A 72,089-nucleotide genomic window follows, 5' to 3' on the forward strand; every position below is an offset into this window, starting at 1 on the left:
GAGTTTGTATAAGACCTAGACCACAAGATGACTAGGCTCTGTATATAATGCCGTTGATACTAGAGACTTGCATCTCACCTAAATGACCATAGGTGACACAACCTCAATCGTGAGTGTTTTGTGAACTCCAACCTTTGAGGGTGGTCCTTTGATTAGTATGGGTGAGAGTGGCCAAATTTCCAACTCAATATGCCTACCTTTTCGGGGACTTGTCTAATCTGGGAGCTGGGAACTCAATTCACAATATGAAATTCACACCTTTCCCGAAGCAGGGATAAGTATAGAGATTGCTCCCTTAAAGGCTGATTCTGAGGCTTGAACATAGTGGCCACAACTTCTCTTTGGAAGAGAAGACTTAGTCCTAGTAGGACTATGACTTGTGTTCATTAGGGATCAGTGGTACTTAAGGAGACAGATGTACTACAGGAGCATACTGGTTATTGGCCCAACTGTACTTACGAGCGATTTGTGAAGAGTTGTCGCACTGTTGATTGGTTAAGATGGACACATAATATATCCATAGTGAGGAGAGTTCAGGTGTCGGTCTTTAGTGGAATGCCTGGCAGTTAACGAATAGTGGATCCCATGACTAAATAGTTTAGTCAATTATTCACGTACAGTTGGAGCTTCGGATCTACAGGTCCATGAGGTCCTCTTGGTAGTTTGGATTCTGTTGAGGATCAGTTCCAAGTGTTGATTTGAAATGTTAAAATTGACAAGAGGTAAGAGGTATTTTGATTATATATGATATAATCGGTATGATGTATGAAATACATCTAGTGGAGGATAGATGTAAATGAGATTTATATTAAGTACCATGGAATAGAAAAAGAACTATGGTTTATATATTTCATGAGATGAAATATTAAAACTATAGGTTATAAATATAGTATGATAAGTTGGTTATCATTTATATTTATAATAATATTAATTATTAGATAATTAATACTTTTTCTTTTAATAGCCAAAGTAGTGGGTGGTTATTGGATCATGGTAACCGTGAGTTTAAAAGAAAAGTGGTTTCCTATTTTGAAAAGGAAGTCTTACAAAAGTTTGAAAACGAGTTTGAGTTTTTCTCCGACGAAAAATAAACTCACGTAAGTCGTCAAGTAAATACAAATTTACTAAACGACGACTAGGCGAGCTAAACGATAGTGCATGTGCGAGCTAAATGATCGTCTAGTGTTTACTAAATGATCGCATAGCTTTGCTAGACGATCGTTGGCCCAAGGTAAACGATCGTGTAGAGTCTGTAGGTGACAGACCGAGCTAAACGATCGCATAGCTTTTGCTAGACGATCGCATAGCTTTATCTAAACGATTGGGCATCGACCCATACGATAGTTCTCAGCCTTCTCCTACTTGCCCAGTCATGTACGCGATCGTTGTTTTCTCCATTCGTCTGTATCATACCAAGTCCGAATAGAGCCCACCCTTTGGATTCTCACACCAAGAATACGAAGGTCACCTTGTTGGTTGTGTCAGACTCAACTCGACACCGTCGAGGTTTTCTGGAGGCCGTTCGTGGTGCTTTGGAGGCGTTCATTCGTGTTGCAAAGGAGATCGTGATCGAGGAGATCGTTAAAGACGAGCGCGAAGTGTTCGTGCAATGTTTGTGCTATGTTGCGGTCGTGTAGATCGAGTGTTCGTGGTCGCTGTTGTTCGAGCGGTCGCGCAACGGAGCGTGGAGACGCTTTTGCATATGTGTGTAGAGTTTTACTCTTTGTTCCTTTGTATTTTACATGCTGTAATTTCTATATGAATTGCATAACTGTTTTGTTTGAAGTCGACTATAAATGATTTATTGATTCATGATTGTAATTTGGAATAGTCTTATTTCGCTGCTCTTGGAAATCTCGTTTCTGATTTCCTTCATAAGTTACATACAAACAACCAAGGATTTTAGTTTATTGGTTTATGGTAAAGCAAATAAAACATTCAACTGAGAAAAATCAAGAAGTAAAGTAAAATATCATATATTACACATCACAAGCGTTCGTACGAACTGTTTACAAACTACAGGACACGAGACTTTAGGGCATCAACCCCAACAGAAGCAACATTCACCTCACCCTTCTATTCCTTACTTTTCATCAAGGACTGGAAGGTTTGTAGCTCATTGAGCAAGGTGATCAGGTTGTAATCAATCATGTTCATAATAGCATTGATACAGAAGTGTAGGAAACTTTTAGGTAAAGATTCTAAAATGAAGCTAACCTGACTGGCTTCATCGATGACGGACTCATTCATCTCTGCCACATTGAAGTGGACCATCATGTTGAGAACATGTTCTCGAACAGATACCTTTTCTTGCATACAGGTATTGAAGATGTGTTTGAGAACTGTGTGGACGGTTGTCCGAATATTCCCCTTAGGAACCCCATGATCTCACGGGATGTGTGCATGGGCTTATGCTTCTTGGCCAAGACTCTGGTAAGACTCAGCAAGATGTATGCTCGGGCCTTCTCGTTTGCTCGTGTCCAACGCTCGTATGCTTCTCGAACATTTCGAGCAGCATTTGGAGCTGAAATAGGAGGACACTCCTCCATGGAGGTCATCGATGATAAGGATTGTGTTGATCGTATTTTTTCATGAGGTGTAATTTTTTCCCGTTAATTTTTCAACACAAGTAGACTTAGAGTTGCAGAAGTCATATTGAAAAAAAGTTTGTTGAAACCATACAAATTATTTATAATTAGTCTATTTAAACCATTAAGACAACCAATCAATTTTGGCAAAGTAATCTAATGTACCCTAAGTGACATCTATTTTGTAATGATGTTTCATTGAGGCAGGACTAAATCCACTATACGGTGAACAGGTGCCCCTTCACTACAATGAGATAATTTCAACCAATAGACAGAACAACTCATTGTTACTGTAACTATCAGTCATAATTATTTGGTCCAGAATTTGTTAAACACATTTAACATTCTTGTAAGTGTAATCTCTCATTCTAGGTTCTAGAGTTTCGCCTCAATGAGTCAACCGTCATGCAAAAAATGATTGGGACATGAAACTAAAGTAACCTTGTAACAAATCTATCTAATTCACCTTTCCAGGTAAGTTCCCAGGTAGGGTGTTACGTTTCCGTCAACTTAAATATTCTAACCTAGATAGAACTAGCCTTAGACAAAAGGTCCCTTACAAATACATTTGTTAGAATGTTAATCTTTTTATTAAGAACCAATTTAATCCTATTAAACCGATTAAAAGATTAAACATAAATTTCTAATCTCATTAGAAATGTGATCTTAGGTCTATATTAATCATATTTTAAAACAATTTTAAAAAATTATTTTAACTTAAGGTTTGCATATCGATTTTAGATTCTATTTTCATTTAGTTCTAACAATTATAAACAAATGAAACAAATTAAAACCATACATTGCATGCTTTGACATACTTTAGTAAATTATAACATTTATAAACTATCTAAGGTAATTTCATGCTTCATGCAATTTCATTTCATTGCTAATATATAACATTTATATAATAAGGTAATGAAACATAGTGTAGCATACATCCATACATACATTGAACCATTTATTATAACAATTATAATATAAATGATGCATGGATATGCTATTAATGCATGCATATATTATAACATTTATATTATATGATGCATGAGCATGCTATAAAATTAAATCATGCATCTAAAATTATAATATTTATTTATGATGCATGAAATTAAATGCATAACTTATGGTGGGATTTAATACTATATGACATATAAAAATAAAAATTATACATTAAATGCATAATTTAAATGAATTATTGGACCGGGATTGGACACTAAACAATTAATTAAATTAATATTACACCTATATTAATTTAATTACCAAAGTAGCTATCTATTACATAATATAATGATCAACCAGTTCAAAATAAGTGAACCAGGCCTTGAACCACTTGAATCGATCCATCCAACCTTCGAATTGGACCCAAACCGTAAGCAAACCAAGTGAGCCACGAATTGAATCAGACCAGAACCGGTTTGTTCTTTCCATCTTGAAGCATCAACATTGTACCCAACATTGCAATGCTACAGAAAGAACACAACGTTGTTCTTCATTGTAGCATTGCAATGCTAGGGCACAACGTTGCAACGCTGCGGTATAGTCCCTACTATACAGTCGCATTCTCCATCGTTTCTCCAATAAATTTGTTCTCGTTTTTCTCCAGATCAACATCGAAAAACCGAAGAATGACTCAGGGACTTTAATTTACATACTCTATTGCAATATTATGCCCCATGAAATGGGCCTTTACATACCAAACCGTAAACCAAAACAATAAATAAACAGTGTCAATCCTGAAATTATCCAACAATTTTAAACATCCATCAAGAACAAACATCACATGGAAAAATTGACAGCATGCTTAAATCCCACCAGTGCACTGTAAAAAGATTATGAAATTTTGGGAAAAATTGGGCCAAAACACCGCTCTGATACCGATTGATGGATCCAATGAAGGTCCTTGAACGGAAGACGGGATCGGACCCAAAACCAAGATTTTTAGAATATAAATTTTACAGCAAATATACACAATATTATGCATTTAAATTAATATACAACATGCTTGAAATTAAGAAGAGAAAAGGGAAGAGGAGACTTACCCTTGATGGACGAAATCCTCACAGTATCCTCTTCTCTGTAAAATCATGAACAAATCAAAACCTAAATGGGCACCACCACAAAAGAAACCTCTGTATTATCTAAGATGAGAATCACAGGAGTTGTGGGCTATGTCATTTTTTTGGTTGAGGAAAGACTTGAGAGAGAGGAAGAGATCAGAGAGTGATAAAAAAAAATTCAGAACACACTCCTCTCTGGGATCAAGGAAAAAGACGATGAAAATTTACCCTTCTGTCAACCACCCACGCAAAACGTAGTTGAGAGAAAATTGGGGAGGGAAGTTATTTCCCTCCAAATTAATTTAAAATACTTGAAAAATAGTTAATTACTTTAAATTAATTAATATATATAATAACTAGTTTATTATACATTTATATATACACATAACTATATGTTATATCACATATAATATAAAACCTATAGTTTCTATATTGTATCAAATATAATATATCCTACAATTTCAGTCTCTATTATGAACGACGTTATATAATGAGATTAAACATTTCGTGGTCTGGTCTTATACAAACTTCTTTGTATAGAATATCTCCGCTCACATGTCTTCATATGAGTGATCAGGATCAAATCATTTGTAATATCTTACAACAATTGTAACATCTACGAAGTGGGTCATACTCGTAGTGTCACTAGGATAAGGTATCCAGTCTTATCCATTTACTATAGATCATTTCGCTTATCACTTAAACATGATTCATATATCTCTACATACATGTTTAAACTACAAGATAACCTTGGATGATAGTTTATTGGTTTTGATTAATGCAACTAAATAAATGAAATAAAACATCACATATTTTATTACATAAATAAAATGTTTGTACATTACAATTACAAACTATAGAACCCTACGAGGTATAGGGCATCAACTCCAACAATGTACACATTCGTCGGACTATATTGGATACTGGGATTGTTTCCTCACACACACACACAGATTCAACAAATATATATTTTACATATTGTTCAATTAAGAAATAAATTAAATAATATGGTATACACATTGCAAAATTAAAAATTACAAAAATATATGCATATATAAATATGACAGTGTTTTGTATAGGAATAAATGATTGATAAATAAATTGTCTCATCTAAGATTCGAACCAAAGTTCTTGGTCTTTAGAGAGAGACAAAACACCATTTTTGCACAAAAACAGCTTTTTGGAAAAAGATTTTTTTGAAAAAATAATACTTAGGTAATCTCTGAGTGGGGCAGCATCCATCTTTGTGCATCAAACTAAATTGTCTAATCATAATTTTTCGGGTGAAAAATTCTTCTTATTTCTTTTTTTTTAAAATATTTTAATTCCTTTTTTATGTGAGTGATGAGTGAAAAATGCATAGAGATAACTAGAAACTAAATTGGATGAACTACTTTTTTTAATACTAGAATACATAAACATGCATTGCGCATACAAGTGTTTTTCTTTTGAAGAACACATTATCTCTTGAACACATTATCTCTTTATACATATTTTTTTTTTTGTTAAATTTCCAACATTTCAATTCAACAAAAATTTGTAATTTTCATTGAGATCCCTCTTGAAATTGCAACATTTAGTTGTCCAAGTGAGAAATATATTGTGAAACATAAAAAATTCCAACATGTAGTATATTTTATCCTTGAACCTTGTTAATTTTCATTACAAAATTGAGCCATACTAGAAACTATATAAAGAAAAGTAAAATTAATAAATTGCACGAGCCCAAATCTAAGTCTAACTTACAAAGCTGAAATGGTGCTCTCTCTTTGTAAAAAGAAAAATGACACTTTGGACCATATTTTCATTCACTGTGATGTTGTCGTGGATTTGTGGCCATACAAAATGAAATTCAAGCTTAGGACTCTAGACTTTCCTCCAATAAATACTCTCTATGGTAGCTATGTTTTTTGAGAGGATATGTCTTTATAAACACAACACTCAAATGAAGGTGATCACTTTTAACACAGTTGAGGTTTTCTCAATGTTCAGAAATTAAGAATGCTTGGGAATTATATGTCTGGAAATAAAATTACTGGGAATCAATGATGACTATGTTTGGTTAAGCATGGAAAAAAAATGCCTGGGAATAGTATGTGTTGGAGTTAAAGATAACTATGTTGCGGGAAGGAAGGAAAATGGCGGTAGGAAGGGGAAGAAGAAGTAAAAACCGACACTTCTCAGGGGCCGTTTGGATTGAGGTTTTCTCAATGCCCAGGAATTAAGGATGCATGGGAATTATATGTCTGGGAATAAAATTACTGGGAATTAAGGATGACTATGTTTTGTTGTGCATGAGAAAACAATATCTGCGAATAGTTTGTGTGGGAATTAAAGATAACTATGTTTAGTTGTGTAGGAAATGTGTTTGGTGTTGCATGGGAATTAGGGGTGTTCAAAAAAACCCAAGACACGAAAAAACCGAGCCTCCCAACCCAACCCAACTGGTTTGAGTTGTTTAAAAAAAAAATTTGAGATTGTGAAAACAAGTCCAAAGGATCGTTTACAAAATACTATACGATCGCTGAGCTCCGCTACACGATCACTGAGTAACAAAATGCTAGACGATCGCCTACCAAATGCTACACGGTAGCTGAGCTCAGCTAAACGATCGCTTAGCTTTGCTACACGAACGTTGAGTAACAAAATGCTATATGATCGCCTACCCAATGCTATACGATCATCTACTAAATGCTATACGATCACTAGGCTTGGCTACACAATCGCTTAGCTCTGCTACACGAACGCTGAGTAACAAAATGCTATACGATCGCTGAGCTTGACTACAGACCGCTTAACTTTGCTACACAATCGCTGAGTAACAAAATGCTATACGATCACCTAACCAATGATATACGATCGCCTACCAAATGCTACACGATCGCTTAGCTCTGGTACATGATCGTTGAGTAACAAAATGCTATACCATCGCCTACTCAATGCTATATGATCGCCTACCATATGGTACACGATCGCTAAGCTCGGGTACACGATTGTTTAGCTTTACTACACCATCGCTGAGTAACAAAACGTTATACGATCGCCTACCCAATGTTATACGATCACCTACCAAATGCTACACGATCACTGAGTAACAAAATGCTATACGATTGTCCACCCAATGCTATACGATCGCCTACCAAATACTACACGATCCTGAGCTCGGCTACACGATCGCTTAGCTCTGCTACACGATCGCTGAGTAACAAAATGCTATACGATCGCCTACACAATGCTATATGATCGCCTACTAAATGTTACACGATCGTTGAGCTCGACTACATGATCACTAAGTAATAAAATGCTATACGATCGCCTACTCAGTGCTATACGACTGCTTACCAAATGCTACACGATCGCTGAGTTCGGCTACACGATCGTTTAGCTTTGCTACACGATCGCTGAGTAAAACTAAACGATCGCCCACGTAGACCCCGCAATTGCTTACCCAGCTACACGATCACTTAGCTCTTCTACCAAATGCTATATAACCAATATCAAAGTATAAATACTAAACGTATGCAAAATAAGCATTTATATTATGTCAATATTCATAGTTACAAACAAGAGTACAGTGAAACATTAATTCAAAATGAAGATACTTAGCAAGCACTAACATGCTAGTTCAAAATAAGGAGTACACATCATTTGATAAGGGCACCAAAATATATATATACACATAATTGCCCATGTATAACATGTTATAAAGTCTTCTATTACATAGAAGATATTCCCACAGTTTAAGAATGAACGTCTTCTTGCAAAACCTCCATTATGAATTCATATATTTCATCATGTGGAAGATTAAAGAAATAATCAATCTGAGATTGGTCTCTAGTGATAATCTTACCCGCTCTCACCCTTTGTCGAACAATTAATCCATCTACCTTTCTAATTTCACTAACTAATGAGTTTCAGTGTGCTTCTCTTGTAGACTCTCATTTAGCTACCTGTCGATAAAACATAGCAATTTCTTGAATGTTATCATTAGCACTTGAAAGATGACTGCTCATAACATTCTTAAGACCATTCACTGTCGCCACCAATGGGTCCATACTTCTTGCTCTTTTCTTACTAGACCTATTTGATTTATGTGCAGTAGATTGTATATTTGTTGCCGCTTCATTCATTGAGGTAGGTCCATCCACTTCTCCCCCTCTAACTATTGGTGGATCAGACACATAAAAACCATCCATTTCTCTCCAAAAATCATTGTTGTCCATTTCTTGCTCTACTGCTTCAAACATGTCAGCTGGACCTTCTGCACTAAGTCTATTGGCTCTATCTTTTCCAAAAATAATGGTTAATTGTTCGTAGAACGGAAAAGACTTGTTTCTCAGTCCTTTTGCATTTTGCTGACTCTGTGAAAACAAATATAAATAAACTTTTAATACATTTCAATAATAACATGATAACAATACACTAGCAATAAAAAAATCTACATTTACCTTTACCCATTCATCAAATATATCTTTTTCTACTTCTGTACACTTTTCTTTATCATTCCATTCGAAACCACTATAATTTGGGCCTAACATTTCAGCTATTGCGTTATACTATTTCTTCAACAGTTTAACTCTAGACTCTTTGTGTGGTTGAGCCTTAACTTCACAATTATGAATTTTTTCAACCATCCATTTCTCTATTTGATTGAGAAATCCTGATTTGAAAGTACCATTATCAGCCTTCCATGTGCCAATGTTAGATAACTCCAATAAGCATTCTACTAATTTCTCATCTTCTATCTTACTCCACATATGTTTCAACCTACTTGAATCAGCTGTAGATTGTTTGTTGACATTCATATCTATGATCACATCATATATTAGACTATTAAAACTCAAAACTTCACATATAACATAGTATGAAAATCAAAACGTACATCGCATATCATAATTATGAAATGAGTAGCAATATAGTAGTTCATAATGTTTCATAAAAGCTTATAACAAGGTGCATGTTTACATCATAATAATACATCCTAGTATTAATATCTAACGCCCCTCCACTCCTCAAACATCTCAATTGCTAAGTCATCTCTCCAATTTGTCCATTCATTTGAACTCTCATCATGTGTTATTCGATCACTATCCTTGTCAAAAGTACTTGAATGAGTGTCTCCAACTTCATCTTCTTCTAACGAATCTACAGGCATTTCTTTTCTTATAAGATTATGAATGAGACAACAAGTTGTAATAATGCGACATTGACTTTTACTGGATAGTGAGATTTCCCTCAAAGAATAGCCCATAGACCTTTTAATAGCCCAAATGCTCGTTCTATTACATTTCTTGCAGATGAATGCTTCATATTAAAAAATTCAGCTGGAGTTCTTGGTTGGTATCCTTGCATCCAATCATTTAAATGATATCGTTGTCCTCTATAAGGAGCCAAAAATCCTTCACCATTGTATAGCCAGCATCACACAGATAGTAACAACCTAAATACACCAACTGAATACTTGAGAATGTATGTACAAAGTTTTTCTAATCCAAACTATATACCAATCCTAATATCATACATGTTTCCTTTTGGAATCTTTAATCCATTCCTCCTAGATGTAGCATCTCGTAAAACTCTTGAGTCAGAAGTTAAACCTTCCCATCCAGGTAAGACATAGATAAATTGCATATCTTGGGAGCAAACTCCTAAGACATTAGTAGCAATTTTATTCTTCCTAGTTCGATACCTAGGTCTATCGAGAATACTCACATTGACTTTAATATAGATTCCATCTAGTGCACCTAGACAATTCTATATACAAAGAAGACTTTAAATTAATTAAACCACCTACTAATATTTAAACATGAGTAAAACTGTAAAACAAAAATTACCTTAAACCACTTCCATTTTTCATCTAAGCAGTTAGCAGGAACAGGCTCATGATGTTTAAGTAATAACTCATGTAGTCGTATCGTAGAGTTCAGAACTATATTAAAATGTCTACTAATTGTTTCTCCTGAACGTGCAAAATGTTGACGTATAATTCTATTTTTAACGTCATGTGCAAGGATATGTAAAAATATTGCAACCATTTCCTCAACTTCTACATGTGTCGTGCCTCTTAATTTGCCAGTTGTTTTAAGCATATGACATAATATAGTAAAACATCTCCTATTCATTCATGTCGTCTCGAAACATGCTAAATCACTCTCATGTATTTGACGAAAAAAGTTTAATTATCTAATTCGATGCCTATAGAAAAAAATTCCACTCATAATTCTGTCACGTGTTTGTTCTTTATACAATAGTATTACTATCAATAGAAAAGATGTTTTCATTGCTTGTTTTATTATCTAGAAATATGACAAAAAGACAATAAGAATTTGTTGTTCAGTAGCTGAATATATGTCATTCATATCTGCATGATAAACGAAATGTTATATCCCATCATTAGTAAATTATAATAAACAATTATTAGAAATAAATCACAATGTAGCAAATCAACTCATTCAATACATCAAAAGAGAACAAAAAAACGTGTAGAATGAATAGGATCTAGTTACTTCAATTTAAACAATTAAGAAAAGTCAAAGAAAAAAAGGTAAAATCAAATAACCCATCAAACATATCTTAAATTTCACAAAACTAAAACTCAACCGAATTAGATAAGAAATCGAACAAACTCCACCAAATAAACCAAAATTGTAGTTATCATAGTCGTCTTCCCCACATCTTAAATATGGAACAATGGTTATCATATTCTTTGTTCCAAATGGAGTAGTTGAGATAAATAGAACAGAAAAGAAAAAACATTTTGCATTTTGCATTCCTAAAAAATGTGGTTATCATATTGATAACTATATTAGAATTATTATTAATAACATCGGAATGATTTATCATAAATGGAACAATGGTTATCACATTCGGAAAAAAGAATCATTCTCTAGAAAAAGAAGAGATAAATGGAACAGAAAATCAATAAATAGAGGAAAAAAGATAAATCAGTACCAATAGACAGTAGAAAATTGAAAGACATAAATAAACAACACTAAAAAAAGAAGGCAGTGACTGGAGATTAAAGTACCAATAGGAGGGAGATTGAATAAAGACATTAATTGAATTGAAAAAAAAGACATAAATGGAGATGGAAAGAATGTATGTTTTAATAGGGGAGCAGAAAATCGCGCCGGCGAGAAGAGAGGAAGAGAGACAGCAGCACCGAAGCAGAGAGATGGGCGGCACTCAAAGCAGAGACCTGGATTTTCACGGCTGGAAGGAAGGAAATTCGTGGTAGGAAGGGGAAGAAGAAAAGAAAACCTACACTTTTCAATGGGTATTCAATTCCTTCATTTGTGTGGGTAAAAGAAACCTAGGAATTATCTTTTCCAAGACAAATAAACAAAGTCCACCAACCAAACATGGACTTTGTAAGCCCATTCTCATTCCCACCCTCTTTTCCCTCCAACCAAACAGCCCATCAATGAGTATGTAATTCCTTCGCTTGTGTGGCTAAAAGATGCCTAGAAAATACCTTTTCCAAGATAAATAAACAAAGTCCACTAACCAAACATGGGCTTTGTAAGCCAATTCTCATTCCTACCCTCTTTTCCTTCCAACCAAACAGCCTCGTAGTGGCTATTAGCTAGGTTGTTTGGAAGAAGTGGAATCGACTGTATTTTCAATGATAAAGCTGTGTAAAATGTTGCTCTCTCCTTAGTTGGTAGCTGGTGTCATAGATTTAGAATAGCTCTATCATGATTTCAATTAACATTTGTGTCTTCTCTCTAATCTTGTTTTTGCTGCTCATGATTTTTGTAATATCTTTTGTATTTGATAGTCTCCTTTGTACTTTATTGCGTACCTACTAATCAAACTGGGGTATGATGAGGGTGCTCGACACTGTCAATCTAGTTAGGATTATCTGATACGCTTATTGACCCACTTATCACTTATCATATCTTTATATATATATATATATATATATATTAAAAAAAAGTTAACATTTGAATTTTTTTGCACCAAATTACAGTTTCCATTTTGTAATTCTAGTTTGTATATATTCATCAAAAGAGTAAAAAATGAGGAAAAGACTATTGCATTGTGAAAACATTTTAAGTAACTTTATAAAATTATAAACCATAAAAAAAAATGTAGGTTACCACTCCGTCCATTACAATGACTTTGAACATCTCTAGACAAGGTTTTCTTTTCCTCTTTTCCCTTAAAAAACTATGGTTCCTATCTTCTTCTTATTTTTCATTTTCTATATAATTTCAATTTGAATATAGTTAATTAATTAATAAAATTAATATAAATACCTGTTTTAGTAAATAAAAAATGATCTATTGTAATATTAATTTAATTTTATAATAAAAAAAATCATTAAATGAATGTGATAACTAAATTACAAAAATTATTAATTTATTTAGCTACCAATTTCTTAAATACCTTTAATTAGTTTAGCTTACTAGGATTATTTAAATTTAGATTGAACAAAAATTCATTTTTAAATAATAATAATTGATTACTTATATTTTTTATAACAAAAAAATAATTGATTGAGATTAAAGGTAATTTGATACTTTATTATTAACATGTGATATTTATAATTGTTAATTATTCATTGTGATTAATTTCTATTACTTCATTCATTATTAACATATCATATTTATATAAAAAATAATATTGTTTAATATTATTTATTTACTAATCATATTTTTACCTTATTTTGTCACATTTTTATAAAATATATTGTTTGTTAAAATATATTCTCTTATATTATTTAATTAAAATTATAATAATTAATGTTGAACTTAATTAATTAAAAATTATTAAGTATTAGATTATATTACTATGACATTGAGTCAATATATTAATTGGTTAATTGTGATAATTAAAATCATTATTGATTATTAACTAATTCATTTTTATCAATCTATTGAATGGTATTTATTGTCTAATTAAGGGACAATTGCAACTTTAATAAAAAAAAAAGTTGAAAATTGGGTGCAAGTCCCTAGGTTTTGCTTTTTTTCAAACATGTCAAAAAACTTCTGCCTAAAAATTTGATTGCTATCTAATTACTATGTGATTGTTATGTGATTGCTATTTGATTTCAATGCGATTGCTATGTGATTGCCACACTTGCAATTAAAAAAAAAGTTGAAGTTGTGGCTTTGGTTTCTTAAAAAGTATTGTCATACAATGCAATTTCTCTTTAATTAATTCATTTATTAAATTTATATAAGATTCTCATGCTTGATTTCACAAATTAAATATAAATATAACTTTTATTCATAAAATTTTGATAGCATTTTTCATATGCACAACCAAACACGATCATCTTTGATTCTCAAACATCGTATTCTTAGATATTTACTTTATTCTCAAACATCTACAAAACGTAAGGCTAAACAGAAAATGCAAGATACTACAATGGATATGATACTTTTTGGGTATGATGATGGAATTCAAAAATAGTAATGAGCATTGTTTATTATAATTTAAATATTTGTAACCATTACCGCTCCTTCATATTCTAAAAAATTGAAAAATGACCACAAACCACATCATCATAAATGTTTTGAACTTTCACTAGGTGTGTTAGTAGTACTAGTTTCGACTGATCCATCAGATAGTAAGTAGTAGTAGTTTCTTTTTTCAAAAGGTAATGTTACCCACATCTTACTATCTTAATCACCTATATGCAATAACTTTTGTTCCCTTGTCTTTTCTTTCTAATAATTGAATAAACAATAAGAATTAATTAGCGAAGGGTTACAATGAATATTGGTTTTAAATGCCAACATACCCATATGATCATAAATGCCCACATACCCAAATCGTTACTCTCTAACTCACCTATGCACCTAATTAGTGAAGCGTTACAATGGAGGTTGAATAAATAATACTAATTGAAGAAGGGACATCATGGAAATGGACAAAATATTCAAGAAAATAATTCTCTCCATTTGCCACTTTTTAAGATAGTAAGATATTCTAAAATAGATAGAGAACTAACATTTACTTTATTTCTGGAGTCTATTACAGAACTCTTGTTATTATAATCGACGACTTTCATAAAAGTTAACGTGAACATGACACGCAAGTATGTATCAATTTAGTTGAGATGTCCTCATGTGCACCTACTAATCCCTCCTGCCTTGTATATTTATTAAAAAAAAACATGACACACAACTAGTTAGAAGACATTATTTCACAATGGGTACAAAATACATCCTCATTGCAATTATATAAAGTATTTAAAAGTAATATGTGCTTCTTTTTTTTTCTTCACAATAGGTACAAAATACATCCTCATTACAATAATACACAACGTTATCATGATGGATAACCATTATCCAAGCATGGACGCACACAAAGATTTTGGTTTGTCAATAAGTTTGGAAATAATGTACCCAACTGGTTTTGTTCGAGTGGTTTCAGTCTTGCATTTACCCGAAGGAAAAAAAAAGAGCAAGTATAAGAAAAAAAACACACAACCATGTAAAAAAAAAAACTTAGTGTTCTATCTTCGTTAACAATAACATACTAAATCTAGAATTTTTTTTAAGAAATGAGCTCAAATCGGGGTATATAATTAGCGAACACAGACCTGTAATTTATTGTAGAAAATAATTTACACGAGAGCTTTTTATATAGTGTCAGGAGTGGAGATGGTTACATGCAATCTATGAAGCACAGAAATAGATATGACTATACGATACGGATATAATCGGATATGGCGATTCGTCACTTTTTAAAAAACTAAGATACGGATACGTCTAAAGATGCGTCGTTTTTTATATATATTTCTAAAAAATGAGGATACTGATACGTTGAAGATGCATTTTTTCTTTAAAAAAATCTAGGATATAGATAAATTTAGTATACAAGTTAATAACAATAGCACAAAATAGAGTTCAAATACTGAAATACAATACAAAAAAAACAACATCTAAGATGTTGAAGTACAATAGTTAATAAAATGCAATAGAAAAGTGATTCATATTGCAAAGAAGAAGAAGAAGAAGTTTAAAGAGAGAAGTATGAAGATAAACGAAGAACTTATTGTTGAAGATATCCAAATCATTTATATTTTGGTGGACTTTGTAGGGACTCAAATATAAGATGGAGATTAGATGTCCTCGTCTAGGATTTGGTCCATTATTTTTTTTTTCTTTTAGTTTTGGACTTGAGTAGTGAGCTTTTTAAATAGGTTGCCTAATTTTAGATTGGGAAAGATTAGATGAGTTAAATCGCGTGTCAGATACGCACCTGAAAAGTATTTGAAAGTATAGATATGTCAAATTGCGTGTCAGATATGTATCTGGAAGTATCTATATCCGATACATGTCTGATACTGATTCTTTACCTCACATGAAGTATCTATGTTTCATAGCATGCAACTCTTAGAATTCTAAAACTTTAGGCATTCCAAAATAAGTTGTACATTCATATAAAGATATAAATTTTATAATTAGATTATTAAAATAACTTAAGAAAATTTTTATATTCAAAGTTGTATAATATTAAGGGGTTGTTTTTTTTTGGGCATCTTAAATTTCAATGTAGTGGGCATCTAGATTACGACATTTGTTTTGCAGTATTTATAAGATGTTCGAGCATCTAGAGATTCCCAGACATCCTAAGTATGCACTTACAGAGAGCATGTAGAGTTTTGGAGCCCTCTTGAAATATGGATTTTTCAGATTCTCGAGTTAAAGGCATCCCCAATTTACTCTTTTTTCCTTCTTTTTTCTTATATATTTTTGTGTATGTAGATATCACTCTCCATTTGTCGTTATATAATTAAGGTAAATATTGTCAACCATATATATCACTTTTTTGTTATATCGCGGTTCTTATAATTTTTTAAGCAAGATATTAAAATTTAATTTTAAAATAATATTTTTTTTATAAAAAAAAACTTAAATTATGATATGTTGAGAAAAAGAATATTTAAAAATAATGTAAATTGTATTAATTTAAAAATAAATTCAAATAGATAGAAACAAATATCGTATATAAGTTCAAATTATACTAAATTTATTATAAATTAATAAATAGCCATAAGGAAACTCTCGAAGCATTATATAAATTTAAGACATTTCCGAACATTAATTTTATGAAACAAATATAATAATCAAAATGTTTCTAGATATCTATAAAATATTTTCATAAAACAAACATAGTAATCTAGAGATATATAATGACTATGAGTTTTAATAATAATATATAATGACTATGAGTTTTAATAATAATATTTTGGTGAATAAAATAATGGAAAGAATAAATGGAGAGAGTGATGTGTGGATTTTAATGGGGGGAGAGAGAGAACCATGTATAATATAACTCTAAAACGTCAATTAATTGATAAAATTTTAAAATTAGTAAAAATAGTAGAGATAGATTAAGGTGACTAAAACATTAATTAATTGATAAAATTTTAAAATTAGTCTCAAATCCCTTATTTTAGAGAATCCTTTTAAAGTAATTGTTCAAACCAATTTAATACTCGTAGCTTAAAAGGAATATGATAATAAAAGTGGAGTGTAGCCATATAGGTTAATAATAATTTTTGAAATAAATGGACAAAACATTCCCGAATTAAATTTTGAAGTGGATAATTTTGAATTTTTTTTTTTCAAAACTGTTAACCTTTAACAATTCTGTGTAAGTGGGACCCCTTGCTTTCGGTGCCAGAGTTGTACCCTAATGAGCCCACTATAGGGAAGAAGCAAATTAGGACATAAGACTAAGAAACCTTATCCTCTTACAGGAAGTCAAATAAAGAAACGCGCAAAACTGGCATCCTATAGGGGGACACTCCCAGGGTGCCTTGAGGTGATGTGCAGAAACTTTATTCAATACAACGAGGGAGACTGTGGGATATGATGTCGCACTTCCCGCTCCCACTTACTATGAATATTCTCTCCATCCATCTTGATATTGACCTACCCAAACACCATCCTTTATGAGTATTTTATACTTTCTACAGTAGTTCGTTAGTGGCTTGTCAATTTAATTCGGACTCGACCGTCATCAGCTTTCTGTCCCATTGTGATTTATTATGCGTTTTATCCAGATGCGCCCATCAAGTTGCGTCAGCTCTATGCGGTAATACTTCTTGAGCAGATGTTTACGAGCACAAATCACCGCAAAGCCTTGCGGTAACGCTGCGTTCGACCATTAATTTCTTATGATCGTATTTTCTGCTTCGCATCAACGCATATTCTGCACAAAAATACATAAGTTAACTGTTTTCACGCGATGGACGTATGCGACTGCAATATTATGAACTGAATGCTTTTTGGACGCAATCTTATATATTTTATCAATGCAAACCTGCATTGTTTAATAACTTAGCATTGTAATAACGTGCATTTCTGCCCGTTATCACACTCCCAAATTTAAACAATTATTGTCCTTAAGCATAAGTTAAAGATTTTCTTTATAAAGTCGACCGCAATCTCTTTTCCTAGATTTCTCAAGGATGCCTCATTCAAATCCTATACACCAAAATTTCCTTAATCTTATTCAGGTCTCTTCTTAAAATATTTCTAAAATTTAGGGACCGCAAGTTTAACCTTCAAAAAGACTTTACTAGATTCCAGGACATCGCATGATTTTTTTAAAAAAAAACTTTTTCACTCGTGTGTTAAATGATTTTTTATCCTTGCTTATTTTAGACATTATTATTTTTTTCTCTAACCTTGCGCTGATCCAAGTGCCTTGCCTTCGTTTTGGCTTGCCCCCACGTGTGTCATGCGGACATCCAGATACGAGCAAGGCACTCTTTCTCAGACAAAACTCATACCCATTTGGCAGTGGAGTTGTGGTCATTTTTTATGCGTTGATCACAATTCCTACCTTCGTTTTGGCTTGCCCCCATGTGTGTCATGCAGACATCCAACTACGAGTAAGATCCGATCGCAACGTTATGATTTTTTTTATAAGGCTAAAAATAGCAAGGTCGAAAAATGAATGTCGTACCCCCAAATTTAAAATGTGGCAATATCCTCATTGCCAATAGAATGAAAGAAGTCATGCGATGTTTTTAGGAAGTTTCATAAAGAATCAGTTTGAAAGCAAGATATCAAACCACTAACTTCTAGAAATATTTCATGAGGTGACTGTCCTAAAATTAAGTTTAGAAGCAAGCGTTTCATCATTGAAATCATAATTAGCAAAGAGAAATCATGTGGTGACTTACTAAATTGATCAATATTAAATGATTTCAGTAACAAAAGAGGATGCATGTAACGACCCGACCCCCTAGGACTTAAGTTAGGCCATTACTAAATACATGCATGCACGGAACTTAAAACGATACTCTGTTATTGCGAAATAAATGCTAATCAAATAAGTTAAGTTCAAAAGACTTTCATTAAATTCAAATATTAAAATGACAGTAGGGTACCCATAAATCATAAATGATAATATAATAAGTCTGGAAAATGATTCTTAATAGTAAGTTTTAAACATCAAAACTAAAAGTTAAGAGAAAAATGAAAAGAACTCTAAATCTCATGAGCGGAAGTGTAAAAACTAGTCCTAGTGGCTCGATCACAAATTTCGCTTATCCATCGCTGATGCATCTCTACCCTTACCTGAAACAGCAACATAAGAAAGAATAAGTATAAATTACTCAGTAAGTAACTCCATTATTGGGGTCCGGCTAGGCATCTATGTTCTCTAGATACCCACCTCTGCTGAAACATATAAACTGCTCTAGTCCTCATGGGACACATGTACCCATGTAACAAAAAGGAGACTGAGTTCTATCCTACTGTAGTTAAGTATGCCCACTATCTCTGGTGAATCCTGAAGAAGACACAAACTGGTGAATCCCGAAAGAGACACAAACTGGTGAGTCCCGAAGGAGACACAAACTGGTGAGTCCCGAAGGAGACATAAACTGGTGAATCCCGAAGGAAACACAAATCGGTGAGTCCCGAAGGAAACAAAAACCGGTGAGTCCCGAAGGAAACACAAACCGGTGAATCCCAAAAGAAACACAAACTGGTGAATCCCAAAGGAAACACAAAATCTAATGGGCATCTAACTAATCAGTACAGACACTTGCACCGTCTCAACATCTTAATTATCACTATATGAATCTATGACATATATATATACCTCAACATCATGGCTCTATAACATACACATATACCTCAACATCATCAGATCAAATACAACCATATGGAATCAAATACCATCTCATGCTAGCATTCAAGTGTCTATGTGCACAAATAAATCTTTCAGATCTCATACCAGAATATATATTGGTCATACTATACTATCAGTCTACCATGCTGTCATTCTGCCATAACATTCATTTATCATGCTAGCATACTTCTAGTGCCTGCCTCATGGGCAGTTCCAATAGTAAGATTACGTACCTCGAGTCGATACTCCACAGATAAAAAATTTAGACCACCAAACTATGACGGCAATCCAAAGTAGCGGTCCTAACAACAAAACAACTCTCAAATTTCAGTTGTAGCCATAATTGTAAGACTTCAGGTCCAAATCCAAACTATCAAGAACTTATTCAAAGAAAGAAAAACACTTCCACCTTCCACGACGGTGCCTCCTTTGACTTCCAAAATCCCTAACGACTTAAGCTTGAAACAAAATTCAGTAAAGACGAGTCATAACACTCAAAACACAATATTAATGGCCAAGAAAATGAAACGAACCGACACAACCTTACCCCAATAGATCTGACGAAGACCAAGATGAACCCGACGAAGTAGGGCGATGACAGCCGGTAACGAAGCGGCTAGGGTGGCAGATGCAGGGGGCTGGATCCGAGACGTCGATCGGAGGCGACGCGACTTGACCGATTGGCGAGAACTGTCGCCAGCGAAGGGCGAGGGAAGCGGTACGGTCGAATCCCTAGATCCGACACATACGACTTTGGGGAGACACGACGGTGCACGAGAACGAGCGACACACACGGGGCTAGTCTAAGACGTCGATCGGAGGTGGCGCGGCTTGACCGGTTGGCGAGATGGGAGCAAAGGGCGAGGGTTGCTGAGAGAGAGAGATGCGAGCGGTGGATGTGATCGGCGAGCGGCTAAGATTCGTGGCTGGCGGCAAGAGTGAGCGGCTGCTAGGGTCTACGTGAGGAAGAAGAGGGAAGGGGGGGAAGAAAAAGAAAAAAAGAAAAAAGAAAAGGAATAAAATAAAATAAAATAAAATATATTTTATTTTATTTTATTTTATTCATTTCTTAATCCACATAAATTCTTTAAACTCCCTTCCTTTAAAAAGGATTTAACTCCTCCCATTCAATTCCAACATAAATAGTTTCCAACGTCCATAATTAAATTCTCGCAATTACGCTTATGGTTCAAAATTCCAAATGTCCTCAATTAGTAAAAATTACTGAAATTACATTCATACTACTAAAAAAATATGAAGTGTTACATCCTTCCCTCCTTAAAGAACTTTCGTCCCCGAAAGTTCATTCCTAAAAAAGCTCCGGGTACTGGGCCTTCATCTCATCCTCTCGCTCCCAGGTAGCCTCCTTGAACTGGTGATTCTGCCATAAGACTTTCACAAATGTGATTTCCTAGCGGCATAATGTCTTTACTTCTCTGGTGAGGATCTCTATAGATTTTTCCTCGTAGCTCAAGTTGTCATTCAACTGCAAGGGCTCGAAGTCAACTACATGGGATGGGTTTGAGACATACTTCCTTAGCATCGAAACATAGAAGACATTATGAACTGAAGACAGTGCTGAGGGCAATGCCAATCGGTAAGCTACGGGGCCAACTCGCTCCAAGACCTCGAAAGGTTCAATGAATCTCGGACTCAACTTCCCCTTTCTGCCAAACCTCAGAATACCTTTCATGGGTGCCACTTTTAAGAACGCTTTCACACCAATCTCAAATTTCAGGTCCTTACGTCTTACATCAGCATAGCCCTTCTATCTGCTCTGAGCTATTTGCATACGAGCCTTGATCTTCTGTATTGCCTCATTCGTGGTCTACACTAATTCAGGTCCTAACAATTTCCTCTCTCCTACCTCATCCCAATATACAGGGACCTACAACACTTCCCATGTACGGCCTCAAAGGGTGACATCCCAATAGTGGACTGGTAGCTGTTATTATAAGCAAACTCCATTAACTGCAAGTGAGCATCCCAGCTTCCTGAAAACTCTATGGCATAGACACACAACATGTCTTCCAATATCTGATTCAATTGCTCTGTTTGCCCATCCGTCTATGGGTGGAAAGTTGTACTAAAATCTAACCGGGTTCCCAAATCTACCTGAAGACTCTTCCAGAAATTAGACGTGAAACGAGGGTCCCTGTCCGACACGATGGACACAGGCACTCCGTGCAACCTCACCACCTCCTTCAAGTATAACTGTGCCCACTTATTCACTGAAAAGGTAGACTTCCCAGATATGAAATGCGCTAACTTTGTAAGTCTGTCTACCACAACACATATCACAGTGAAACCTTTCACTATCCGTGGTAATCCCACGATGAAGTCCATAGACACATGCTCCCACTTCCATTCTGGTACATTCATGTAACAAGCCTGTTGGTTTCTGCCTCGGGGCTTTCAGCTGCTGGCACACCAAGCACTTACTGGCAAACTCTGCAATCTCTCTTTTCATATCATTCCACCACCAGTAACGTTTCAAGTCTTGATACATCTTGGTGCTACCGGGGTGAATAAAAAATAAGGAACTATGAGCCTCTAACAATAACTCATCTTTAATATCACTAACTGCTGACAAGCACAAACGTCCCTGATAAAGGAGACCACCTTCCGCTGAAACTGAGAATTCGCCATTCTGGCCTGACTCCACCCTACGAACTTTCTCTTTCAGATAAGGGTCACCTCGCTGCGCATCAATAATCTTCTGCCTTAGACTCGGTCGCACAGACAATTGTGCTAACTGTGCCATGACCTTTCCCACTACCACTGCAATCTCTGCCCTTTCCAGTTCCCTGAACAAGTGAGTCTGTCTAGTAATGAGGGTTGTTGAATGAGCCACCTTTCTACTTAGAGCATCTGCCACTACATTTTCTTTTCCCGGGTGGTACAAAATTTCACAGTCATAATTCTTCACCAGCTCCAACCACCTTCTTTGCCTCACGTTTAATTCTTTCTGAGTGAAAAAGTACTTTAAACTCTTGTGGTCGATGAAGATCTGTACCTTCTCTCCATGTAAGTAATGCCTTCAGATCTTGAGAGCAAAAACCACTACTTCTAAGTCCAAGTCGTGCGTGGGATAGTTCTGTTTATGCTTCTTTAGCTGATGTGAAGTGTAAGTAACTACTCTGCCCTGCTGCATCAGTACGCATCCTAACCCTTTCTTGGATGCATCACCATAAATGACAAAACCACCTGATCCATCAAGTACTATAAGAACTGGGGCTGAAACCAACCTCTGCTTGAAGACTTAAAAACTGTTTTCAGAAGCCTCATTCCAATTAAATGTTGCTCCCTTCCGGGTCAATTAAGTCAATGAGGCGTCTATGCGAGAGAAGTCCTTTACAAATCGTCTATAGTAGCCTGCTAACCCCAGCAAACTGCGCACCTCACCGACTGTGGTTGGACGAGCCCAACTCATAATTGCCTCAATCTTTGCAGGATCCAGAGAGATACCTTCCTTCGATACCACATGCCCCAGAAAGGACACCTGCCTTAACCAAAATTCACATTTAAAAAACTTAGTATTTAGCTTATTGGCCCTCAACGTCTCCAAAATTTTCCGCAAATGCTCCTCATGCTCGGCCTCTTCTTGGAATAACCCAAGATGTCATCAATAAAAACAATCACAAAAGTGACGAGGAATTCCTTGAACAGCCTATTCATCAAATCCATGAACACTGCTGGTGCATTTGTTAAATCGAACGACATCACTATGAACTCATAATGTCCATACCTCGAACGAAAAGCTATCTTGGGTATGTCACTGTCCTTTATTCTCAGCTGGTGGTATCCTGACAAGAGATCAATCTTAGAGAATACCGTAGCTCCTTGCAAATAGTCAAACAAATCATCAATCCTGAGAAGGGGATACTTGTTCTTGACGGTCACCTTGTTCAGCTCTCTGCAATCAATACACAGACGTAACGATCCATCCTTCTTTTTCACAAACAAAACAGATGCACACCATGGTGAAACACTAGGGCGTATGAAACCCTTGTCCAACAACTCCTTCAATTCCTTTAACTCTGCCGGGGCCATCTTGTATGAAGCCTTCGAAATAGGGGTTGTGCTTGGCTCCAACTCAATAGAAACATATATCTCCCGCTGCGGGGGTAGTTGGGAAGATCCTCTAGAAAAACATCTGGAAAATCCCTCACTACTGGCTCCGAAGTCAAGGTAACTCCAGTCTCTCTAGCGTCCACCACACTGGCCATAAAGCCCCAGGCTCCTTGGTCAAACAGTCTATCGGCCTTCATTGCTGAAATCACTTTGGGTAGGACTATAGTCCCAACCCCTTTAAACCTAAAACTGGCATGATTAGCAACTATGCTGGCATGATTAGCAACTAACCAATCCATGCCCAATATCACATCAAAATCGTGCATATCTAAAATTATCAAGGTTACATCTAATGCGCGATTTGCTACCTCTACCTAACATGCTTTTATCTTTTCTGTAGCTAACATGACCTCTCCTGATGGAGTGGAAATGGACAATGCAAATGGTAAAGGTTCTGAGTCTAACATATCATGCCTTACAAATATAGCAGATATAAACGAATGCCAAGAGCCAGAGTCAAACAAAATGAAAGCATGGTGCCCCAAAATGGGAAGCATACTTGTCACCGCTGTGCTTGACTTCTCGGCTTCACGTCGAATGGTAGAGAACACCCTACCTTGCTGTTGCTGACGATTTGGGCCCCCCCTGAAACGAGCTTATGGGCTGGCCCCTGTGCTCAGGCCCGTTTCTCCTTGGGCATCCCTCTGACATATGCCCCTTCTAACCACATCGAAAATAGATCCCAGAGTCGGCTAGGCAATGTCCCAGTGTCGCCTACCACAAGTAGTACATATCGACCTATCATCCCTGTCAGTCACAACTTGGGAACCCTATTGTCCCCACTGACGTGGAGCACTCACTGTGTTCTGGTTCCTTTGTTGATGCTTATGAGCCCTGTGTTCAGCCTTCCTTTTCTGACCTGCACAGGTCCCGACCCCGAGCGACCTTCTATATTCCTCTCCCACCTGGGAGTCAGCATCAATCCTCACGGCGGCCCGCAGTGCCGCAGCATACGTCTTGAGGTCCAAGGCATGTACCATACCTCACAGTTCGCTCCTTAGACCCTGGATGAATCTCTCAGTCCTTGCTGCCTCAATGGCTACTAGTTCAGGAGCAAAGTGGGACAGCTTATCAAATTCCTGTTTGCACTCTTCCACTGACATAACTCCCTACTTCAAGTTCAAGAATTCTGTCTTCTTTTTGTACTGGTGTTGGCCGAAAAATACTTCTCATAAAAGTGTTCCTTGAACTGCTCCCAGGTTGCAAGCTCCCCACCAGTTTCAATCATCTTCTCTGTTGAACGCCACCAAATTTTTGCGTTACTAGTCAACATGAAAACTGCTCATTGAAGCTTATGCTCTTCCGGGCACCTCATAAAATAAAATATTGATTCAATAGATGAAAACCACACCTCTGCCTTGGTGGGGTCCCCCAACGATCCATCAAAGGAGCGAGGGTTATACTTCCGAAAATCCCTTAGATGTTTAGCCTCAAGAGACAGGCCATGTATGTCTCTATCTTGCGGTCGGGTCTGTTGTAACTGCTCGGATGGCACCGGTTCCTCCTGAGCCTGGGTCTGGGCAGTCTGTCCTGCCATCGTGTCATAAATCAGCTCCTGCAGCTTTCCCATTAGAGAGGATGCGACAGCTTCACTAATTCTAACTTCCATTGCCTTTTCATCAATTTGGGTCACAGGCGGATTTGGAGCTGCCGAATAATCTGGCTACTCTCAGCTCTCTCTCTGCTTGCACTTCTTCTCTAACTGTCTTTCTTGTTCTAGGTTTAGGTGTCATGTCCTATCATGAATTTATACGTTAACTAGCTATTTTTGGGTCTTTCTCAGAAATCATGCATTTAAAACACTACATCACTGTTCTCCTATATGCATGGAAACTTTCATTAGTAGGACGTACTTGGTGATGACGAAGGATCCGTTACTAGGCCACAATGACTATCTAGACTTACGTAGTAAGTTAGTCTACAGAATCCAAAACATGGGCTCTGATACCAACTGTAACGACCCGAACCCCTAGGACTCAAGTTAGGTCGTTACTAAATACATGCATGCATGGAACTGAAAATGACACTCTGATATGGCGAAATAAATGCTAATCAAATAAGGTAAGTTCAAAAGACTTTCATTAAATTCAAATATTAAAACGACAGTAGGGTACCCATAAATCACAAACGATAATAAATAAGTCTGGAAAATGATTCTTAATAGTAAGTTTTAAACATCAAAACTAAAAGTAAAGAGAAACATGAAAAGAAATCTAAATCCCATGAGCAGAAGCGTAAAAACTAGTCCTAGTGGCTCGATCACGAATTCCGCTTGTCCATCGCTGGTGCATCTCTACCCTTAACTTAAACAACAACATGAGAAAGAATGAGTATAAAATACTTAGTAAATAACCCCACTACTGGGGTCAGGCTAGGCATCTATGTCCTCTAGATACCTACCTCTGGTGAAACATATAAACTGCTCTAGTCCTCATAGGACACATATACACATGAAACAAAAAGGAGACTGAGTTCTATCCTACTGTAGTTAAGTATGCCCACTACCTCTGGTGAATCCCAGAGGAAACACAATCTAGTGAATCCCGAAAGAAACACAAACTGGTGAATCCCGAAGGAAACATAAACTGGTGAATCCCGAAGGAAACACAAACTGGTGAATCCCGAAGGGAACAAAAATCATTGAGTCTCGAAGGAAACACAAACTTGTGAATCCCGAAGGAATCACAAACTAGTGAATCTCGAAGGAAACACAAACTGGTGAATCCCAAAGGAAACACAAACTGGTGAATCTCGAAGGAAACATAAACTGGTGAATCTCGAAGGAAACACAAAATCTAATGGGCATCTAACTAATCAGTACGACACTTGAACCGTCTCAACATCATAATTATCACTATATGAATCTTTGACATACATATATACCTCAACATCATGGCTGTATAATATACATATATACCTCAACATCATCAGATCAAATACAACCATATGGAATCAAATACCATCTCATGCTAGCATTCAAGTGTCTATGTGCACAAATAAATCTTTCAGATCTCATACCAGAACATACATTGGTCATACTATACTATCAGTCTATCATGCTATCATTCTGCCATAACATCCATTTATCATGCTAGCATACATCTAGTGTCTGGTCCATGGGTAGTTCCAGTAGTAAGATTACTTACCTAGAGTCAATACTCCACAGATAAAAAATTTAGACCACCAAACTGTGACAGAAATCCAAACTAGTGTCCCAACAACAAAACAACTCTCAAATTTCAGTTGAAGCCACAATTGTAAGACTTCAGGTCCAAATCCAAACTATCAAGAACTTACTCAAAGAAAGAAAAACACTTCCACCTTCCACGACGGTGCCTCCTTTGACTTCCAAACTCCCTGATGACTTAAGCTTGAAACAAAATTCAGTAAAGGCGAGTAATAACACTGAAACAAAATATTAAGGGCCAAGAGAACGAAATGAACCGACAAAACCTTACCCCAATAGATTTGACGAAGACCAAGACGGACCCGACGCGGTAAGGCGATGATAGCGGCCAGCGAAGCGGCTGGGGTGGAAGACTCGGGGGGGCTGGATCTTAGACGTCGATCGGAGGTGGCGCGGCTTGACTGGTTGGCAAGATCCGACGTGAGCAAAATTTCAAAAATGTCCTCAATTCCAACATAAATAGTTTACAACGTCCATAATTAAAAAGATTGAACTCCTGCCATTCAATTCCAACATAAATAGTTTACAACGTCCATAATTAAATTCCCGCAATTACGTTTAAGGACCAAAATTTCAAAAATGTCCTCAATTAGTAAAAGTTACTGAAATTAAATTAATACTACTAAAAAAAATACATGGTGTTACAATGCGGTGATAAAACTTTCAAAATTAAAATGCGATGTGATAACGAAATTTGGAACAGAGTCAAAGAAAGATACAACCCCCAAATTTGCGTTGTTGGTTGTATTATTTGTTGACGCATTTTTCTTTGTGGTGATCTACTTTCTTTGGATTGCGGTGAAAAAATTAAGTAGTTGCGTCTTCGTGTAGCACCTCCGCAATCGCTTACCTTGATCGTTTGCAAAAAAATCATTGAGAAGGTCAAATAATATTAAAAAAATAAGGATACGATAACAATTAAAAGACATGTGATAAAAGTTCATGAAGCAGTGGTATAAAAAGGATATTTCAAAAGGAATGCGTCCCTAATGAGTTTGAGTTGCATAGTAACGCAGAGACTGCTTATTTTTCAGTACAAGCTGGACTTTTTACGTCCACGACGGCGTTTTCTTATTTTCTCTATCCTCTGGAATCTATACTATCTTAATCCAGAGCTTTTCCCCGTTAATGTTCATCACAATCTCCCCCTTGCACACATCAATTTGAGCACGACCGGTCGAGAGGAATGGTCGTTCCAATATGATGGGCGCATCTTCGTCCGCTTTATAATAAAAAATGATGAAGTCTGCTGGCAAGATGAATTTATCTTTCAACTCTTCTTCAGGATGGATTTGGGATCTGTCCGCAAGGTTCCAACTTCGAGGTTCATCTTCTCGGGCTTTTCTGAATTATAAGTCAATGAGTCCTTAGTTGTTACCACATTCAAGTTGGTCGTGATGGGTTCCTCCCCTACTTCCGTAGTCATTTTGTCGCTTAGCAAGGAGACTGCTAAGCATTGTTCCTTCCCTTTACCCCCAACATTGCGAAGAAGCTCAGTTGAGCTCGGCAAAGCACCTTGTGGTCTATTTTTGAGCTCGCCGCAATCTGTCCCAGCTGAATTTCTAGATTTCGAATGGACGTTGCTTGATTCTGAAGCACTGATTCGTTCTTCTCAATGCACTACTTCAACAAGCTCTCTAAGGACAAAGATTGCGGTGCCTGCAAGCTACTAGTTTGGTTTTGCATTGGATCGTTGGTTCACGAGAAAAATCCGAGTGACCTTTCTTTTTGCGCCATTGGTTGAAAGCTTTGTTGTTGATCTTTCCACGCAAAATTTGGGTGGTTTCTCCACCCGGGGTTGTATATATCGGAATAGGGATTATTCTTTATGAAGCATACTGATTGCGGATTTCCTGGGCATTCTTCCATCAGATGAGCGTCTCCACAGACGACATAACTTGCAGTTGTTTGAGCAATTTCATTCACATGCCCTTTTTCGCTCCCGTGCTATTAATTGCGATGCCTTGTATCAAATTCATCATCGCAGTCATTTGGTTCTGAAGGGATGTGATGGCCCCGTTGTTCACGTCACTATCTTTAATTCTTAATATTTGATCGCTTTCTCGCCAATCTTCGTGATTTCTGGAAATGCGATCAAGTATATGTTTGGCCTTCTCATATATTTTGTCAAGTAGACCACCAGCTACTGCCGTATTGGAAGTTCTCTGCGAAGCAGGGTTCAGTCCTTGATAAAAAATCTCCATCTGCAAGCAGTCTGATAAGCCGTTATATGGACAATCTCTTATCAGCCTCTTAAACCTCGCCCAAGCATCGCTGAGCATTTCGTCAGTTTCTTGTTCAAAATTTGTTATTAATTTCCTTCTTGTGGAATTTTTAGTAGGTGGGAAGTATTTCTTCATAAACTTCTCTACCACTTGTTCTCAAGAAGTGATCTCGATCGGTTCGAGAGAATACACCCATTTTTGTGCCTGATCACATAAAGAAAATGGAAACAGAGTTAGTCAAACTTCTTCGATAGAGATATTCGGGAACACAAAAGTGTTGCAGATTTCTATGAAGCTCTGGAGGTGGGCGTGCGGTTCTTCACCACGCCTCCTTCCAAACTGTCCAACAACCTTAATCATTTGAAACATTACAGGTTTCATTTCAAACCTCGATCCGTCTAGTGCTGGCCACATGATTCCTGGGGAGAAATCTTAGAGGTTGGGTGACGCATAGTCCTGAATTGGTCTATTGCGATCATTCGCTAGAAGGATGGGGTTGGCCATTATATTATTTGCTTTTGCAGCCCTTTCTTCCAGTTGTTCCTCCATTCTTGGAGTTCTGTCTTCTTGTTGTTATTGGCAGTTGTCTTTCAGTCTTCGTTGAAACGTTCTTTCAATCTCCGGATCGTAGTTCGCCAAAGATTGAAAGCTGCAAAGAAATTAGAAAAATTATCGTTAGCACACTGAATTTCCGAAGTCCCCGGCAACGGCGCCAAAAACTTGATGCGTTATTTTATGCTGTGATTTTATGAAAGGAAATGCGGTGATGGAAAATGCGTTGTGCAACAAGTTTTCTCAGCAGAATCCAAGTATAAATCCTACTGAGTTTCTTGGTAAGTCCAGGGTCGAACTCAGGGACTAAGGAAAACAGTATGCAGTAATAATTTTTAAGAAGATTTTGCGATAACCAATAAATCAAGAGTTGTTTTTGGGTTGTTGTTTGCGGTATAAAAAGTATGTGGCAGAGTTAAGACAAGAGTTGATAATATGGAAGATGAGATGAATATACAGGGAACAGGTTGAGAAGGGGTTCAACTAACAATTCCTAGGATTGCGTTCATGTTATGAAATCATGTAACACACATACAACAGCAAATCATCTCTCAACGCAAATTCTACAGCTTCTAGTTCTAGAACGCGTGCGCCAAGTATAACACAAACGCAAGTTTTTCAGGTAATTCGAGGTCGAACACGGGGACTTGTCACTCAATAATATTTGTGAGGCGATGAATAAGAATAAAAATAAAGCGAAGAAGGTTTAAAATGATTTACACACTACTCTACTCCTAGCTAAACAGATTGAGCAATAGAAGACTTGCAATGAGAATGGGTAAAGACACAACAACCAATAATGCTTAGTAACGTATACTATCTTAAATCGCTCGAGTAATCCCAGCTCGTTGCATTAATGCATCACACCTCTAGATGGCCAGCCGCATGACTATATCTCTATAGTGCATGGTTGGGTCGAGCATAAGATTGTGCCTATCTCTAGGAACATTACGAACCTTGCTTAATTTGTTCCATCCCTTACCTTCTCAGGCAGTTAGACGCGGCTACTTAACTTATAGACAAGCAATGCAACATCCCATAGACAGGCGTTGCCATAGTCTTTCATCAAGCAAAGAGGATTAACTCACTACATTTTTCACAACGCACACCTCTCGATGGGTTGTTACATGCGTCCTATCTCTAGGCTACACGATCAAGCATGCGATTGACTTTGATAAATAAATGTTGAAGATAAACTATGATAGAGATGATGATGATGAAGAAAACAGAAATGAAGGAAGTAAGATTTGCATTGATCACAAAATATCTTAATATCTCAAGCTAAAATGTAAACAATATAGAGATTAGAAGGGTGATGAAGGACTCTGTGTCAAGGCTAATGGTGGTGCCATGGTTGAATGGTGGAGATGTATCTCTCGAGCTCTATCTCCGGCAAATGCTCCGATCATCACTCGGTCTGGGCTATGGAGATGAAGAATTCTCATTGGAAATCTCTTTCAAGCTCTCATTTGTGATCACAAACTTTTGCCTTGAGATAGAAGCTTGGATGTCTTGAAATGAAGGTCTAAAAGGCTTTTTATAGAGTTTAAACGTTGACAGCTATAATGATTGTGTTATGGCTCACTGATGCTTTTATCACGGTATGGGCAATGTCACATCGCCTTATCTTGTTGATACTCCCAAAGTATGCGTCCGAGCTTGATTCAGTTGAAGCATCAACGTGTTCTACCCGTCTTGCGATCGTCCTTCTATTATGGTCGTCACTCCGTGGCTGCAATTTCCAATTGATCACCGCATTTTCTTGATCATCGTAACTTCCATGCATTGGACGCATACGATCACCGTAACTTCCATGCGATTGACGCATACGATCCAACCTTTAGCGCATGCGTTTGTCTTTGCGATCGCCTGGCTTCAGCGCATGCGTTTGTCTGTGATTGCTTATTTCAAATGCATGCGTTTGATTCCTGCGATAACTACGAAAATAGACACTTCGGCATGGAGTACTGCATAATATTGGGATCAGTGAGGATCTAGGTGCTAATTGACGCAAAACTCAATTTTTCGCAAATTCTAAGTATATCACTGCATTTTCTACATATTAACCCTCATGATTCTAAATAAAAGGCTTATAATAACTGGCATTTCTGCCAGTTATCAGTGTGCGATCGTTTAGGAAGATGGGCACTATCATATAGGCTCTCAACGCTAAGCGATCGTATACTTTCATTTCGTGATTGATTTTTCGGATCTCTTTCATAAATTTGCAAAATGAAAACGATTTTCATTTTATTCTTTAGTTAAAAGAACTGAATCGAACTTCCCACTTTCACACAAATCTGAAGAAAAACTCAACAGATTATCACATAACCACCCAATTAATTAAATAATGAATATAATCATATTATATTCTTAACCTATAGTTTAATATCATATATCAACTATAGTGTTTTCTCATATATTTGATATACATCACATTTATATCCCATTTCCTCCAAAATAATGTATCTCATACATTTAGTCAATCATATCATATATAATTAACTAGTTCAATTATATCATATATAATCGAACTCCCTCTTGTCAATTTGAACATTTCAAACTAACCCAAAAATTGATTCTCAACTTTTATTCAAGCTACCAAGGGGACCTTATGGACTTATGGCTCAATACTCCAACGGTACGTGAATAGCTGACTAGACTCTTTAGCCATAAGATCCATCATCCGTTAAATATCAAGCATTCCACTAAAGACCAACAGCTGAATTCTTCTTATCACAAATATATTTTTATGTCCATTGGATATAACCAATCATGAGTACGATGACCATTCACAGATGCTCGTAAGTACAACTGGGCAAATTTACCGTTTTTCCCCATGTAGTTACATCTAACTTCTTAACTACCACTAATCCCTCTAATAAACAATACAATATAGTCCAACTATGTTTGAACACCTCTCGGGCCAAGAGAAGATGTGTGGCGCCACATCGTTCAAGGATGGAGTGAATTCCATCTTGTGTAACCGAGTTCCCAACTCCCAAATCAAATGAATCCCCAAAGTGGTAGGTTTGAGTCGGCGGTCTGGCCACTCGCACCCATGCAAATCAATGGACCACCCTCAATGGCAGGAGTTCCCAATTCACTCAGGATTGAGGTTATGTTACCTATGGTCATCCTAGTGAAGTGAAGTCTCTCTCATGAACGGTGTTATATAACGAGACATTAACACTTCGTGGTCAGGTCTTATACAAACTCTTTGTATAGGATGCCTCCGCTCGCATGTCCCTAACACAAATGATCAAGATCAGACCATCTGTGACAAATCACAACACTTGTAACTATTCCACAAAGCAGGCCGCATCTGTAGCGTTACCAGGATAAGGTTTCCCTCCTATATCCATATACTACAGACCATTTTGGTTATCATTTAAGACATGATCCACTTGTATGTCACCACATACATGCTTAAGTTTTTCGGATTGGTGTCTTAATTCTCCCGAAGTCTCGTTGTTTTGTAAAGATACACATTGTAAATTGAATAAAATAAGTGTTATTTAATTATGGCATTTACTCATAGCCAATAAACAAAGCTCCTTGGTTATCTTATGTGAACTTAAGCATGTATATGTGATATACAAGTGGATCATGCCTTAAATGATAACCTAAATTGGTCTGTAGTATAAAGATTAAGGTGGGATATCTTATCCTGGTGACACTACGGATACGGCCCGCTTTGTAGAGGTTTGCAAGTATGGTAAACTACTACAGATGGTTGATCCTGACCATTTGTATGGAGACGTGGAGCGAGGGTGTCCTATACAAAGAGTTTGTATAAGACCTGGACCACAAGATGACTAGACTCTGTATATAATGCCGTTGATACTAGAGACTTGCATCTCACCTAAACGATCATAGGTGACACGACCTCAATCTTGAGTGTTTTGTGAACTTCTACCTTTGAGGGTGGTCCTTTGATTAGTATGGGTGAGGGTGGCCAGATTGCTAACTCAACATGCCTATCTTTCTGGGGACTTGTCTGATCTAGGAGCTGGGAACTTAATTCACAATATGGAATTCACTTCTTTCTCAAAGTAGGGATAAGTAAAGAGATTACTCCCTTAAGGGCTGATTCTTGGACTTGAACATAGTGGCCATAACTTCTCTTTGGAAGAGAAGACTCAGTCATAGTAGGACTATGACTTATGTTCATTAGAGGGATCAGTGATACTTAAGGAGACAGATATAACTACAGGGGCATAACGATTATTGGCCCAACTGTACTTATGAGCGATCTGTGAAGGGTTGCCACACTGCTGATTTGTTAAGATGGACACATTATATATCTGTTGTGAGGAGAGTTCAGCTGTCTATCTTTAGTGGAGTGCCTGGCAATTAACGGATGGTGGATCCCATGACTAAAGAGTTTAGTCAATTATTCACGTACCGTTGGAGCTTCGGATCTACAAGTCCATGAGGTCCCTTGGTAGCTTGGATTCTGTTGAGGATCAATTCTTGGTGTTGATTTGAAATGTTCAAATTGACAAGAGGTATTTTGATTATATATGATATAATCGGTATGATGTATAGGATACATCTAGTGGAGGATTGATGTAAATGAGATTTACATTAAGTACCATGGAATAGAAAAAGAACTATGGTTTATATGTTTCATGAGATGAAATATTAAAATTATAGGTTATAAAGATAGTATGATAACTTGGTTATCATTTATATTTATAATAATATTAATCATTAGATAATTAATACTTTTTTTTTTAAATAACCAAAGTAGTGGGTGGTTATTAGATCATGGTAGCCGTGAGTTTAAAAGGAAAGTGGTTTCCTATTTTAAAAAGGAAATTTTACAAAAGTTTGAAAACGAGTTTGAGTTTTTTCTCTGGCAAAAAAGAAACTGACGTAAGTCGTCAAGTAAATACAGATTTACTAAACGACGGCTAGGCGAGCTAAACGATCGTACAGTGTTTACTTAACGATCGCATAGCTTTGCTAGACGATCGCTGGCCCAAGGTAAACGATCGTGTAGAGTCTGTAGGGGAAAGACCGAGCTAAACGATAGAGCTAAATGATCGCATAGCTTTATCTAAACGATTGGTTATCGACCTATAGGATAGGTCTCAGACTTCTCCCACTTGCCCAGTCATGTACACTATCATTGTTTCCTCTGTTTGTCTTCTTCATACCAGTTCGAACAGAGCCCACCCTCTAGATTCTCACATCAAGAATACCAAGGTCGCCTTGTTGTTGGTGTCAGACTGAACTTGACACAGTCGAGGTTTTCTGGAGGCCATTCATGGTGCTTTGGAGGTGTTCGTTCGTGTTATGGAGGAGATTGTGACCGAGGAGATCATTGAGGACGAGCGCGAATTGTTCGTGCGGTGTTCGAGCTGTGTTGTGGTCATGTAGATCGAGTGTTCGTGGTCACTGTTGTTCGAGCAGTCACACAACGGAGCGTGGAGTCGCTACTGCATATGTGTGTAGAGTTTTACTTTGTATTCCTTTGTATTTTACATGCTGTAATTTCTGTATGAATCGTATAATCGTTTGTTTGAAGTCGACTGTAAATGATTTGTTAATTCATGGTTGTAATTTGGAATAGTCTTGTTCCACTGCTCATGGAAATCTCGTTTCCGATTTCCTTCATAAGTTACATACAGACAACTAAAGGATTTAAGTTTATTGGTTTCTAGTAAAGAAAAAAAAAATTCAACTGAGCAAAATCAAGAAGTGAAGTAGAATATCATATATTATACATCACAAGCGTTCGTACAAACTATTTACAAACTACAGGACACGAGACTTTAGGGCATCAATCCAAACAGAAACAACATTCACCTCACCCTTCTATTCCTTGTTTTTCATCAAGGATTGGAAGGTCTGTAGCTCATTGAGCAAGGTGATCAGGTTGTAATCAATCCTATTCATAATAGCATTGATATGAAAGTGTAGGAAACTTTTAGGTAAAGATTCCAAAATGAAGCTAACCTGACTGGCTTCATCGATGACGGACCCATTCATCTCTGCCAGGTTGAAGTGGACCATCATGTTGAGAACATGTTCTCGAACAGATACCCTTTCTTGCATACAATCATTGAAGATGTGTTTGAGAGCGTCATGCTTAAGCTGTGTGGAAGGTTGCCCGAATATTCCCTTCAGGAACCCTATGATGTCAAGAGATGTGAGCATGGGCTTATGCTTCTTGGTCAAGACTTTGGTAAGACTCGGCAAGATGTATGCTCAGGCCTTCTCATTTGCTCGTGTCCAATGCTCGTATGCTTCTCGAACATTTCGAGTAACATTTGGAGCTAGAATGGGAGGACACACCTCCATAATGGAGGTCATCGATTATAAAGACTGTGTTGATCGTATTTTTTCATGAGGTGTAATTTCGCCCATTAATTTTTCAACACAAGTATACTTAGAGTTGCAGAAGTCATATTGAAAAAAAGGTTGTTGAAACCAAGTCTATTTAAACCATTAAGACAACCAACCAATTTTGGCAAAGTAATCTAATGTACCCTAAGTGATATCTATTTTGTAATGATGTTTCATTGAGGCAGGACAAAATCTACTCTACGGTGAACACTGCAATGAGACAATTTCAACCAATAGACAGAACAACTCCTTGTTACTGTAACTATCAGTCATAATTATTCGGTCCAGAATTTGTTAAACTCATTTAACATTCTTGTAAGTGTAACCCCACATTCTAGGTTCTAAAGTTTCGCCTCAATGAGCCAACCGTCATATAAAAATCGATTGGGACATGAAACTAAAGTAACCTTGTAACAAATCTATTTAATTCACCTTTCCAATTAAGTTCCCAGGTAGGGTGTTACGTTTCCATCAACTTAAATACCCCAACCTAGACAGAACTAGCCTTAGACAAAAGGTCTCTTATAAATACATTTGCTGCAATGTTAATCTTTTAATTAAAAACCAATTTAATCATATTAAACCGATTAAAAGATTAAACATAAATTTCTTATCTCATTAGAAATGTGATCTTAGGTCTATATTAATCATATTTCAAAACAATTTTAACTTAAGGTTTGCATATCGATTTTAGTTTCTAATTTCATTTAGTTCTAACAATTATAAACAAATGAAACAAATTAAAACCATACATTGCATGCTTTGACATACTTTAGTAAATTATAACATTTATAAATTATCTAAGGTAATTTCATACTTCATGCAATTTTATTTCATTGCTAATATATAACATTTATATAATAAGGTAATGAAACATACTATAGCATACATCCATACATATATTGAACCATTTATTATAACAATTATAATATAAATGATGCATGGATATGCTATTAATGCATGCATGCATATATTATAACATTTATATTATATGATGCATGAGCATGCTATAAAATTAAATCATGCATCTAAAATTATAATATTTATATATGATGCATGAAATTAAATGCATAACCTATGGTGGGATTTAATACCATATCACATATAATATGACATATAAAAATTAAAATTATACATTAAATGCTTAATTTAAAAAAATTTATTGGACCGGGATTGGACACTAAACAATTAATTAAATTAATATAACATCTATATTAATTTAATTAACCAAAGTAGCTATCTATTATATAATATAATGATCAACCGATCCAAAACAAGTGAACCAGGCCTTGAACCCCTAGAACCGAACCATCCAACCTTCGAACCAGACCTGAACCCTAAGCGAACCAAGTGAATCATGAATCGAATCAGACCAGAACCAGTTGGTTCTTTCCATCCTGAAGCATTGCAACATTGTGCCCAACATTGCAACGCTACGGAAAGAACACAACGTTGTTCTTCATCATAGCATTGCAATACTAGGGCATAACGTTGCAACGCTGCAGTACAGTCCCTACTGTACAGTCGCATTCTCCATCGTTTCTCCATCGAATTTAGTCTCGTTTTCTCTAGATCAACACCAGAAAACTCAAGAATGACCCAGGGACTTTAATTTACATACTCTATTGCAATATTATGCCCCATGATATGGACCTTTACCTACAAAATCGTAAATCAAAGCAATAAATAAATAGTATCAATCCTGAAATTATCCAACAATTTTAAACATCCATCAAGAACAATCATCACATGGAAAAATTGACAGCATGCTTAAATCCCACCAGTGCACTGTAAAAAAAATTATGGAATTTTGGGAAAAATTGGGCCAAAACCCCACTCTGATACCAATTGAAGAATCCAATGAAGGACCTTGAGCGGAAGATGGGATCGGACCCAAAACCAAAATTTACAGAATATAAATTTTATAGCAAATATACACAATATTATGTATTTAAATTAATATACAGCATGCTTGAAATTAAGAAGAGCAAAGGGAGGAGGAGACTTACCCTTGATGGACGATATCCTTACGGTATCCTCTTCTCTGTAAAATCATGAACAAATCAAAACCTAAATGGGCATCACCACAAAAGAAACCTCTGTATTATCTAGGATGAGAATCACAGGAGTTGTGGGCAATGTGATTTTTTTGGTTGAGGAAAAACATGAGAGAGAGGAAGAGATCAAAGAGTGATAAAAAAAAAAAAAAAAAATCAAAACACACTCCTCTCTTGGATCAAGGAAGAAAACGATGAAAATTTACCCTTCTGTTAACCACCCACACAAAACGTGGGTTGAGAGAAAATTAGAGAGGGAGGTTATTTCCCTCCAAATTAATTTAAAATAATTGAAAAATAATTAATTACTTTAGATTATTTAATATATGTAATAACTAATTTATTATACATTTATATATACACATAACTATATGTTATATCATATATAACATATAACCTATAGTTTCTATATTGTATCAAATACTATATATCCTACAGTTTCAATTCTCTTTCACTAAAGGCTTTTAATATAAATCACATTTACATTAAATTTAACTATATGAATCTAATTCATTTAATAAATATTTGAATCATATTCAAATATTTATTTTCGCTCAAATAAACTTTATATTATAATGTATCGAATGCTTTATAATAATTATATCACATATATTATATTAGCTTAATTATATCACATATAATTAATTTTCTCAATTAATTTGAACAATTCAAATTAATCCAAAAATTGACTCTCATTAACTCTCGTTGAGCTTCAGAGGGGACCTCATGGACCTGTAGCTTGAAGCTCCAACGGTGCGTGAATAATTAATTCAACTCTTTAATTAAATTATTCACCATCTGTTAACTATCGAGCACTCCAACAAAGACCGACAACTGAACTTTTCGTACTACATATATATTTCTGTGTCCTTTGAATATAACCAGTCAATAGTATGATGACCCTTCACAAATTGATCGTATGTACAACTAGGCCAAAATTATCGTTTTGCCCCTATAGTTACATCTAATTCTAAGTACCACTGATTCCTGTAATAAACAATAAATCATAGTCCAACTATGACTAAACCCCTTTCGGACCTAGAGAGGGTGTGACACCACATTGTTCAAGCCCCGGAATCAGTACTTAAGGGAGCAATTTATCTACTTGCCCTGATGTTGGGGAAGGAATAAACTCCTTCTTGTGTACTTGTGCTCCCAGCTCCCCAATCAGAAAAATCTCTAAAATGGTAGGCTTATTGAGTCGGCGATCTGGCCTCTCTCACCTATACAAATCGAAGGACTGCCTTCATAGGTTGGAGTTCACAACTCGCTCAGGATTCAGGTCATTTATCTATGGTCATCTTGGTGAAATTTAAGTCTCTATTATGAACGGCATTATATAATGAGATTAAACATTTCGTGGTCTGGTCTTATACAAACTTCTTTGTATAGAATATCTCCACTCACATGTCTTCGCATCAATGATCAGGATCAGATCATTTGTAGTACCTTACAACAATTGTAACATCTACAAAGTGCGTCATACTCGTAGTTTCACTAGGATAAGGTATCCAGCCTTATCCATTTACTACAGATCATTTAGCTTATCACTTAAACATGATTCGTATGTCTCTACATACATGTTTAAGCTATAAGATAACCTTGGATGTTAATTTATTGGTTTGTGGTTAATGCAACTAAATAAATGAAATAAAACATCACATATTTTATTACATAAATAAAATGTTTGTACATTACAATTACAAACTATAGGACCCTACGAGATATAGGGCATCAACTCCAACAAGTGCACATTCGTCGAACTATATTGGATTCTGGGATTATTTCCTCGAAGTTGCGTTTTGGGTTGGGCTGGATTACTCGAAAAACACATGATCATGCTAGTGTTATCTTAGTTACCAGGTTGGGATGGTCATGTTGGTATATTTTGATGTTGTTTGTGATTGTATTGCAATGTAAATGTTTTGGTGTAAAAAATATCAAAGTATACATATTGCAAAATTTAAATTCAAAATTAAAAGTCAAAATGAGCTAGTTCAACTCATCAAATAATTGAATCTTCTCCACCTCACTTATTGTCAAATAAAATTAAAAATTTAAATGATACATACATATATATACATTTAACATTTATCATTCAACTAATATATATTTTACATATCGTACAATTAAGAAATAAATTAAATAATATGGTACACACATTGCAAAATTAAAAATTACAAAAATATATGCAGATATAAATATGACAGTATTTTGTAAAGAAATAAATGATTGATAAATAAATTGTCTCATCCAAGATTGGAACCAAAGTTCTTGGACTTTAGAGAGAGTTAGAAACACCATTTTTGCACAGAAACAACTTTTCGGAAAAGGATTTTTTGAAAGAATAATACCTAGGTATATCTGAGTAGGAAAACGTCCATCTTTGTGCATCCAACTAAATTGTTCAATCATAATTTGTTGGATGAAAAATTCTTCTTATTTCTTCTTTTAAATATTTTAATTCCTTTTATACATGAGTGATGATTGAAAAATGCATAGAGATAACTAGAAATTGAATTGGATAAACTACTTTTTTTAATACTAGAATACATAAACATGCATTGTACATGCAAGTGTTTTTCTTTTGAAGAACAAAATATCTCTTTATACATAAATTTTTTGTTAAATTTCCAACATTTCAATTTAACAAAAATTTGTAATTTTCATTGAGATCCCTCATGAAATTGCAACATATAGTAGTTGTCCAAGTGAGACAAATATGGTGAAAAATAAATTCCAACATGTAGTATTCTTTGTCCTTGAACCTTGTTAATTTTCATTGCAAAATTGAGCCATACTAGAAACTATACGAAGAAAAGTAAAATTAATAAATTGCACAAGCCCAAATTTAATTCTAACTACAAAGCTAAAATGGTGCTCTCTCTTTGCAAAAAAAGAAATGTTGGAATGCCTTAAATTTGTTTGTTGGCGCTTCAAACAACCAAATACGAGGATTCAGGGACGGCGCGGGGGCAATTCCCCCGAAACATATTCAGAATTCGAATTTAGCATATTTATTCATTTGTAGTTATTTACAATTATGACCCTAGGGTTTAGAGTAGTGCGCTATATAAACTCTCTAACTCTAGAGGCGTCGTTTTGATATAATTCTCTGAAAATATTCTCCCTAATAATACTGGTTCTCCCTCTGTCCGTGGGCGTAGCTAACACACCGTTAGTGAACCACGTATATTTGTATGTCAATCTTCTCTATCTCTACGCTTCTTTTTGTATTCTTTGAATGTCGATTTCGTAACAAGAAAAATGATACTTCAGACCATATTTTCATTCACTGTGATGTCGTCGTGGATTTGTGGCCATACAAAATAAAATTCCAGCTTAGGACTCTAGACTTTCCTCCAACAAATACTCTCTATGGGAGCTATGATCTTCAGAGGATCTGTCTTTATAAACATAACACTCGAATGAAGGTGATCACTTTTAACACTAGTGGCTATTAGCTAGGTTGTTTGGAAGAAGAGGAATCAGCTGTATTTTCAATGATAAAGCTGTGTAAAATGTTGCCCTCTCCTTAGTTGGTAGCTGGTATCATAGATCTAGAATTATAGCTCTATCATGATTTCAATTAAGATTTGTGGCTTCTCTCTAATCCTGTTTTTACTGCTCATAATCTTTGTAACATCTTTTGTATTTGACAGTCTCCTTGGTACTTTATTGCATATCTACCAATCAAACTGGGGTATGATGAGGGTGCTACGACAGTGTCAATCTAGTTAGGATTCTCTGATACGTTTATTGACCCACTTATCATATCTTTATATATATATAAATAAAGTGAACATTTTGAATTTTTTTTGCACCAAATTATAGTTTCCATTTTTTAATTCTAGTTTGTATATATTCATTAAAAGAGAAAAAAAATGAGGAAAAGACTATTGCATTGTGAAAACATTTTAAGTATAAAATTATAAACTACAAAAAAAAAAAAAAAAAATGTAGGTTACCTCTCCGTCCATTACAATGACTTTGGACATCTCTAGACAAGGTTTTCTTTTCCTCTTTTCCCTTCAAAAACTATGGTTCCTATCTTCTTCTTATTTTTCATTTTCTATATAATTTCAATTTGAATATATTTAATTAATTAATAAAATTAATATAAATACCTGTTTAGTAAATAAAAATGATCTATTGAAATATTAATTTAATTTTATAATAAAAAAATCATTAAATGAATGTGATTACTAAATTACAAAAATTATTAATTTATTTAGCTACCAATTTCTTAAATACCTTTAATTAGTTTAGCTTACTAGGATTATTTAAATTTAGTTAGAACAAAAATTCATTTTTAAATAATAATAATTGATTACTTATATTTTTTATAACAAAAAAATAATTGATTGAGATTAAGGGTAATTTGATACTTTATTATTAACATGTGATATTTATAATTGTTAATTATTCATTGTGATTAGTTTCTATTACTTCATTCATTATTAACATATCATATTTATATAAAAAATAATATTATTTAATATTGTTTATTAACCCATCATATTTTTACCTTATTTTATCACATTTTTATAAAATATATTGTTTGTTAAAATATATTCTCTTATATTATTTAATTAAAATTATAATAATTAATGTTGAACTTAATTAATTAAAAATTATTAAGTATTAGATTATATTACTATGACATGGAGTCAATATATTAATTGGTTAATTGTGATAATTAAAATCATTATTGATTATTAACTAATTCATTTTTATCAATCTATTAAATGGTATTTATTATCTAATTAAGGGATAATTGCAACTTTAATAAAAAAAAAATTGAAAATTGGGTGCAAGTCCCTAGGTTTTGCTTTTTTTCAAACATATCCAAAAACTTCTGCCTAAAAATTTGATTGCTATCTAATTATTATGTGATTTTTATGTGATTGCTATTTGATTTCAATGCGATTGCTATGTGATTGCCACACTTGCAATTAAAAAAAAAAAGTTGAAGTTGTGGCTTTGGTTTCTGAAAAAGTATTTGTCATCCAATGCAATTTCTCTTTAATTAATTCATTTATTAAATTTATATAAGATTCTCATGCTTGATTTCACAAATTAAATATAAATATAACTTTTATTCATAAAATTTTGATAGCATTTTTCATATGCACAACCAAACACGATCATCTTTGATTCTCAAACATCGTATTCTTAGATATTTACTTTATTCTCAAACATCTACAAAACGTAAGGCTAAACAGAAAATGCAAGATACTACAATGGATATGATACTTTTTGGGTATGATGATGGAATTCAAAAATAGTAATGAGCATTGTTTATTATAATTTAAATATTTGTAACCATTACCGCTCCTTCATATTCTAAACAATTGAAAAATGACCACAAACCACATCATCATAAATGTTTTGAACTTTCACTAGGTGTGTTAGTAGTACTAGTTTCGACTGATCCATCAGATAGTAAGTAGTAGTAGTTTCTTTTTTCAAAAGGTAATGTTACCCACATCTTACTATCTTAATCACCTATATGCAATAACTTTTGTTCCCTTGTCTTTTCTTTCTAATAATTGAATAAACAATAAGAATTAATTAGCGAAGGGTTACAATGAATATTGGTTTTAAATGCCAACATACCCATATGATCATAAATGCCCACATACCCAAATCGTTACTCTCTAACTCACCTATGCACCTAATTAGTGAAGCGTTACAATGGAGGTTGAATAAATAATACTAATTGAAGAAGGGACATCATGGAAATGGACAAAATATTCAAGAAAATAATTCTCTCCATTTGCCACTTTTTAAGATAGTAAGATATTCTAAAATAGATAGAGAACTAACATTTACTTTATTTCTGGAGTCTATTACAGAACTCTTGTTATTATAATCGACGACTTTCATAAAAGTTAACGTGAACATGACACGCAAGTATGTATCAATTTAGTTGAGATGTCCTCATGTGCACCTACTAATCCCTCCTGCCTTGTATATTTATTAAAAAAAAACATGACACACAACTAGTTAGAAGACATTATTTCACAATGGGTACAAAATACATCCTCATTGCAATTATATAAAGTATTTAAAAGTAATATGTGCTTCTTTTTTTTTCTTCACAATAGGTACAAAATACATCCTCATTACAATAATACACAACGTTATCATGATGGATAACCATTATCCAAGCATGGACGCACACAAAGATTTTGGTTTGTCAATAAGTTTGGAAATAATGTACCCAACTGGTTTTGTTCGAGTGGTTTCAGTCTTGCATTTACCCGAAGGAAAAAAAAAGAGCAAGTATAAGAAAAAAAACACACAACCATGTAAAAAAAAAAACTTAGTGTTCTATCTTCGTTAACAATAACATACTAAATCTAGAATTTTTTTTAAGAAATGAGCTCAAATCGGGGTATATAATTAGCGAACACAGACCTGTAATTTATTGTAGAAAATAATTTACACGAGAGCTTTTTATATAGTGTCAGGAGTGGAGATGGTTACATGCAATCTATGAAGCACAGAAATAGATACGACTATACGATACGGATATAATCGGATATGGTGATTTGTCAATTTTTAAAAAACTAAGATACGGATACGTCTAAGGATGCGTCGTTTTTTATATATATTTTTAATATATATATTTCTAAAAAACGAGGATACTGATACATTGAAGATACATTTATCTTTAAAAAAATATAGGATATAGATAAATTTAGCATACAAGTTAATAACAATAGCACAAAATAGAGTACAAATACTGAAATACAATACAAAAAAAGCAACATCTAAGATGTTGAAGTACAATAGTTAATAAAATGCAATAGAAAAGTGACTCATATTGCAAAGAAGAAGAAGAAGAAGTTTAAAGAGAGAAGTATGAAGATAAACGAAGAACTTATTGTTGAAGATATCCAAATCATTTATATTTTGATGGACTTTGTAGGGACTCAAATATAAGATGGAGATTAGATGTCCTCGTCTAGGATTTGGTCCATTATTTTTTTTTTTCTTTTAGTTTTGGACTTGAGTAGTGAGCTTTTTAAATAGGTTGCCTAATTTTAGATTGGGAAAGATTAGATAAGTTAAATCGTGTGTCAGATACGTACCTGAAAAGTATTTGAAAGTATAGATATGTCAAATTGCGTGTCAGATATGTATCTGGGAAGTATCTATATCCGATACATGTCTGATACTGATTCTTTACCTCACATGAAGTATCTATGTTTCATAGCATGCAACTCTTAGAATTCTAAGACTTTAGGCATTCCAAAATAAGTTGTACGTTCATATAAAAATATAAATTTTATAATTAGATTATTAAAATAAATTAAGAAAATTTTTATATTCAAAGTTGTATAATATTAAGGGGTCGTTTTTTTTGGGGCATCTTAAATTTCAATGTAGTGGGCATCTAGATTACGACGTTTGTTTTGCAGTATTTATAAGATGTCTGGGCATCTAGAGATTCCCAGACATCCTAAGTATGCACTTACAGAGAGCATCTAGAGTTTTGGAGCCCTCTTGAAATATGGATTTTTCACATTCCCGAGTTGAAGGCATCCCCAATTTACTCTTTTTTCCTTCTTTTTTCTTATATATTTTTATGTACATAGATATCACTCTCCATTTGTCGTTATATAATTAAAGTAAATATTGTCAACCATATATATCACTTTTTTGTTATATTGCAGTTCTTATAATTTTTTAAGCAAGATATTAAAATTTAATTTTAAAATAATATTTGTTTTATAAAAAAAAAATCTTAAATTATGATATATTATTTGGTTGAGAAAAAGAATATTTAAAAATAATGTAAATTGTATTAATTTAAAAATAAATTCAAATAGATAGAAACAAATATCGTATATAAGTTCAAATTATACTAAATTGATTATAAATTAATAAATAGCCATAAGGAAACTCTCGAAGCATTATATAAATTTAAGACATTTCCGAGCATAAATTTTATGAAACAAATATAATTATCAAAATGTTTCTAGATATCTATAAAATATTTTCATAAAACAAACATAGTAATCTAGAGATGTTAGACTAGACATCTATAATGACTGTGAGTTTTAATAATAATAGAGTGGTGAATAAAATAATGGAAAGAATAAATGGAGAGAGTGATGTGTGGATTTTAATGGAGAGAGATGAGAGGGGGAGAGAGAGAGAGAACCATGTATATATATATAACTCTAAAACGTCAATTAATTGATAAAATTTTAAAATTAGTAAAAATAGTAGAGATAGATTAAGGTGACTAAAACATCAATTAATTGATAAAATTTAAAAATTAGTCTCAAATCCCTTATTTTAGAGAATCTTTTTAAAGTAATTGTTCAAACCAATTTAATACTCGTAGCTTAAAAGGAATATGATAATAAAAGTGGAGTGATAGCCATATAGGTTAATAATAATTTTTGAAATAAATGGATAAAACATTCCCGAATTAAATTTTGAAGTGGATAATTTTGAATTTTTTTTTCAGAACTGTTAACCTTTAACAATTCTGTGTAAGTGGGACCCTTGCTTTCGGTGCCAGAGTTCTACCCTAACGAGCCCACTATAAGAACACATCCTAACCCTTTCTTGGATGCATCACTGTAAATGACAAAACCACCTGATCCATCAAGTACTATAAGAACTGGGGCCGAAACCAACCTCTACTTGAAGTCTTAAAAACTGTTTTCAGAAGCCTCATTCCAAATAAATGTTGCTCCCTTCCGGGTCAACTGAGTCAATGAGGCGGCTATGCAAGAGAAGTCCTTTACAAATAGTCTATAGTAGTCTGCTAACCCCAGGAAACTGCGCACCTCATCGATTGTGGTTGGACGAGCCTAACTCATAATTGCCTCAATCTTTGCAGGATCCAGAGAGACACCTTCCTTCGATACCACATGCCCTAGAAAGGACACCTGCCTTAACCAAAATTCACATTTAAAAAACTTAGCATACAGCTTATTGGCCCTCAACGTCTCCAAAACTTTCCGCAAATGCTCTTCATGCTCGGCCACTGTCTTGGAATAAACCAAGATGTCATCAATAAAAACAATCACAAAAGTGACGAGGAATTCCTTGAACACCCTATTCATCAAATCCATGAACACTGCTGGTGCATTCGTTAAATCGAACGACATCACTATGAACTTATAATGTCCATACCTCGAACGAAAAGCTATCTTGGGTATGTCACTGTCCTTTATTCTCAGCTGGTGGTATCCTGACCAGAGATCAATCTTAGAGAATACCGTAGCTCCTTGCAACTAGTCAAACAAATCATCAATCCTGAGAAGGGGATACTTGTTCTTGATGGTCACCTTGTTCAGCTCTCTGTAATCAATACACAGACGTAACGATCCATCCTTCTTTTTCACAAACAAGACAGGTGCACACCATGGTGATACACTAGGGTGTATGAAACCCTTGTCCAACAACTCCTGCAATTGGACCTTCAATTCCATTAACTGTGCCGGGGCCATCCTGTATGGAGCCTTCGAAATAGGGGTTGTGCTTGGCTCCAACTCAATAGCAAAATATATCTCCCGTTGCGGGGGCAGTTGGGAAGATCCTCTAGAAAAATGTCTGGAAAATCCCTCACTACTGGCTCCAAAGTCAAGGTGACTCCAGTCTCTCTAGCGTCCACCACACTGGCCATAAAGCCCCAGGCTTCTTGGTCAAACAGTCTATCGGCCTTCAATGCTGAAATCACTTTGGGTAGGACTACGGTCCCAACCCCTTTAAACTTAAAACTGGCACCTGTAGGAGGGTTAAAGATGACTTCCTTACGAGAGCAATCTATGCTGGCATGATTAGCAGCTAACCAATCCATGCCCAATATCACATCAAAATCGCGCATATCTAAAATTATCAAGGTTACATCTAATGCGCGATTTGCGACCTCTACCTGACATGCTTTTATCTTTTCTGTAGCTAACATGATCTCTCCTGATGGAGTGGAAATGGACAATGCAAATGGTAAAAGGTTTTGAGTCTAACATGTCATGCCTTACAAATACAGCAGATATAAACGAATGCTAAGAGCCAGAGTCAAACAAAATGAAAGCATGGTGCCTCAAAATGGGAAGCGTACCTGTCATCACTGTGCCTGACTTCTCGGCTTCACGTCGAGTGGTAGAGAACACCTACCTTGCTGTTGCTGACGACTTGGGGCCCCCCTGAAACGAGCTTATGGGCTGGCTCATGTGCTCAGGCCCGTTCCTCCTTGGGCATCTCTCTGACATATGCCCCTTCTGGCCACATCGAAAACAGATCCTAGAGTCGGCTAGGCAATGTCCCCAGTGTCGCCTACCATAAGTAGTACATATCGGCCTATCATCCCTGTCAGTCACAACTTGGGAACCCTATTGTCCCCACTGACGTGGAGCACTCACTGTGTTCTGGTTCCTCTGTTGATGCTCAGGAGCCCTGTGTTCAGCCTTCTTTTTCTGACCTGCACAGGTCCCGACTCCGAGCGACCTTCTGTATTCCTCTCTCACCTGGGAGTCAGCATCAATCCTCACGGCGGCCCGCAGTGCCACAGCATACGTCTTGAGGTCCAAGGCATGTACCATACCTCACAGTCCGCTCCTTAGACCCTGGATGAATCTCTTGGTCCTTGCTGCCTCAATGGCTACTAGTTCAGAAGCAAAGTGGGACAGCTTATCAAATTCCTGTTCGCACTTCTCCATTGACATAACTCCCTACTTCAAGTACAAGAATTCTGTCTGCTTGTTGTATCGGGTGTTGGCCGAAAAATACTTCTCATAAAAGCGTTCCTTGAACTGCTCCCAGGTTGCAAGCTCCCCACCAGTATCAATCATCTTCTCTGCTGAACGCCACTAGATTTTCGCTTTACTAGTCAACATGAAAACTGCTCATTGAAGCTTGTGCTCTTCCGGGCACCTCATAAAATGAAATATTGATTCAATAGATGACAACCACACCTCTGCCTTGGTGGGGTCCCCCAACGATCCATCAAAGGAGCAATGGTTATATTTCCGAAAATCCCGCAGATGTTTAGCCTCAAGAGACAGGCCATGTATGTCTCTATCTTGCAGTCGGGTCTGTTGTAACTACTCGGGTGGCACCGATTCCTCCTGAGCCTGGGTTTGGGCAGTCTGTCCTACCATTGTGTTACAAATCAACTCCTGCAGCTTTCCCATTAGAGAGGATGCGACAACTTCACTAATTCTAGCTTCCATTGCCTTTTCATCAATTTGGGTCACAGACGGATTTGGAGCTGCCGAATAATCTGGCTACTCTCAGCTCTCTCTCTGCTTGCACTTCTTCTCTAACTGTCTTTCTTGTTCTAGGTTTAGGTGTTATGTCCTATCATGAATTTATACGTTAACTAGCTATTTTTGGGTCTTTCTCAGAAATCATGCATTTAAAACACTACATCACTGTTCTCTTATATGCATTGAAACTTTCATTAGTAGGATGTACCTGGCGATGACGAGGGATCCATTACTAGGCCACAAGGACTATCTAGACTTACGTAGTAAGTTAGTCTACAGAATCCAAAACATGGGCTCTGATACCAACTGTAAGGACTCGACCCCCTAGGACTTAAGTTAGGTCGTTACTAAATACATGCATGCATGGAACTTAAAATGACACTCTGTTATGGCGAAATAAATGCCAATCAAATAAGGTAAGTTCAAAAGACTTTCATTAAATTCAAATATTAAAACGACAGTAGGGTACCCATAAATCACAAAGGATAATAAATAAGTCTGGAAAATGATTCTTAATAGTAAGTTTTAAACATCAAAACTAGAAGTAAAGAGAAACATGAAAAGAACTCTAAATCCCATGAGCAGAAGCGTAAAAACTAGTCCTAGTGGCTCGATCACAAATTCCGCTTGTCCATCGCTGGTGCATCTCTACCTTACCTGAAACAATAATATGAGAAAGAATGAGTATAAAATACTCAGTAAGTAACCCAACTACTGGGGTTAGGCTAGGCATCTATGTCCTCTAGATACCTACCTCTGGTGAAACATATAAACTGCTCTAGTCCTCATGGGACACATATACACATGAAACAAAAAGAAGACTGAGTTCTATCCTACTGTAGTTAAGTATGCCCACTACCTCTGGTGAATCCCAGAGAAAACACAATCTAGTGAATCCCGAAAGAAACACAAACTGGTGAATCCCGAAGGAAACATAAACTGGTGAATCCCGAACGAAACACAAACTGGTGAATCCCGAAGGGAACACAAACTATTGAGTCCCGAAGGAAACACAAACTGGTGAATTTCGAAGGAATCACATACTGGTGAATCTCGAAGGAAACACAAACTGGTGAATCCCAAAGGAAACACAAACTGGTGAATCCCGAAGGAAACACAAACTGGTGAATCTCGAAGGAAACACAAAATCTAATGGGCATCTAACTAATCAGTACGGACACTTGAACCGTCTCAACATCATAATTATCACTATATGAATCTATGACATACATATATACCTCAACATCATGGCTATATAATATACATATATACCTCAACATCATCAGATCAAATACAACCATATGGAATCAAATACCATCTCATGCTAGCATTCAAGTGTCTATGTGCACAAATAAATCTTCCAGATCTTATACCAGAACATACATTGGTCATACTATACTATCAGTCTATCATGCTATCATTCTGCCATAACATCCATTTATCATGCTAGCATACATCTAGTGCCTGGCCCATGGGTAGTTCCAGTAGTAAGATTACTTACCTAGTGTCAATACTCCACAGATAAAAAATTTAGACCACCAAACTATGACAGAAATCCAAACTAGTGGTCCTAACAACAAAACAACTCTCAAATTTCAGTTGAAGCCACAATTGTAAGACTTCAGGTCCAAATCCAAACTATCAAGAACTTACTCAAAGAAAGAAAAACACTTCCACCTTCCACGACGGTGCCTCCTTTGACTTCCAAACTCCCTGATGACTTAAGCTTGAAACAAAATTCAGTAAAGGCGAGTAATAACACTGAAACAAAATATTAAGGGCCAAGAGAACAAAATGAACCGACAAAACCTTACCCCAATAGATTTGACGAAGACCAAGACGGACCTGATGTGGTAGGGTGATGACAGCGGGCTGCGAAGCGGCTGGGGTGGCAGACTCGGAGGGCTAGATCCGAGACGTCGATCGAAGGTGGCGCGGCTTGACCAGTTTGCGAGATCCGACGTGAGCGAAGGGCGAGGGAAGTGGTGCAGTCGAATCCCCAGATCCGACACGGACGACTAATTTGGGGAGACGCGGTAGCCCACGAGGACGAGCAGCACGCGCGTGGCTGGGTCTGAGACGTCGATCGGAGGTGGCACGTCTTGACCGGTTGGTGAGATCCAATGCGAGCGAAGGGCGTGGGTTGCCGAGAGCGAGAGATACGAATGATGGAGGTGATCGGCGAGCAGCTGGGAATCGTGGCTGGCGGCGGGAGTGAGCGACTGCTAGGGTCTGCGTGAGGAAAAAGAGGGAAGGGGGGAAGAAAATGAAAAAAAGAAAAAAGAAAAGGAAATAAAATAAAACTTAATCCACATAAATTCTTTAAACTCCCTTCCTTTAAAAAATATTTAACTCCTGCCATTCAATTCCAACATAAATAGTTTACAACGTCCATAATTAAATTCCCGCAATTACGCTTAAGGACCAAAATTTAAAAAATGTCCTCAATTAGTAAAAATTACTGAAATTAAATTAATACTACTAAAAAAAATACATGGTGTTACAATGCTGTGATAAAACTTTCAAAATTAAAATGCGATGCGATAACGAAATTTGGAACAAAGTCAAAGAAAGATACAACCCCCAAATTTGGGCTATCGGTCGTATTATTTGTTGACGCATTTTGCTTTGTGGTGATCTACTTTCTTTGGATTGCGGTGAAAAAATTAAGTAGTTGCGTCTTCGTGTAGCACCTCCGCAATCGTTTACCTCGATCGTTTGCCAAAAAATCATTGAGAAGGTCAAATAATATTAAAAAAACAGAGTTAATAAGGATACGATAACAATTAAAAGACATGTGATAAAAGTTCATGAAGCAGTGGTATAAATAGGATATTTCAAAAGGAATGGGTCCCTGATGAATTTAAGTTGCATAGTAACGCAGAGACTGCTTATTTTGCAGTACAAACTGGACTTTTTATGTCCACGGCGGCATTTTCTTCTTTTCTCTATCCTCTGGAATCTTTACTATCTTAATCCAGAGCTTTTCCCCGTTAATGTTCATCACAATCTCCCCCTTGCGCACATCAATTTAAGCACGACCGGTCGAGAGGAATGGTCGTTCCAATATGATGGGCGCATGTTCGTCCGTTTTATAATAAAAAAATGATGAAGTATGCTGGCAAGATGAACTTATCTTTCAACTCTCCTTCAGGATGGATTTGGGATATGTCCGCAAGCAGGAGAGTCTCCATCGTGGGCGTGAGTTTGCCCATATTCAATCGTTTGAAGATTGATAGCGGCATTATTCAATCGCATAGTGCTTGGCCACTATAGACCCCTCCAATGGAGCATGGTATCGTGAAGATTCTTGGGTCGCATATTTTTTGTGGGATCATAGCATTTTGCGTTATTGCCACTGTCGCGATCTTGTCTTCATCATTTTGTTTCTCTTTCAATCTTTACGGGACTGGTGATAGCTGGACTTCTTTAGTCTCATGTTCTAAAGGCTTGAGGGTGGACGCAACTTCGAGGTTCATCTTCTCGGGCTTTTCTGAATTATAAGTCAATGAGTCCTTAGTTGTTACCATATTCAAGTTGGTCGTGATGGGTTCCTCCCCTACTTCCGCAGTCATTTTGTCGCTTAGCAAGGAGACTGCTAGGCATTGTTCCTTCCCTTTACCCCCAACATTGCGAAGAAGCTCAGTTGAGCTCGGCAAAGCACCTTGTGGTCTATTTTTGAGCTCGCCGCAATCTGTCCCAGCTGAATTTCTAGATTTCGAATGGACGTTGCTTGATTCTGAAGCACTGATTCGTTCTTCTCAATGCACTACTTCAACAAGCTCTCTAAGGACGAAGATTGCGGTGCCTGCAAGCTACTAGCTTGGTTTTGCATTGGATCGTTGGTTCACGAGAAAAATCCGGGTGGCCCTTCTTTTTGTGCCATTGGTTGAAAGCTTTGTTGTTGATCTTTCCACGCAAAATTTGGGTGGTTTTTCCACCCGGGGTTGTATATATCGGAATAGGGATTATTCTTTATGAAGCATACTGACTGCGGATTTCCTGGGCATTCTTCCATCAGATGAGCGTCTCCACAGATGACATAACTTGCGATCGTTTGAGCAATTTCATTCACATGCCCTTTTTCGCTCCCGTGCTATTAATTGCGATGCCTTGTATCAAATTCATCATCGTAGTCATTTGGTTCTGAAGGGATGTGATAGCCCCGTTGTTCACGTCACTATCTTTAATTCTTAATATTTGATCGCTTTCTCGCCAATCCTCGTGATTTCTGGAAATGCGATCAAGTATATTTTTGGCCTCCTCATATATTTTGTCAAGTAGACCACCAGCTACTGCCGTATTGGAAGTTCTCTGCGAAGCAGGGTTCAGTCCTTGATAAAAAATCTCCATCTGCAAGCAGTATGATATGCCGTTATGTGGACAATCTCTTATCAGCCTCTTAAACCTCGCCTAAGCATCGCTGAGCGATTCGTCAGTTTCTTGTTCAAAATTCGTTATTAATTTCCTTCTCGTGGTAATTCGAGTCGAACACGGGGACTTGTCACTCAATAATATTTGTGAGGCGATGAATAAGAATAAAAATAAAGTGAAAAAGGTTTAAAATGATTTACACACTACTCTACTCCTAGCTAAACAGATTGAGCAATAGAAGACTTGCAATGAGAATGGGTAGAGACACAACAACCAATAATGCTTAGTAACGTTTACTATCTTAAATCGCTCGATTAATACCAGCTCGTTGCACTAACGCATCACACCTCTAGGTGGTCAGCCGCATGACTATATCTCTATAGTGCATGGTTGGGTCGAGCATAAGATTGTGCCTATCTCTAGGAACATTACGAACCTTGCTTAATGTGTTCCATCCCTTACCTTCTCAGGCAGTTAGACGCGGATACTTAACTTATAGACAAGCAATGCAACATCCCATAGACAGGTGTTGCCATAGTCTTTCATCAAGCAAAGAGGATTAACTCACTACACATTTCACAACGCACACCTCTCGATGGGTTGTTACATGCGTCCTATCTCTAGGCTACACGATCAAGCATGTGATTGACTTTGATAAATAAATGTTGAAGATAAACTATGATAGAGATGATGATGATGAAGAAAATGGGAATGAAGGAAGTAAGATTTGAATTGATCACAAAATATCTTAATATCACAAGCTAAAATGTAATACAATACAGAGATTAGAAGGGTGATGAAGGACTCTGTGTCAATGCTACCAGTGGTGCCATAGTTGAATGGTGGAGACGTATCTCTCGAGCTCTATCTCTGGCAAATGCTCCGATCATCACTCAGTCTGGGCTGTGGAGATGAAGAATTCTCACTGGAAATCTCTTTCAAGCTCTCATCTATGATCACAAACTTCTGCCTTGAGTTAGAAGCTTGGATGCCTTGAAATGAAGGTCCAAAAGGCTATTTATAGAGTTTAAACGTTGATAGCTATAATGATTGTGTTATGGCTCACTGATGCTTTTATCGCGATATGGGCAATGTCACATCGCCTTATCTTGTTGATACTCCCAAAGTATGCGTCCGAGCTTGATTCAGTTGAAGCATCAACGCGTTCTACCCGTCTTGCGATCTTCCTTCTATTATGGTCGTCACTCTGTGGCCGCAATTTCCAATTGATCACTGCATTTGCTTGATCATCGCAACTTCCATGCGTTGGATGCATACGATCACCGCAACTTCCATGCGATTGACGCATACGATCCAATCTTCAGCGCATGCGTTTGTCTTTGCGATCGCCTGGCTTCAGTGCATGCGTTTGTCTGTGATTGCTTATTTCAAATGCATACGTTTGATTCCTGCGATAGCTACAAAAATAGACACTTCGGCCTAGAGTAACGCATAATATTGGGATCAGTGAGAATCTAGGATCTAATTGACGCTAAACTCAATTTTTCGCAAATTCTAAGTATTATCACTGCATTTTCTACTTATTAACCCTCATGATTCTAAACAAAAGGCTTATAATAACTCGCATTTCTGCCAGTTATCAGTGTGCGATCGTTTAGGAAGATGGGCACTATCATATAGGCTCTCAATGCTAAGCGATTGTATACTTTCATTTCGTGATTGATTTTTCAGATCTCTTTCATAAATTTGCAAAATGAAAAAGATTTTCATTTTATTCTTCAGTTACGAGAACTGAATCGAACTTCCCACTTTCACACAAATCTGGAGAAAAACTCAGCAGATTATCACATAACCGCCCAATTAATTAAATAATGAATATAATCCTATTATATTCTTAACCTATAGTTTAATATCATATATCAACTATAGTGTTTTCTCATATACTTGATATAGATCACATTTATATCCCATTTCCTCCAAAATAATGTATCTCATACATTTAGTCAATCATATCATATATAATTAACCAGTTCAATTATATCATATATAATCGAACTCCCTCTTGTCAATTTGAACATTTCAAACTAACCCAAAAACTGATTCTCAACTTTTATTCAAGCTACCAAGGGGACCTTATGGACTTATGGCTCAAAGCTCCAACGGTACATGAATAGCTGACTAAACTCTTTAGCCATAAGATCCATCATCCGTTAAATATCAAGCATTCCACTAAAGACCAACAGCTGAATTCTTCTTACCACAAATATATTTTTATGTCCATTGGATATAACCAATCATGAGTACGATGACCCTTCACAGATGCTCGTAAGTACAACTGGGCAAATTTACCGTTTTTCCCCTGTAGTTACATCTCACTCCTTAACTACCACTAATCCCTCTAATAAACAATACAATATAGTCTAACTATGTTTGAACACCTCTCGGGCCAAGAGAAGATGTGTGGCGCCACATCGTTCAAGGATGGAGTGAATTCCATCTTGTGTAACCGAGTTCCCAACTCCCAAATCAAATGAATCCCCAAAGTGGTAGGTTTGAGTCGGCGGTCTGGCCACTCGCACCCATGCAAATCAAAGGACCACCCTCAATGGCAGGAGTTTCCAACTCACTCAGGATTGAGGTTATGTTACCTATGGTCATCCTAGTGAAGTGAAGTCTCTCTCATGAACGGTGTTATATAACGAGACGTTAACACTTCGTGGTCAGGTCTTATACAAACTCTTTGTATAGGATGCCTCCGCTCGCATGTCCCTAACACAAATGATCAGGATCAGACCATCTGTGACAAATCACAACACCTGTAACTATTCCACAAAGCAGGCCGCATCTGTAGCGTTACCAGGATAAGGTTTCCCTCCTATATCCATATACTACAGACCATTTTGGTTATCATTTAAGACATGATCCACTTGTATGTCACCACATATATACTTAAGTTGTTCGGATTGGTGTCCTAATTCTCCCGAAGTCTCGTTGTTTTGTAAAGATACACATTGTTCAATGAATAAAATAAGTGTTATTTAATTATGGCATTTACTCATATCCAATAAACAAAACTCCTTGGTTATCTTATGTGAACTTAAGCATGTATATGTGATATACAAGTGGATCATGCCTTAAGTGATAACCTAAATCGGTCTGTAGTATAAGGATTAAGGTGGGATATCTTATCCTGGTGACACTACGGATACGGCCCGCTTTGTAGAGGTTTGCAAGTATTGTAAACTACTACAGATGGTTGATCCTGACCATTTGTATGGAGACGTGGAGCGAGGGTGTCCTATACAAAGAGTTTGTATAAGATCTGGACCACAAGATGACTAGACTTTGTATATAATGCCGTTGATACTAGAGACATGCATCTCACCTAAACGATCATAGGTGACACGACCTCAATCCTGAGTATTTTGTGAACTCCTACCTTTGAGGGCGGTCCTTTGATTAGTATGGGTGAGAGTGGCCATATTGCCAACTCAACATGCCTATCTTTTTGGGAACTTGTCTGATCTTGGAGCTGGGAACTTAATTCACAATATGGAATTCACTCCTTTCTCAAAGCAGGGATAAGTAGAGAGATTACTCCCTTAAAGGCTGATTCTGGGACTTGAACATAGTGGCCATAACTTCTCTTTGGAAGAGAAGACTCAGTCATAGTAGGACTATGACTTATGTTCATTAGAGGGATCAGTGGTACTTAAGGAGACAGATATAACTACAGAGGCATAACGATTATTGGCCCAACTGTACTTACGAGCGATCTGTGAAGGGTTGCTGCACTGCTGATTGGTTAAGATGGATACATAATATATCTGTTGTGAGGAGAGTTCAGCTGTCTATCTTTAGTGGAGTGCCTGGCAATTAACGGATGGTGGATCCCATGACTAAAGAGTTTAGTCAGTTATTCACGTACCGTTGGAGCTTCGGATCTACAGATCCATAAGGTCTCTTGGTAGCTTGGATTCTGTTGAGGATCAATTCTTGGTATTGATTTGAAATGTTCAAATTGACAAGAGGTATTTTGATTATATATGATATAATCGGTATGATGTATAGGATACATCTAGTGGAGGATTGATGTAAATGAGATTTACATTAAGTACCATGGAATAGAAAAAGAACTATGGTTTATATGTTTCATGAGATGAAATATTAAAACTATAGGTTATAAAGATAGTATGATAACTTGGTTATCATTTATATTTATAATAATATTAATTATTAGATAATTAATACTTTTTCTTTTAAATAACCAAAGTAGTGGGTGGTTATTAGATCATGGTAACCGTGAGTTTAAAAGGAAAGTGGTTTCCTATTTTAAAAAGGAAATTTTACAAAAGTTTGAAAACGAGTTTGAGTTTTTTCTCTGGCAAAAAAGAAACTGACGTAAGTCGTCAAGTAAATACAGATTTACTAAATGACGGCTAGGCGAGCTAAACGATCGTGCAGTGTTTACTAAACAATCGCATAGCTTTGCTAGACGATCACTGGCCCAAGGTAAACGATCGTGTAGAGTCTATAGGGGAAAAATTGAGCTAAACGATAGAGCTAAATGATCGCATAGCTTTTACTAGACGATTGGTTATCGACCTATACGATAGGTCTCAGACTTCTCCCACTTGCCCAGTCATGTACATGATAGTTGTTTCCTCTGTTTGTCTTCTTCATACCAAGTTCGAACAGAGTCCACCCTCTAGATTCTCATATCAAGAATACCAAGGTCGCCTTGTTGTTGGTGTCAGACTGAACTTGACACAGTCGAGGTTTTTTGGAGGCCATTCATGGTGCTTTGGAGGTGTTCGTTCGTGTTGTGGAGGAGATTGTGACCAAGGAGATCATTGAGGACGAGCGCGAATTGTTCGTGCGGTGTTCGAGCTGTGTTGAGGTCATGTAGATCGAGTGTTCGTGGTCGCTGTTGTTCGAGCAGTCACACAACGGAGCGTGGAGTCGCTACTGCATATGTGTGTAGAGTTTTACTTTGTATTCCTTTGTATTTTACATGCTGTAATTTCTGTATGAATCGTATAATCGTTTTGTTTGAAGTCGACTGTAAATGATTTGTTGATTCATGGTTGTAATTTGGAATAGTCTTGTTCCACTGCTCATGGAAATCTCGTTTCCGATTTCCTTCATAAGTTACATACAGACAGCTAAAGGATTTAAGTTTATTGGTTTCTGGTAAAGCAAGAAAAACATTCAACTGAGCAAAATCAAGAAGTGAAGTAGAATATCATATATTATACATCAAAAGCGTTCGTACAAACTATTTACAAACTACAGGACACGAGACTTTAGGGCATCAATCCAAACAGAAACAACATTCACCTCACCCTTCTATTCCTTGTTTTTCATCAAGGATTGGAAGGTCTGTAGCTCATTGAGCAAGGTGATCAGGTTGTAATCAATCCTATTCATAATAGCATTGATATGGAAGTGTAGGAAAATTTTAGGTAAAGATTCCAAAATGAAGCTAACCTGACTGGCTTCATCGATGACGGACCCATTCATCTCTGCCAGGTTGAAGTGGACCATCATGTTGAGAACATGTTCTCGAACAGATACCCTTTCTTGCATACAATCATTGAAGATGTGTTTAAGAGCGTCATGCTTAAGCTGTGTGGAAGGTTGCCCAAATATTCCCTTCAGGGACCCCATGATCTCACGAGATGTGAGCATGGGCTTATGCTTCTTGGTCAAGACTTTGGTAAGACTCGGCAAGATGTATGCTCAGGCCTTCTCATTTGCTCGTGTCCAATGCTCGTATGCTTCTCGAACATTTTGAGTAACATTTGGAGCTAGAATGGGAGGACACTCCTCCGTAAGGACAAAATGGAGGTCATCGATTATAAGGACTGTGTTGATCGTATTTTTTCATGAGGTGTAATTTCGCCCATTAATTTTTCAACACAAGTATACTTAGAGTTGCAGAAGTCATATTGAAAAAAAGGTTGTTGAAACCAAGTCTATTTAAACCATTAAGACAACCAACCAATTTTGGCAAAGTAATCTAATGTACCCTAAGTGATATCTATTTCGTAATGATGTTTCATTGAGGCAGGACAAAATCTACTCTACGGTGAACACTGCAATGAGACAATTTCAACCAATAGACAGAATAACTCCTTGTTACTGTAACTATCAATCATAATTATTCGGTCCAGAATTTGTTAAACTCATTTAACATTCTTGTAAGTGTAACCCCTCATTCTAGGTTCTAAAGTTTCGCCTCAATGAGCCAACCGTCATATAAAAATCGATTGGGACATGAAACTAAAGTAACCTTGTAACAAATCTATCTAATTCACCTTTCCAAGTAAGTTCCCAGGTAAGGTGTTACGTTTCCGTCAAGTTAAATACCCCAGCCTAGACAAAACTAGCCTTAGACAAAAGGTCCCTTATAAATACATTTGTTGCAATGTTAATCTTTTAATTAAGAACCAATTTAATCATATTAAACCGATTAAAAGATTAAACATAAATTTCTTATCTCATTAGAAATGTGATCTTAGGTCTATATTAATCATATTTCAAAACAATTTTAAAAAATGATTTTAACTTAAGGTTTGCATATCGGTTTTAGTTTCTAATTTCATTTAGTTCTAACAATTATAAACAAATGAAACAAATTAAAACCATATATTGCATGCTTTGACATACTTTAGTAAATTATAACATTTATAAATTATCTAAGGTAATTTCATGCTTCATGCAATTTTATTTCATTGCTAATATATAACATTTATATTATAAGGTAATGAAACATACTGTAGCATACATCCATACATATATTGAACCATTTATTATAACAATTATAATATAAATGATGCATGGATATGCTATTAATGCATGCAAGCATATATTATAATATTTATATTATATGATGCATGAGCATGCTATAAAATTAAATCATGCATCTAAAATTATAATATTTATATATGATGCATGAAATTAAATGCATAACCTATGGTGGGATTTAATACTATATGACATATAATATGACATATAAAAATTAAAATTATACATTAAATGCATAATTTAAAAAAATTTATTGGACCGGGATTGGACACTAAACAATTAATTAAATTAATATAACATCTATATTAATTTAATTAACCAAAGTAGCTATCTATTACATAATATAATGATCAACCGATCCAAAAACAAGCCAACCAGGCCTTGAACCACTAGAACCGAACCATCCAACCTTCGAACCAGACCCGAACCGTAAGAGAACCAAGTGAACCATGAATCGAATTAGACCAGAACCAGTTGGTTCTTTCCATCCTGAAGCATTGCAACATTGTGCCCAACATTGCAACGCTACGGAAAGAACACAACGTTGTTCTTCATCGTAGCATTGCAATACTAGGGCACAACGGTGCAACGCTGCAATACAGTCCCTACTGTACAGTCGCATTCTCTATCGTTTCTCCGTCAAATTTAGTCTCGTTTTCTCCAGATCGACACTAGAAAACCCAAGAATGACTCAGGGACTTTAATTTACATACTCTATTGCAATATTATGCCCCATGAAATGGACCTTTACATACAAAATCGTAAATCAAAGCAATAAATAAACGTATGAATCCTAAAATTATCCAACAATTTTAAACATCCATCAAGAACAATCATCACATGGAAAAATTGACAGCATGCTTAAATCCCACCAGTGAACTGTAAAAAAATTATGGAATTTTGGGAAAAATTGGGCCAAAACCCCACTCTGATACCAATTGAAGGATTCAATGAAGGACCTTGAGTGGAAGACGGGATTGGACCCAAAACCAAAATATAAATTGATCATATGTATTATGTATTTAAATTAATATACAGCATGCTTGAAATTAAGAAGAGCAAAGGGAAGAGGAGACTTACCCTTGATGGACGAAATCCTTACGGTATCCTCTTCTCTGTAAAATCATGAACAAATCAAAACCTAAATGGGCACCACCACAAAAGAAATCTCTGTATTATCTAGGATGAGAATCATAGGAGTTGTGGGCTATGTGATTTTTTTGGTTGAGGAAAAACATGAGAGAGAGGAAGAGATCAGAGAGTGATAAAAAAAAAAAAAAATCAGAACCCACTCCTCTCTGGGATCAAGGAAGAAAAGGATGAAAATTCACCCTTCTGTCAACCACCCACACAAAACGTGGGTTGAGAGAAAATTAGAGAGGGAGGTTATTTCCCTCCAAATTAATTTAAAATAATTGAAAAATAATTAATTACTTTAGATTATTTAATATATGTAATAACTAATTTATTATACATTTATATATACACATAACTATATGTTATATCACATATAACATATAACCTATAGTTTCTATATTGTATCAAATACTATATATCCTACAGTTTCAATTCTCTTTCACTAAAGGCTTTTAATATAAATCACATTTACATTAAATTTATCCATATGAATCCAATTCATTTAATAAATATTTGAATCATATTCAAATATTTACTTTTGCTCAAATAAACTTTATATTATAATGTATCGAATGCTTTATAATAACTATATCACATATATTATATTAGCTTAATTATATCACATATAATTAATTTTCTCAATTAATTTGAACAATTCAAATTAATCCAAAAATTGATTCTCATTAACTCTCGTTGAGCTTCAGAGGGGCCCTCATGGACCTGTAGCTTGAAGCTTCAACGGTACGTGAATAATTAATTCAACTCTTTAATTAAATTATTCACCATCTGTTAACTGTCAAGCACTCCAACAAAGACCGACAACTGAACTCTTCGTACTACATATATATTTCTGTGTCCATTGAATATAACTAGTCAATAGTATGATGACCGTTCACAAATTGATCGTAAGTACAACTAGGCCAAAATTATCGTTTTGCCCCTATAGTTACATCTAATTCTAAGTACCACTGATTACTGTAATAAACAATAAATCATAGTCCAATTATGACTAAACCCCTTTCGGACCTAGAGAGGGTGTGGCACCACATTGTTCAAGCCCCGGAATCAGTACTTAAGGGAGCAATTTATCTACTTGCCCTGATGTTGGGGAAGGAATAAATTCCTTCTTGTGTACTTGTGCTCCCAGCTCCCCAATCAGACAAATCTCTAAAATGGTAGGCTTATTGAGTCGGCGATCTGGCCTCTCTCACCTATACAAATCGAAGGACTGCCTTCATAGGCAGGAGTTCACAACTCGCTCAGGATTCAGGTCATGTTATCTATGGTCATCTTGGTGAAATTTAAGTCTCTATTATGAACGGCATTATATAATGAGATTAAACATTTCGTGGTCCAGTCTTATACAAACTTCTTTGTATAGAATATCTCCACTCACATGTCTTCACATGAATGATCAAGATCAGATCATTTGTTATTACAACAATTGTAACATCTACAAAGTGGGTCATACTCGTAGTGTCACTAGGATAAGGTATCCAGCCTTATCCATTTACTACAGACCATTTAGCTTATCACTTAAACATGATTCGTATGTCTCTACATACATGTTTAAGCTATAAGATAACCTTGGATGTTAGTTTATTGGTTTGTGGTTAATGCAACTAAATAAATGAAATAAAACATCACATATTTATTACATAAATAAAATGTTTGTACATTACAATTATAAACTATAGAACCATACGAGATATAGGGCATCAACTCCAACAAGTGCACATTCGTCGAACTATATTGGATACTGGGATTGTTTCCTCGAACTTGCGTTTTGGGTTGGGCTGGATTGCTCAAAAAACACATGTAATGCTAGTGTTAGACTAGATATCTATAAAATATTTTCATAAAACAAACATAGTAATCTAGAGATGTTAGACTAGACATCTATAATGACTGTGAGTTTTAATAATAATAGAGTGGTGAATAAAATAATGGAAAGAATAAATGGAGAGAGTGATGTGTGGATTTTAATGGAGAGAGATAAGAGGGGGGGGGGGGGGAGAGAACCATGTATATATATATAACTCTAAAACGTCAATTAATTGATAAAATTTTAAAATTAGTAAAAATAGTACAGATAGATTAAGGTGACTAAAACATCAATTAATTAATAAAATTTTAAAATTAGTCTCAAATCCCTTATTTTAGAGAATCCTTTTAAAGTAATTGTTCAAACCAATTTAATACTCGTAGCTTAAAAGGAATATGATGACAAAATTGGAGTGATAGCCATATAGGTTAATAATAATTTTTGAAATAAATGGACAAAACATTCCCGAATTAAATTTTGAAGTGGATAATTTTGAATTTTTTTTTTCAGAACTGTTAACCTTTAACAATTCTGTGTAAGTGGGACCCCTTGCTTTCGGTGCCAGAGTTCTACCCTAATGAGCCCACTATAGGGAAGAAGTAAATTAGGACATAAGACTAAGAAACCTTATCCTCTTACAGGAAGTCAAATAAAGAAACACGCAAAACTGGCATCCTATAGGGGGACACTACCAGGGTGCCTTGAGGCGATGTGCAGAAACTTTATTCAATCCAACGAGGGAGACTGTGGGATATGATGTCGCACTTCCCACTCCCACTTACTATGAATATTCTCTCCATCCATCTTGATATTGACCTACCCAAACACCATCCTTTATGAGTATTTTATACTTGTTACAGTAGTTCGTTAGTGGCTTGTCAATTTAATTCGGGCTCGACCGTCATCAGCTTTCTGTCCCATCGTGATTTATTATGCGTTTTATCTAGATGCGCCCATCAAGTCGCGTCAACTCTATGCGGCAATACTTCTTAAGCAGATGTTTGCGAGCACAAATCACTGCAAGGCCTTTCGGTAACGCTGCGTTCGACCATTAATTTCTTATGATCGTATTTTCTGCTTTGCATCAACGCATATTCTGCAAAAAAATACATAAGTTAATTGTTTTCATGCGATGGACGCATGCGACCGCAATATTATGAACTGAATGCTTTTTGGACGCAATCTTATATATTTTATCAACGCAAACCTGCATTGTTTAATAACTTAGCACTGTAATAACGTGCATTTCTGTCCGTTATCACACCCCCAAATTTAAACAATTCTTGTCCTTAAGCATAAGTTAAAGATTTTCTTTATAAAGTCGACCGCAATCTCTTTTCCTAGATTTCTCAAGGATGCCTCATTCAAATCCTATATACCAAAATTTCCTTATCTTATTCAGGTCTCTTCTTAAAATATTTCTAAAATTTAGGGACCGCAAGTTTAACCTTCAAAAAGACTTTACTAGATTCCAGGACATCGCATGATTTTTTTCAAAAAAAACTTTTTCACTCGGGTGATAAATGATTTTTTATCCTTGCTTATTTTAGACATTATTATTTTTTTCTCTGACCTTGAGCTGATCCAAGTGCCTTGCCTTCGTTTTGGCTTGTCCCCATATTTGTCATGCGGACATCCAAATACGAGCAGGGCACTCTTTCTCAGACTAAACTCATACCCATTTGGCAGTAGAGTTGTGGTCCTTTTTTATGCGTTGATCACAATTCCTACCTTTGTTTTTTCTTTCCCCCATGTGTGTCATGCAGACATCCAACAACGAGTAGGATCCGATCGCAACGTTATGATTTTTTTTATAAGGCAATCTAAAGTAGCGGTCCTAACAATAAAACAACTCTCAAATTTCAGTTGTAGCCATAGTTGTAAGACTTCAGGTCCAAATCCAAACTATCAAGAACTTATTCAAAGAAAGAAAAACACTTCCACCTTCCACGACGGTGCCTCCTTTGACTTCCAAAATCCCTAACGACTTAAGCTTGAAACAAAATTCAGTAAAGACGAGTCATAACACTGAAACAAAATATTAATGGCCAAGAAAATGAAATGAATCGACACAACCTTACCCCAATAGATCTGACGAAGACCAAGACGGACCCGACGTAGTAGGGCGATGACAGCTAGTAACGAAGCGACTAGGGTGGCGGACGCAGGGGGTTGGATCCGAGACGTCGATCGGAGGCGACGCGACTTGACCGATTGGCGAGAACTGTCACTAGTGAAGGGCGAGGGAAGCGATGCGGTCGAATCCCGAGATCCGACACATACGACTTTGAGGAGACGCGGCGGTGCACGAGAACGAGCGGCACACGCGCGACTAGGTCTAATACGTCGATTGGAGGTGGCGCGGCTTGATCGGTTGGCGAGATGGGAGCGAAGGGCGAGGGTTGATGAGAGAGAGAGATGCGTGCGGTGGATGTGATCGGCGACTGGCTAAGATTCGTGGCTGGCGGCAAGAGTGAGCGGCTGCTAGGGTCTGTGTGAGGAAGAAGAGGGAAGGGGGGGAAGAAAAAGAAAAAAATAGAAAAGAAAAGGAATAAAATAAAATAAAATTTATTCTTTTCTTAATCCACATAAATTCTTTAAACTCCCTTCCTTTAAAATAGATTTAACTCCTCCCATTCAATTCCAATATAAATAGTTTCCAACGTCCATAATTAAATTCTCGAAATTATGCTTATGGTATAAAATTCCAAATGTCCTCAATTAGTAAAAATTACTGAAATTACATTAATACTACTAAAAAAAATATGGGGTGTTACATCCTTCCCTCCTTAAAGAGCTTTCGTCCCCGAAAGTTCATTCCTGAAAAAGCTCCGGGTACTGGGCCCTCATCTCATCCTCTCACTCCCAGGTAGCCTCCTTGAGCTGGTGATTCTGCCATAGGACTTTCACAACTGCGATTTCCCAGCGGCATAGTGTCTTTACTTCTCTGGCGAGGATCTCTATAGATTTCTCCTCGTAACTCAAGTTGTCATTCAACTGCAAGGGCTCGAAGTCAACTACATGGGATGGTTCTAAGACATACTTCCTTAGCATCGAAACATAGAAGACATTACGAACTGAAGACAGTGCTGGGGGCAATGCCAATCGGTAAGCTACAGGGCCAACTCGCTCCAAGACCTCGAAAGGTCCAATGAATCTCGGACTCAACTTCTCCTTTCTGCCAAACCTCAGAATACCTTTCATGGGTGCCACTTTTAAGAACGCTTACACACTAGTCTCAAATTTCAGGTCCTTACGTCTTACATCAGCATAGCCCTTCTATCTGCTCTGAGCTATTTGCATACGAGCCTTGATCTTCTGTATTGCCTCATTTGTGGTCTGCACTAATTCAGGTCCTAACAATTTCCTCTCTCTTACCTCATCCCAATATACAGGGACCTACAACTCTTCCCATGTACGGCCTCAACGGGTGACATCCCAATAGTGGACTGGTAGTTGTTATTATAAGCAAACTCCATTAAGTGCAAGTGAGCATCCCAGCTTCCTGAAAACTCTATGGCATAGGCACGCAACATGTCTTCCAATATCTGATTCAATTGCTCTGTCTGCCCATCTGTCTATGGGTGGAAAGCTGTACTAAAATCTAACCGGGTTCCCAAAGCTACCTGAAGACTCTTCCAGAAATTAGACATGAAAAGAGGGTCCCTGTCCGACACGATGGACACAGGCACTCCGTGCAACCTCACCACCTCCTTCAAGTATAACTGTGCCCACTTATTCACTGAAAAAGAAGACTTCCAAGGTATGAAATGTGCTAACTTTGTAAGTTTGTCTACCACAACATATATCACAGTGAAACCTTTCACTAGTCAATCCCACGATGAAGTCGATAGACACATGCTCCCACTTCCATTCTGGTACACTCAATGGTTGTAATAAGCCTGTTGGTTTCTGCCTTGGGACTTTCAGCTGCTGGCACACCAAGCACTTACTGGCGAACTCTGCAATCTCTCTTTTCATATCATTCCACCAGTAGTAACGTTTCAAGTCTTGATACATATTGGTGCTGCTGGGGTGAATAAAAAATAAGGAACTATGAGCCTCTAACAACAACTCATCTTTAATATCACTAACTGCTGACACGCACAAACGTCCCTGATAAAGAAGACCACCTTCCGCTGAAACTGAGAATTCGCCATTCTGGCCTGACTCCACCCTACGAACTTTCTCTTTCAGATAAGGGTCGCCTCGCTGCGCATCAACAATCTTCTGCCTTAGACTCGGTCACAAAGACAATTGTGCTAACTGTGTCAAGACCTTTCCCACTGCCACTGCAATCTCTGCCCTTTCCAGTTCCTTGAACAAGTGAGTCTGTCTAGTAATGAGGGCTGCTGAATGAGCCACCTTTCTGCTTAGAGCATCTGGCACTATATTTTCTTTTCCCAGGTGGTACAAAATTTCACAGTCATAATTCTTCACCAGCTCCAACCACCTTCTTTGCCTCATGTTTAATACTTTCTGAGTGAAAAAGTACTTTAAACTCTTGTGGTCGATGAAGATCTGTATCTTCTCTCCATATACGTAATGCCTTCAGATCTTTAATAAGTACCACTGATTCCTATAATAAACAATAAATCATAATCCAACTATGACTAAACCCCTTTCGGACCTAGAGAGGGTGTGACACCACATTGTTCAAGCCCCGGAATCATCACTTAAGGGAGCAATTTATCTACTTGCCCTGATGTTGGGGAAGGAATAAATTCCTTCTTGTGTACTTGTGCTCCCAGCTCCCCAATCAGACAAATCTCTAAAATGGTAGGCTTATTGAGCCGGCGATCTGGCCTCTCTCACCTATACAAATTGAAGGACTGCCTTCATAGGCAGGAGTTCACAACTCGCTCAGGATTCAGGTCATGTTATCTATGGTCATCTTGGTGAAATTTAAGTCTCTATTATGAACGGGATTATATAATGAGATTAAACATTTCGTGGTCCGGTCTTATACAAACTTCTTTGTATAGAATATCTCCACTCACATGTCTTCACATGAATGATCAGGATCAGATCATTTGTAGTACCTTACAACAATTGTAACATCTACAAAGTGGGTCATACTCGTAGTGTCACTAGGATAAGGTATCCAGCCTTATCCATTTACTACAGACCATTTAGCTTATCACTTAAACATGATTCGTATGTCTCTACATACATGTTTAAGCTATAAGATAACCTTGGATGTTAGTTTATTGGTTTGTGGTTAATGCAACTAAATAAATGAAATAAAACATCACATATTTTATTACATAAATAAAATGTTTGTACATTACAATTATAAACTATAGGACCATACGAGATATAGGGCATCAACTCCAACAAGTGCACATTCGTCGAACTATATTGGATACTGGGATTGTTTCCTCGAACTTGCATTTTGGGTTGGGCTGGATTACTCGAAAAACACATGATCATGCTAGTGTTATCTTAGTTACCAGGTTGGGATGGTCATGTTGGTATATTTTGATGTTGTTTGTGATTGTATTGCAATGTAAATGTTTTGGTGTAAAAAATATCAAAGTATACATATTGCCAAATTTAAATTCAAAATTAAAAGTCAAAATGAGCTAGTTCAACTCATCAAATAATTGAATCTTCTCCACCTCACTTATTGTCAAATAAAATTAAAAATTTAAATGACACATACATATATATACATTCAACTAATATATATTTTACATATCGTACAATTAAGAAATAAATTAAATAATATGGTACACACATTGTAAAATTAAAAATTACAAAAATATATGCAGATATAAATATGACAGTATTTTGTAAAGAAATAAATGATTGATAAATAAATTGTCTCATCCAAGATTCGAACCAAAGTTCTTGGACTTTAGAGAGAGTCAGAAACACCATTTTTGCATAGAAACTACTTTTCGGAAAAGGATTTTTTGAAAGAATAATACTTAGGTATATTGGAGTGGGAAAACGTCCATCTTTGTGCATCCAACTGAATTGTCCAATCATAATTTGTTGGATGAAAAATTCTTCTTATTTCTTCTTTTAAATATTTTTATTCCTTTTATACATGAGTGATGATTGAAAAATGCATAGAGATAACTAGAAACTTAATTGGATAAACTACTTTTTTTTAATACTAGAATACATAAACGTGCATTGTACATGCAAGTGTTTTTCTTTTGAAGAACAAAATATCTCTTTATATATAAATTTTTTGTTAAATTTCCAACATTTCAATTTAACAAAAATTTGTAATTTTCATTGAGATCCCTCTTGAAATTGCAACATATAGTAGTTGTCCAAGTGAGACAAATATGGTGAAAAATAAATTCTGACATGTAGTATTCTTTGTCCTTGAACCTTGTTAATTTTCATTGCAAAATTGAGCCATACTAGAAACTATACGAAGAAAAGTAAAATTAATAAATTGCACAAGCCCAAATTTAATTCTAACTACAAAGCTGAAATGGTGCTCTCTCTTTGTAAAAAAAGAAATGTTGGAATGCCTTAAATTTGTTTGTTGGCACTTCAAACAACCAAGTACGGGGATCCGGGGCGGCGCGGAGGCAATGCCCCCGAAACATATTCAGAATTCGAATTTAGCATATTTATTCATTTGTAGTTATTTACAATTATGACCCTAGGGTTTAGAGTAGTGCGCTATATAAACTCTCTAACCCTAGAGGCGTCGTTTTGATATAATTCTCTGAAAATATTCTCCCTAATAATACTGGTTCTCCCTCTGTCCATGGGCGTAGCTAACACACCGTTAATGAACCACGTATATTTGTATGTCGATCTTCTCTATCTCTACGCTTCTTTTTGTATTCTTTGAATGTCGATTTCATAACAAGAAAAATGACACTTCAGACCATATTTTCATTCACTGTGATGTGTTCCTGGATTTATGGCCATACAAAATGAAATTCCAGCTTAGGACTCTAGAATTTCCTCCAACAAATACTCTCTATGGGAGCTATGATCTTCAGAGGATCTGTCTTTATAAACATAACACTCGAATGAAAGTGATCACTTTTAACACTGTAGTGGCTATTAGCTAGGTTGTTTGGAAGAAGAGGAATCAGCTGTATTTTCAATGATAAAGCTGTGTAAAATGTTGCTCTCTCCTTAGTTGGTAGCTGGTATCATAGATCTAGAATTATAGCTCTATCATGATTTCAATTAACATTTGTGGCTTCTCTCTAATCCTGTTTTTGCTGCTCATGATCTTTGTAACATCTTTTGTATTTGACAGTCTCCTTGGTATTTTATTGCATACCTACCAATCAAATTGGGGTATGATGAGGGTGCTACGACAGTGTCAATCTAGTTAGGATTCTCTGATACGCTTATTGACCCACTTATCATATCTTTATATATATATATATATATATATAAAAAGTGAACATTTTGAATTTTTTTTTGCACCAAATTATAGTTTCCATTTTGTAATTCTAGTTTGTATATATTCATTAAAAGAGTAAAAAAATGAGGAAAACACTATTGCATTGTGAAAACATTTTAAGTAACTTTATAAAATTATAAACCACAAAAAAAAAAAAAAAAAAAAAATTAGGTTACCTCTCCGTCCATTACAATGACTTTGGACATCTCTAGTCAAGGTTTTTTTTTCCTCTTTTTCCTTCAAAAACTATGGTTCCTATCTTCTTCTTATTTTTCATTTTCTATATAATTTTAATTTGAATATAGTTAATTAATTAATAAAATTAATTACAAAAATTATTAATTTATTTAGCTACCAATTTCTTAAATACCTTTAATTAGTTTAGCTTACTAGGATTATTTAAATTTAGATTGAACAAAAATTCATTTTTAAATAATAATAATTGATTACTTATATTTTTTATAACAAAAGAATAATTGATTGAGATTAAAGGTAATTTGATACTTTATTATTAACATGTGATATTTTTAATTGTTAATTATTCATTGTGATTAATTTCTATTAGTTCATTCATTATTAACATATCATATTTATATAAAAAATTATATTATTTAATATTGTTTATTTACTAATCATATTTTTACCTTATTTTGTCACATTTTTATAAAATATATTGTTTGTTAAAATATATTCTCTTATATTATTTAATTAAAATTAAAATAATTAATGTTGAACTTAATTAATTAAAAATTATTAAGTATTAGATTATATTACTATGACATTGAGTCAATATATTAATTGGTTCATTGTGATAATTAAAATCATTATTGATTATTAACTAATTCATTTTGATCAATCTATTGAATGGTATTTATTGTCTAATTAAGGGACAATTGCAACTTTAATAAAAAAAATTGAAAATTGGGTGCAAGTCCCTAGGTTTTGCTTTTTTTCAAACATGTCAAAAAGCTTCTGCCTAAAAATTTGATTGCTATCTAATTACTATGTGATTGTTATGTGATTGCTATTTGATTTCAATGCGATTGCTATGTGATTGCCACACTTGCAATTAAAAAAAAAAGTT

General features: G+C 35.9%; 1 long non-coding RNA gene across 1 annotated transcript; it reads right to left on the reverse strand.

Annotated features, from left to right (window-relative positions):
• Positions 1–19,012: 19,012 nt before the first annotated feature.
• Positions 19,013–20,756, reverse strand: LOC150036294 (uncharacterized). Its single transcript, XR_016529805.1, has 3 exons — positions 20,304–20,756; positions 19,990–20,214; positions 19,013–19,197 (listed from the first exon to the last, which is right to left on the reverse strand). It is a non-coding gene; the product is annotated as an uncharacterized LOC150036294 (long non-coding RNA).
• Between the last annotated feature and the right edge of the window lie 51,333 nt (positions 20,757–72,089).

The sequence above is a fragment of the Benincasa hispida genome, chromosome 5, assembly GCF_027475165.1.
Source record: "Benincasa hispida cultivar pf3 chromosome 5, pf3_genome.v1.1, whole genome shotgun sequence".
Taxonomy (NCBI): Eukaryota; Viridiplantae; Streptophyta; class Magnoliopsida; order Cucurbitales; family Cucurbitaceae; genus Benincasa; species Benincasa hispida.